Source organism: Halictus rubicundus, chromosome 9 (genome assembly GCF_050948215.1).
Source record: "Halictus rubicundus isolate RS-2024b chromosome 9, iyHalRubi1_principal, whole genome shotgun sequence".
NCBI lineage: Eukaryota > Metazoa > Arthropoda > Insecta > Hymenoptera > Halictidae > Halictus > Halictus rubicundus.
The window spans coordinates 9,255,867-9,326,498 of NC_135157.1; the positions used below are offsets into that span (position 1 = coordinate 9,255,867).

Sequence of the window (70,632 nt, forward strand, 5' to 3'; positions counted from 1 at the left end):
ATGTGTATTTTAAGAAAATGAAAGTATTTTAAGAAAAACCAATGAAGTGCAAAAAGAACTGAAAAGACGGAAGCGACTGTTCCGCAGAATCGGAAATCCAGGAAAATCCTGGTCGTCGAAGGCGCAATAAAACGGAATAGAGGCGAGTCTGTCAAGGAAACATGCGAACGCGGAAAAGCGGTCGCGTAACTGGTGTCGTCCGTGTGTCGCGTACGTCTCGCGGCACGGCTACCAGTTCGCAATCGCGCGACAGGAAAAAGCGAGGACAGGTCTCCGAGAGACACGCGGACGAACGGACATCGATCTCCTGTTTCTGAGAGGATCGTGAACGGCGAGACGCACGAGTGAAACGAGAGATCGCGGAGCGGAGGCACCCACCTCGTATTACGAGAGGCTGATCTTGATCTTGGCCGTTCACCCGGCCGAATCCCCCAGCTTTCATTAAAAAGACCATGTAGCTCTCGCACATGGAATTACGGGCTCTCCGTTAGGCGAAAGAAAAAGAGGAAACGACGAGAACTCGAGCGTCGATCGAGGTGAAGGGTAACTTATGCTACGTGTATACACTGTAGCACTGACTGTGTTTCTGTGTGTGAAAAGAGAGAGAGAGGGGGGGGGCGTGTTGGTCCTCCGGTTTTTACCACGTCTTCTCTATTAGCCGGATCCTTTCACGTGGCACCGCCGCCCGATGGGTGCAAAAGAGATTCCCTTTCAATTCTTATCCGAGTCCAATCACGTACCTGTATAAAAGCGGCGAGCGTGTGCACACCAGCCAGCAGATCATAACCGCGGCTTAAACCGCCAACTGTATCGCGAGGAGGAACCGGTAGTTGCCTCCTCTCGACGTGCGTGGATATACAGCGGCTTCATTTGGCAGATTCACACGATTTCTTTAGCTGAAGGAAGTGCAACATGAACAAGCTCGCGGTAAGTCACCCCTTTGGTGTTTGGTCCGTTGATCAATTTTTCCGAAGCTTTAATTTTGAATTTCACTCAATAGAGTATTCCGTTCTTCTTGGAACACATTTTTTTTTAACCTAGAAGTGTCAGTTTCTTGAGTAGCTTACTTTATCTAGGGGATGAAACTTCGCGTGTGTATTTTTGTCTGCTCCTATCCGCCAGTTTGTCGATCAACTTCTGTGAACCGATCAAATCAATCAATACAGTATTCTGTACATTTTGGAACAAATTTTTTTCAACCTAGAAGTGTCATTTTCTTGAGTAGCTTACTTTATCTAGGGGATAAAACTTCGCATAGACACCGCGGGTGTATTTTTGTCTACTCCTATCCGCCATTTTGTCGATCAACTTCTGTGAACCGATCAAATCAATCAATACAGTATTCTGTACATTTTGGAACAATTTTTTGTAACTTAGAAGTTTCATTTTCCTTAGTAGTAGCTTAGTTCAATTAGGGGATGAAGTTTCGCATAGAGTGAGTGCATACTTGTTTGCTCCTGTCCGTCATTTTATCAATGAATTTTTGGAAACCATTTGAATCGATCGATAAAGGGTTCAGTTAATTTTTGGACTAATTTTTAGTGCCTTGAAATTTCTGTTGTCCTCTGTAGAAACTGCTTTGTGTTAGGGGATGAAGTTCTATACGTGTCATCGATAAGTACAGCGAATACGCTTTTTTGAAGCTTTAAATATCTTTCGTGGGTGTGACAATGAACCTAATGGAATCAGAATATGTTCTAAAGGAAACAGAAATAAAATTATTAATATTTTTAAAGCTTTCGCGATAATTTATTTGCTCCAAAGAATTTAAAAATTGAAGAACAGATCTTTGAGTACTTTATAAGTAGAAATGATAGAATATATCAGTTTTTGTCAATTTTCTAAGTGAAATCTTCTTGGGATTATAGAACAGTGTCCTGCGAATATTATAAAGTGAAAAATAATTTTTAGCTTTTTGTGCGTTCGATTATTTACATTCTCAAACATAAAACGACCAGTGAAGATTAACAGAAGACAAAGTTGTATGTTACAGTTAGTTAGTTACAGTGTTAACGTGCTAAATAGCCTTAGGTTAACTTGTTTACATTTATTTGGATGACGGCGAGTTCAGTAATACTCGTTTGACTATGCTAAATCATTTTCATGACCAGTGGCAACGCAGAAATTCCAAGCCACATATTTCACGGCATTCCGTCCACTGGAACTGCATCGTCCACATGACATCCAGCCACGACAACATCATAACTCATTGAAAGACATTCTAGCATCCTGTCAAGCTAGTCTTCCATAAAGGCAGAATCCAGATTCTTGCTCCATATAAGGAGCACGTCGGGATGTCATTAAAAGTGACATACTATCTACGATCCTAACTAGAAGAAAATAATTGTAAAAATTCCGCTTGACTCTATAAACAAATACTCTTAATATCTGACTCTATGATTAATTCTATCAACAAATTTCCATAGCAACTCTTGCAGAAAATATAACACACAGTCACATACAGAAAACATATAAACAATTCTATCGATAAACTCTCATAGGAACAATTTCGAAAAATTCGAAACAATAAACTCCCCTGCTTTGAATTTGAACTAATTTGAAAAGAGATTAAAAATTGTATTGTCATCGATGTTACTGAATAAATAATTTGTTTGTCTTTCAGGCTGTCCTGATAGTAGCCTCGCTGCTCAACGTGGCCAGTGCCGGTGGTGGTGGTGGACACGGTGGACAGTAAGTGTTCATTTCTTTGTTTCTTTTATGACATAGAAAAAAGACCATAAGACACAATGGTTCGGTAGCGACCACGCGGAACAACGTTAGTACTCGCTCGTTAAGCAAGCAGAATGGAGTCAACAAGCCGTGGCCGGTGCCATTGAAACGTTTACTTTCTCCGCGGCCACCGTCATCGAAGAGTGCTACCATTTTTTGCCGACGATTATCGAAAGCAACGATAAACGAGACTGTCGATAGCGCCTGGTAGTCAGCGCTCTTCGATTTTTCCTCGTTCAACGACCTTGCGCGCTGCCTTTCCAAGCCTTTCGATTCTTGCTATCGTTCATTTCGATAGCGAAATCGTAATCTCCGACTTCCATTAACCTGTCGACATCTGGGAACAACAATTTTCCATGTTTTCTTGTTTTTCTCAAATTTACATTACATAACTTTACTTTTACTCCAATTGCTCCATAGGGCACTGTCCCGGCTCTGCAAAGAGCAGGAGCATCAAAGCCACGCCCACTCAGACCACCCATCACAACTTGAGAATAAGAGATAATATTTTCTACTGTGAAAGTAGCAAACATAATTTACCAATTTCCTTCTCCAACTTGTTTAAACTATATACGAGTACAAACTGTCCCATCGAGTACTGCCTTAGACTCCTCCAAGTCCAAAGGCACCGAAGCCACACCCACACATAGCCACGCCTACTCATAGACACGCCTACTTGCAACACAGATTAAGATCGGGATAAAGTTCTTGCCACTATAAAATCATTAAAACTAATTTGTTAATTGTCTTCTCCAGCGACCACGTGGTGATCCATGTGCCCTACAAGATCAAGACGGTGCACCACACGCACACGATTACCAAACACGTCCACCATGGAGGTGGAGGCGGTGACAAATATGAGGTCCTCGGCTACACCGTTGGTCACCCGATCGACATCGGCGGTCACGGTGGTCTGGGAGGCGGTGGTCACGACTTTGGGGGCGGTGGCCACGATTTTGGAGGCGGCGGTGGTGACATCGGTGGCGGCCATATCGAGTACAGCGGGGGCGGAGGAGGCGGAGGCGGTGGAGGTCACATCGAATATAGCAGCGGGGGTGGAGACATCGGAGGAGGACACAGTTTCAGCGGAGGATTCGGTGGTGGCTATGGGGGTGGATCGAGCGGGGGCGGTTTCGGGGGAGGTCACGAAGATTGGGGTGGCCATCAGTGAACGTGGCCATTCCAACAGTAGGGTAGAATTAGTCTTACGAAGATCTTTGAGAAAAGTTGGTTCGTTGGAACGATCAAACATCATCCTTGCATTAATCTTAGCGATCTTTCTTGGTCATTCTATTAGGTGCACCAATCATGACAGTATTTCCTTGCCTTTAGAAATACCGAGAATTTCTTGAGGTAAGAGTTGGAGCATGTCAAAAGTGAATTTTTTCTCTCGTCTAGAATATTGCAAAATAATTATTTATTGCCATTTTCGTGTCTTCAAAATTGTTATTGAAGTATAGTTTTTATTCTAGTGTATTACTTTTGAAAAAGATGAGGAATTTACTTAATCTGGAATCTAGAAGCTTGGAATTTTTAGAATGAATAATATAGTTTCTTAAAGTCGATGCTAAATATTAGAAAAAAATTGAAGAATTTTTTATTTAAATTGAGTGCGCCTAATAGAAAAATTATGCTTTCCTAGCTTGCGTTGAATCCTCTAATATCTTGTTTTCGTAAATGTTGATAAAAAAATTACGTAGAGAAATTTTAGATTTGATCCCCCCTAGAAGTCTCGAGAAATGAAGGAGCTGCATAATAATGCACCATGCAAGATGAGAATAATGTAGGTCACGTTTTATGTTCTTCTTAAGAGAAATCAAAGACCAGAATGATCAAGTTTCAAGAAACCAACTCGCACACCCCCCTCGCACGACAATCGTAGATTCGATTTAGAGAAATTGTATTAGAGAGATAGACACTTTCTCACATTGACTGGTGTTTCCCGGGGAGTGCCGCAAAACCACACCTTAAACACACATACACAGAAATAATCATCCTGTCTCTTACCTCTCTCGTCCTAGTCTCTCATTAATCCGTTTTGACACATCTCTCGCACTCACATGTTGTAAATATTGTTACTCTCTTGTTTTTCCACTTGTTGTTATAAATCATTGTATTATTGTTACCTTTGTTGTTTCTGTTATTGCGACTCGACTAGCTTAACCGTATGATTTACGTGTCGCGAGAAAGTTGAATAAATTGCGTGTGTACCTGAATATCAACCCTTTAATATCCTGGAGCGTTTCTTAATCGAATTATTTTTCTACGATTCCACAATTCTTCTACAAATTTTGCATAGCAATTAAACATTGAAATGTGGTTCTAATATTCTAAGCTGAAAAGTAATTTGCATTCAGCCCTTAAATATTCAATTTAGCGCAATGATCTGAATTAAAAATTTATACTCGAGGTATAGTACTACTGAAAATCATTTCAATGCTAAGACATAGTTGATTACATTATATTTTCTCTATTTTATAGTTTGGACGTGTACACCAACCCCTACAATTCCAATTTTAGTAGTAAAACACACGTCTACATTAATCATCCCCTAAATAAAACAAAAATCGGAATTAAAAATTCATATAGACGCTATAATGCAACTAAAAATCATTTCAATACTACGAAAATAGCAGATTACATTATATTTTCTCTATTTTATAGCTTGTACATGTACACCACCCCTATAATTACAGTGTCAGTCATAAGAAACACATTTACAGTAATCATCCCTTAAATGGTATCTAGAATCATCGCAAAATTATTTTTCTAATTTGTAAGGTGAGTACAGTGCCTCTAAAATTTTTCGGAACACTTTATCGACAGAGCAGAATGGTAATAATATCATTAGACGGTAACCTTTCGAAACTTTTTCGAAAATTTCAGACATCAACCAACCATTTGAGGATGACAATTGATAAACCTGATCTTCTTCTCCAGAAACATATATCTACAATTCTACGGCTTATTCGCTAAATTCTATATACAAAATGGTACACTGAGCAACAATCTCCAAAAATCTACAATCTCCTAAACTGTCTGTATCTCCTACGTCCATCCCGCTTGTCCCTAGTATTTTCGTACTCGACGTCATCAACAAAATATCGTCCTGCGTCAGTTCTTCCTTCAGACTCTTCCTTGAATCCATCATTATCATTATCATCATTTTCCTCGTGCTGATCATCATGGAATTTACTCGACTGACCGGTACGGATATGTCCACTCTCCGATTGCAAACCTTTTCTATACCCTTCTTCGTAATTATAAACCAAAGTCTCACCGTTTTGCGGAGCATCGTTCACTTCCTCGTGAACTTCATATTGACCGTGATCTCGATTCTTTGGACTTTGTTGCAAATGATTGTCGTCGACGTAAGACTGCGGGAAATAGGAGTCTCTGTGATGATGATACTGGGGACCGTAGATTTTATGGTCGTCCTGATCCTGAGGCTCCAACATTGCTAGTCTCTCGCGTTCACTTTGATCCTCGTGGTCCTGGGAATGTTTTGCGCTGGTTTCTTCGTCGTCGTGGTGATGCTCATTGTCGTGATGGTTGCCATAGCTCCAGGAACTCCAGTTTTCGTGATGGTATTCTTTATGGTGAGTCTTCGGCTTCTTGGGGGCGGGTTTGTGTGGGTGAAGGAACACCACTTTTGTGTGGATGTGGTGCTTGATTATGTCTGGCACGTAGATCCTCAGGTGGACACTGAAATTAGGGTGAATATTAGTGTTTTGAATGATATAGTTTCAAGTTTTATTTAAATCCTTGCTCTTGAGAATAAAGCTTGACTGGATGAAGATTGCTTTTATTTAATTGAGAATTTCATTTAAGGCCTTTTTGTTCTTGAGAATAAAATTTGATTGAATGAAGAGTACTTTTATTTAATTAAGAATCTTATTGAAAAATTTTTACACAAATTCGCAGCACTAATTCATTATGCATTCAAGTCAGTGGCGTCTAAAAGTGAAAACGAGAGTGCATTAGGCGGTCGTTGATCGCCCACCATTATCACGGTGAAAGTGTGAATTATTGCCCCGATTTTTTTTTTCTCTATTCGATGATCGATGAATACGTTATCGAAAATATCAAAGAGAAATATTAATGCTCGATATACTCACTGTTTTTTACCGGTGCTTCCGTGGCTTGCGATTTGGATAAGCAGAATGAGGAAGAGGAAGTTGAAGACACCCTAGAAAATTGTACCAATGTTAGAAATTATGAAAATGTGCACAATATTCTAAATACTATTAAAATATACCTAGAACATTAATTAATAGAAGGGTGAAAATTATCTTACAATAAGAACGAGTTAATTCAACCACTCCAATTAATAAATTAACTTAATCTATCCTGGTTATGCAAGATACTTATCATCGATTTATTAAATATAATCGTCTGTAATGTTGAAAGCAACGAGCCGAAAAATAATTGAAAAAGAATTAAGAGAATTTATTAGAAGAATTCCTAAAAAGAATTTTTAAAAAAGCAAATGCAAAGACTTCTTAAAGTTATTGAAGCAAGCAGCACATTTTTTTTACTCCTGTGTCTTGCAATCGATAGAGAAAATTTTATTTTGCATAAAAAGCCACAGTCTAGAAATTGCTGTCACAATTATATCACTCCATGGAAATTATCAGAATTTTTCATTTACCTTGTTCATGACTTAGAACGAAGATATTCCCGATGATGTGACTGACAAGTGGCAGACGCTGCCAATGACAGAGTGTTCGACATTGTCGGAGATGCTCCAGCTTTATATCGTGTCTCTATTGTCTTGGAACTGCATCGAACGCCGCTGAACCGCGGAACTGCATCGAATCCCACCGAATTTTACGGATCGCAAAGCACTTTCGCCGTTTCGATGGAAGCATGCTTCATCCGCCAATTCGCTCCGAATGATATGCTCTGCAAAAACGTGTTCACGCGGTTAGCGAAGTTCATTGCCGTCCGGAAATTGCACACCGTTGATCGATAAACGATTTTTGTTGCAATCTCTACGAGAAACACAGACGTTGCTTTATGAAATTCATATTTCTCATATCTCGTACTTCATTACACCCTTCTCCCTTATTTAGTAACTAATAAAGATCGATAATTATATAGGCAAATCTTGATCATTGACTTTTAACTATATTACTTAATTTTTATAAAATTGATTTAAACTACAGAAGAAATAAAAATAATCAATTTTTACTATTCTTTTTTTTTTTAAGTCTATTGCGTGTTAGATCATTCGGAGGCGGTAGAAAGTTCAAACGATTACGGAAAATATTTATTTAACTTATTCTTAACTACATAGTCTTAACAGTAACAATACTGTTCGTACGCGTTTGTACATCGTTATCACTTTCCTTTGACTGTTCGATACGGCGAAAGCTTACAACTACGTCTACCAAATATGTTATAATTTAATACGTTCGTTAAATATGCGAACACGCGATTCTAGACGTCGTACTTCTCGTCGTCCTCCAAGTCCTCTTTCGAGAGAATGTCCTCATGCTTGTGATGATAGCTAGGGACGATTTTGTAGATGGTGTGCGTGTGCTCCACCTTCTTCACTCTGTACGGTACGTGGATGATCACCTTCTTCCTGCAGGAAAGACGACAAACATTATTGTACTTTCTCATTTTTCTGAATGAATGCCAATCTATTTATTAATCATAAATTAGTACAATTTACTTACGATTCTACTGGCTGTCGCAGCAGGACGAGAAACATCACCAAGACGACGCCGAACTAAAAAGAAAATAAAAATGTAACACATACATGTGTAATTTTACCATCGAAAGAAAGCGAAAGCAATTTTATATGATTAAAAACAATCATAACAAACAATAAAACAACAACAATAACAAAAAACAAAATAACAATAACAATAACAATTAACAAACTGCACTGCACTGCTTCACTTTAAATAACAATTTCTTGTGATGCATTGACATTGTTCTACATCGAGAAGCATTTTATTTCAGACAACAATTTTCAACCATCATTCTGCGAACAATTCTGTGTTTATCCCATGAAGAAACAATTATGAGCGACAATTATGAGAAAGCATCATGAGTGGTATGGAATACTATCAAGCTTACAAATAATATGAAAGAAAAGAAACCCATTGATTGAAATAAACCAAAGAAAATAAGAAATTTCTGACAACTGCATAATTGGTGACGATTTGAGGACATTTACACTGTTTTATGTCAATTTTTCTTGAACCTGATATTGAAAGTACTTCTTCTAGGATCTTCTTCTAAGAGTATGGTTATTTTCTAGAAGCTGTGGAACAAGCCCAGAAGCAGGCTCTTCTTGGAAGAAAAATGTAGAAGAATTTAGAAGAATTGAGATGATTTAGAATAATTGATAATAAGAATTTAGAATAATTGAAAAGGAGAATTTAGAAGCATTGAAAAGAAGAACTTAGGAGAAGAATTTAGAAGAAGAATTTCGAAGAATTGAAAAGAAGATCCCAGGAGAAGAATTTAGAAAAATTAAAGAGAAGAATTTGGAAGAGTTGAGATGAAAAATTTGGAAGAATTTCGAAAAATTTGTTTAGAAGAATTTCTCAGTGCTGTAACATGCAAAAATGATCGTACCAGCAATGTGCACTTCATCTTGCGGAGTACGATGCTCGTTGGCCACCGCACGCAATGGTGCTCGCTTCTGGAATTACACTCGAGAAATGGACGCCTTCTGCGGGTCGCCGCAACGGACCCTACGTTTATATACATGCAGTTGAAATTACCGAGGCGGATCGTTTCTGAAAGAATACCAAGAAACTCCCGCCACCGTGCAAGGAACACGCTGCATCCGAGTTCGTTCCACGTGATTTTCACTTTTTTCCCTTTTCACCAAAACTCCGCCGGAGCTCGACGCGATTTGCACGGGGAGTCAAGCGATTCCGCGGGCCTCATCACCATTCAAAATGGCGACTTATGCTTTAGATCCAAATCGATCACTTCTATCAAAACCGTTCAACATTGATGAATAATTGATGCATACTCGATGCACTGTTCTGATCCCGGTCTTTGCACTCTTTCATAATCCCCAATTAATCGCTTGTATGATTTTTAGAAATACAGTAATTGCTTGATTTCACGTCAATCGAATATGCTCCGAGTTTGGTCTCATTTGAGTCAGAAAACTGTCACAAATGTCCTCAGCAATTGTTTATGTAAATCAAATGTCATAAATATTTGTGGAATCTGAAGATTTCTATAGCATTGAACCCAGTAATGAATTTCAACTTTGGACTTTCATGGTCGTTGACTACACTAGATTATTTTACGAGATTTTTCACTAACATTAATGAAACAGCCATGAAAAGTTATTACTTGCGAGGAAAGATCGAGAAACAAACGCTTTCTAGAATGAAACGCGAACAGATTTCGAACAAAACGCTACCAAACGAGCCAGACGAAGTCACAGAACTGACTGCATATCCAGGAAGCAGTAAAAGCGGCTGCACATGCTCTTCCTCCAGCTGGGATGCACCCAACCGCGGATTTGGTTAATCAGTTCGTGGCACGTACCGGCTGCGTTAATTAAAGAAGAGATCACCGGAAGAATAGAAAGCACGGAGATGAGCTATGCGTGTGCTAGGTGATTAATAGAATGATTTCAAAGGAAGAATTACAAAATTTAAGAACCCATTAAAAGGTTACAATGCACCTCTGGAACCAATCATTGATGAGAAATTGTTATTTGTGACATTTGTATAATTCTTTTAATCATATCTTTGCTTTAATTAAATTTAAATTACAATTAAAAAACTATTCTGTCTTTAGACAATTATTACTTTTACTATACTACTGTAATGGGCACGGTAGGAGCCCCTCAAACAACTCCCACCAATCTCTCTATCATAACAGGGCTTATGATGATGTGGACGGTCTTGTATCCAATTGAGTCAAAAATGCTCATCCCTGCTACACTACTTTATTTCATTACAATTTTGAACCTAGCTTGACAATTTTATTCTATATCCATTTTTCATTTATAAAATTTTTAAGTAACCTGACACATTCCTTTTGAATCATCCTGTACCTGCAAACGTCAGCGAACCGAGAGCCCCTCAGAATTTATTTTCCTTATTAATTGCAAGTTTCTCGCATTTTATTATATTTTGATTCTAATCTTTTTCATGTTATTATTAAATAGCTTGACACATTTGTTTTTAATCATTTTGTATGCACCGTTTCGGAGCAATAAGTAAACATAAACTCACTCATCTAAACGTCACTCATCTGAGCCTCGTAGCTTACATAATTGACCAACGAGCACAGCATCAGGCAATTTAGTTTGTTAATTGCTGGAAAAATGAGATTTCCCGCGGTTCTGCGTGTCGAATCCGTTTCTTCCATTGTAATTGCTGCGTTTTTTCTTTATAATCGTTTCCAGCGAAAACCGGGAGCCATATAATTTCTGTATGGTAATGGAACCCAACGTTTATCGCTTTCAGCAATTTGCTTTCGTTGGTCTAATTGCTCATTAACCCAAACCACATACATGAATCTGTAACAATTATGAAACGACAGGCTGGTGGCTATTATGCTCGTTTGCGACAGTAATAGTACTATTGTTGACCGGCAATAGTAATTGTTTAACGGTAGCATAGTTGATATGATGTGATTAGTGAATGTAACGAGCATGGAGCAAAACTGGACGAAATTAAACAACATTAAATAGGCAAAATAAAAACAAAAGTATACTTATGTTACCTTGGGGATAAAAACAACAAGAAAAAAACTAGTAAGTGTTTAAATGATTATGGGGCATTGTAAGTTTTCAAGTGAGAACAAACAATGAGTTACCGAACTATTACCTCAGTCCAAATTCTTTACGCAATGTCTACTGAAAATAAAAACAAAAATGTCTACTTTACTAAACAAATTGCCTCGATTTTATTCAACCTTTGTGATTTGTGACTGCAGAGTCCCCGATCAGCGCGCGACGCGAACAAAAAAGACAAATATGCGAACGAAGAAAGCGGCCTCAAGGAACAAGATTCTCCAGTAGACAGACATATAAATTTACCGTCTAATCGCGTCTAAATTAAACAAAAACCGTCCAGCTTTCCACTATTATCCGCGCAATCGACCGTAAATGGTCGCACATCATTTTCGACGATTATCCACCTTTGGAATTTTAAGCATGTATCACAAAAATTAGCGAAGTACAGAACAGCGAAAACGGAAACTCCATCGCTTATCACGCATCTGCTCCGTCTTATAAATCACTATCAAATTTCCGCTTCGAAAACTAAAAGATTAGAATATAAAATAAGGTCACCATTAATTAGTACACTAAATGGAAAATATCATCGCCGATCGACAAATTTCGTCAGCGAAGTCGCCACCTGCTATTTCATCTCGCGACGTCGCCGTGGCGTTTTAAGAAGAACTCTTAATTGGCCTCGCAGTCGATTAGCAGTGAAAATCGCCGGTGAAATTGAAAGCGGAGGAAGAAAAACTGGATGCTCGCCTGTGTGTTTCCACGCGATGGATAATCGTTGTGTTACGGCGATTATGCTAGTCGCGACGATCGCTGCGATCCACGGACACCGTTCGTGAATGGCCGTGTAAAACGACGGAACCGAAAGCGGATCGATTCCCTGGTTGATCGATGATTTATTCAGCGGGACACGTGACGTCTGATCATTTGGTTTCACTATTTCTTGCTGCCTTATACGATCAGCTGGGGACGACGATCTTCGGGGAAACGAGTGCTCGATTGGGAAATAGAAAGGACTTGATTAATCGTGGGATCACGATTGAAATTGTCGTCCTTTGGCGTTACAGAGAAGTCAAAGCTCGCCGGAACTTGTTCTTCATTGGCCAGTTTGCGGATCGAACACTGTTCAATCCCTTAGGGGATTCATTCATCATTGTTTTACACTTTAATTTAACGCTTTATTCTTCATTCTTAATGTCAAATCTTGCAATATAAACAGAACGAAATTAAATGTTTCACTGCATCCAAAGAAAAGAAAATGGGTGAATTTTTATCCTGAGGAACGTATGAGGGTTAAAAATGTTTTTTTTTTTAAGAACTACTCTTGGGGATCATTGGCATTTTCTTGTTCTAGTCACCAAATCATTTATTTGCAGTTTTAAGAATTAAGTAGCTGAATCTTCGGTCTTCAATATGGCGGTGTTCGTCTTTGGAGGACTGAACGATCCATTAAACATTTTCGGGGTGGTATTTTGTTATTTAAATAGCTAACTGACTTGTTTGCAGCTTTAAAAATTAGAATTAAATATTAGAATTAAAAAAAGAATTAAATATGCGAATCTCGTGTTTCCAACATGGCGGTGTTGGTCTTCCAAGGGTTATACGATCTGTAGAAAATTTCCAGGGCGGTATTTTGTTATTTAAGTAACCAAATAATTTATTTGCAGCCTTAAAAATTAGGTAGACGTGTCTGTTAGTCCTTAAAGAATAAAATGACATACTGGAAGTTGTAGGGGTGGTGTTTCGAGGCTTGTGGTTGAAAAATTGACACGGACCCATTGTTTCTTATGTAGAAAGTCTGTTACTTTAATATTCATAGAAAAATAAGGCGCATAATCTTACAATAAAACGTACTGGATGAGATTGTATGGAATAAAGACGCGAATAGTCTATTTTAATGGAAGGGCGACGCTCGAGTGATTCGAACGCGTGGTCAGTATTGCTATCGCACGCGTCATCTTAATGTACATGTATAGTGGATGAGTGATTTCAATGCTTGGCAAAGTACGATCTCGTGGATCGCATTCTCTATTCGAAGCTTAAAGGGGAGAAACGTGGACGAAGCTCGTCGCGGCTACTTTCAGTCGCTCATTAAAGTAATTGCGTACTTTTATAATTATCGAACGGTGCGATCCCCTGATCAATTTCAGCTATGCAACGGCCATCACGCTTGTCTACGAAAGCATAAAATTATCATTCTTAATTACATCTTATTAAATTGTTACGGCGAAAGTGGGCGTTCATCTTTCGTTACGTCATTACGTAACCATCATCTGTTCGATGATCGTTCTACCGCTTCAATGATCCCAAAAATCGATAAAATGACACGATCTACATTCATTAATTTAGTTAAATCTTAATTATTTAAATCTTTCAAAAGAAGCTTATTAACACATTGACCACCAAATATGAACCATACAAAATCCTACAAAATGCAATTTAATTGAATAAATCCGGAAAACTGGAAAATTAATATTTGTTGCAGAATTTCTACAGCTCAATCTTTTTGCATCCTAAAATTAGTGTCATAATAAAAATGTCTATGCCTATTACAACTAATGATAGTGACACCCATATGTATCCAACATGGCGACCAACGTGTTGGTAAATTTTCGGAAGCTGAAATGCGAATTACATGAATAAAAATCGTCATTGATTTCGAATTTCCCGAACAGCCCTTGGAAAATATAAATTTGCGCAGACGTTGGATCAGTCTATAGCACGCAATTTCTCTCCTTTATCGTCGCTGCGATCAATTTCAACAACTGGCGAACGATCTACGGTCAGAAACCTAAACAGAGAATGTAAAACCGCTTTCCCAGGGCGTTTTTTAAAACCTACACGCAGCAAACCGTTGCGAGCGAACGTGCTGGAACCTCCACGTTTTATCTTCCATACATTTATCGACGCAGATCCACGGAATCATAACGTAGACTCTAAATCAAACCGCATCCCGCAACGCGAGGTAAACGGAACTATAAATCAAAGCCGGGTCGACTCCGCTCGCAATTAAGGCTCATACATTATTAACAAAGAAGAGAGCCGTGTCTTAATAAAGGAAATCTACAAACTGAACGGTTCCTTAATCTGGCAGCGATTGTTTCACCGATGATTCGACGATCCAGGGGATCCAGTCGTGATCTTCTCGACCCTCGAACCTTCTTTCTCATTTCTCTTCTCTTCCTTCTTCTCCGATCCTTTTTCCTTTGGAACCGTTTTGCTCGCTGTTATAGTCTTTGACCGATCATTTTCGAGCGCATCCGACCTCTTCGTGGAATCCAAGATGGCGTCGCTGTCGCTCCTCTCCCTAAAACTCGTCGGGTCGTTCTTAATCTCTGCAGACTGAGCATGACCCCGTTTATTCCTCGCGTTTCCATTTTTGAGCGACTCCCAGTAGGCAACGGACCTTGAAACCTGAGGGTGCAAGGGTCTGAACCCTTCTTCCTTGTTGGAGGGCTCCCCGGAAGTGTCCACGGTGCCGTCCAGGTTCAGATACCTCATCTTCTTGCTGAAGAACTGAATGCTATACCTCGGATTATTCTCCGCAGAGCTGGAATCATTGAATCTCATCTGATCCCAGATCGAAGGCTTCTGAGTGACGATCGGGTCCCATTTGACCCTCTGCTGGGAACTGGGTTCGTTCTCCAACTTCGGAGGATGTGAGTCCTGACTATTCTCATTCGATACCGTCTTCGTGTTATTCTCCCAAGGGAACTGGTAACTAGGCGCGATAGGGCCCCGGTAGCTATTAGCCTGATGAGTCTCCTGTTGCGGGGGACTCTCCCCTTTCTCAGCAGAACTCGGATGAGAGTTTGAATTAGGATGACCATTCTGCGGATACTGAACCCTCTTTCTATGCCGAACAACCCTCTGGATAGCCACTGGTTCTCCGTTCTTAAAGTTCACTTTGTAAGTCCTTGAAATGTGAGGCGTTTTAGCTTGGCTCGTTGCAACAGCTGCAGCGTGGACGGCTGCATTGGATTTGAAAACTTGTGACACTTCGTGGCTCGACAACAAGGTGTCTGGCAAGGTGTGACCAGGCTTGATCTGCTGGCCGTACGAATTTCGAAGAGTATCGGTTGATAGTGGCAGAGGTTCGTGGCTGATTATGGGAATGTCAGAGTGACTGTCGTGGCTGATTTCTGGGATCGGGGGATGATGGCTGCCCTCGTGACCAACTGCTATGACGGTCGAGTGTTTCAGCAGTTCTTCGGGGAGCAGGTTGCTTTTGTCGAAGGTCGTCTCGATCTCGTTGACCGGCATTGATGAAACGAAGCGGATCACCAGGTTGTCGGGCTGAACGGGCTCCAAAAGCCTGATGTAGACCTTCTCTCCGACCCCGGGCAAGTGGAAAGGGCCAACCAGAGGGCCAACCGATTTAGGGGGATTCACCAGACGGCGCAGGATGTTCAGCAACGTGTCGGCGAAGTTCTTGTTCTTTGTTACCCGGTAGACGGGCTCCAAGTGGACCGCACCTGCGTCGAAAGCTTCCGGAGGACCCTGCACGCTTTCCACCTGGTGATCTATGTGGTTCTCTCCGCTCGTTTCGTACGAGCGACCTACTCGAACCAGATTGCCGCCATTTTTCTGGAGCTGCCTTCGCCGCCGGCCGCCATTGAAACGGCCCTGGCGGACCCGGGACATTGAACGAATTGGACGAAGCTTTAACACTTTGCCGGATCCACTGCGGCCGCTGAAGTGGGTGTTAGGGTTGAAGGTCTCGGGTTGCAAGGTGGTGAACGTGATCTCGCTGACGTCCGTGACATTGTCTTTTCTTGGCTGCGACGGCTGGTACTTCTTTTGTAACCTCCTGGGGTGAGAGAAATTTGTTAGCGAAGAGACATTTAAGAGATTGCGGGTTTTAAAATACAATAATTTTGCGAATTTGAAGATACAAGAAAATGGGAATAATGAAGTTTTTCGCTTCTCTTTTAGTAAAAGAGAACTCCTTGTAATGGTTTGTGTAAAATAATTTATGGAGTTGGAAATTGGCATGATGATCTCTACGTGAAGATTTTTACATGAAGATACTGTTTACGATAAGAGTGAATAATGGAAAATTTAAGTCGTAAAAGTTTAATCTTGCTCTCTGTTGCGTTTCTTGGTTCTCTTCCGACCCCTTTACATTTTTATTACAGTCCTCATTTTGTTATGAATCATCTTATACTTCAGCAAAATGTAAGAAAGTTTGAGCTAACACACTTGTTCTCCTTTCTCTTAAATGTCGGTTCAAATGTTCACCTAAATCGCAAGGGACCATTTCCAACGGGATATTGTCAATGCATTATTTTCGACGTTTTAATATGATTAAAAATGGAAAACAATTTCTATTTAATTCCTACTCCGCACATTTGATGCGCAAAGTATTCCATTTCGCATTGAATCGCACAATCTAGTGATAATGAATGAATGAACGTGTTTACATTTAACAAATGAATGAAATGCAAAAGTGAAAGAGAGTATCCTTACCTTTTAATAAATGTACAGACTATGGCCTTCAGAGGGTAGAATATTTAAATGTATTGAATTATTGTATCAGCATTTATTTGTGTTTAATATTCAGCTTAAAATTCCTATATACTCAACACTAGAACTACAGACCACAAAAAGTGACTAATGTACTTTTGTAAATTTAGTGCCATCGAAATTATAATATAACATCCGAATAATTAAATTGATGTACTAGTTGCGCACAACAGCATCAGTAGAATCTCAATCCGTCATGTTGACAGGTCCCGTAATTCCAGCGTTAAACGATGCCACATCATAAACATTATCTGTACAATGTAACGCGTTGAAAAACGTACCTATCCGGCTGCACGGTTTCTGCACGATGAAATGCCGGAATTAATGCAACACAAACCTGTAATCACACGGATACGTGTATAAGAATCGCAAGTTTTCGTTTCTCAAGTTGATGGAATGAGCACGGCGATTATTAGTGCGTTTCGTTGATCTTTATTAAACCATGGAAAATAGAGTATTTCCGAAATAATATTTTACAAAGCCTCTTAATAATTTGTTCACCTCGCGTTCCTACTGTCTCGCGTGCATTTAATCACTGATATAATCAATATCATAAACTTTAACCATACTTTAATATCTTAACAGTTAAAACTTTCAGTTGATGAGCGAGACGATGCTAATCGAACTGCAATGCTGAAATATATCGCTCCTATAAAATCCCAAGAAATATTTCAAAAATTCTAAACAAGCAATAAATACCGCAAATATTCTGTAAGTTGAACAATAAAAATTCCTCCACTCTGTTTGCTTAAAAACAACCCTCGCAATCCACGATCGACGCAACAGTGGCCCTATACACGAGGGTGGAAGGCATTCAGAATCTCAAAAAATTCAATTTTTACGGAAAAGTCGTCATTTCTTCTCAGAAGGATTCTCAAAACTCGACATCTCTAACAAGAAGAAGTAACTTTTGGCAACGCTACTTCAGAAACATGTCTACATCATTGTCTTAGCACCAGAAGAACGCGAGGGCTCAAGAAATAAACTGTTCTCCTAATTTCTAACATGGGGGACCAACTTTTCCCCAAACTTCTAACGTGGGGGTTTAAAACAACTTGATCTCAAAATTTCTAACATGGTGCGGCGAACTGTTCTCCAAACTTCTAAGATGGGGGTTTAAAACGAACTGTTCTCCAAACTTGTAAAATGGGGTTTAAAACAAACTGTTCTCCAAACTTATAACATGGGGGTTCAAAACAAATTGATCTGCAAATTCCTAATATAGGGACCCAACTGTTCTCCAAACTTTTAATTCAAGGTGTGAAACAAACAGTTCTCCAAGACTCTAACGCGCTGGATCCAAAGCAAACAGTTCAATTGCAACGATCTATCCTATCGAGTCCTTGATTCAATTTCACGACCACGCGACAGACTGAACGAATTCAATGATTCCACAACGTGTTCACTACACATGCGAGAGCCTTGTCTGACGAAGCTCACCGTGACCACATGCGCGATCCTCATGATGCTGACCGCACTAGGTCCCACTAGATCACCACACTGATCCAACTATGGGGACCACCGTTCATCGACAACGTCTTTTAAAGCCTCCCCGACGCGACTGGTACCGAGCACTGTTAAACTGGCCCCGACGACATTGTTTCGCGTGTATACGTGCCTTGCCCCCGACGCCGTTAGTTTTCTCTAAGCGATTCAAAGACCCGTTCGATCTACCCGGGAGCCAGGTAATTGGTGCATCACACCGCGATTTCCTTTGAAATGATCACGCTCGCCGAAAGGGGGAACGACTGTTCCGCGAATTATCACAGAGCAAATCGTCAAACGGAACTCAAAACGAACTCGAACGATCCGAAACTCGGAAGCGTTTCAGCACGCATTTTGAGTGATCGAATCGGCATTGACGATCCTCTCGTCGACCTGGACGGTAGAATATAAATCCGCTGATCGATCACAGAATGGATCAGGACTCCGAAGGCCTGATAACGTGCGATCCCACGCGCAAGAAACGAGTCGTAGTTTAATTCTCGAATCGCGGAATTCTTTTCGTGGGCAAATCGCGATCGATGGATCGCAGCGCGGACCAAGGAACGAGTGACTGACAGCTATTGTGCTTTTCCATAATATATATATAGAGGCCCGCGCGCATCGTCGCGGTACCCTCATGAATATTTTCTGCCGGCCACTACCATCGTCCGTCGCCCCCAATGAAAGTGAATTTCCCTGGACTTTAATTGGCAGCGGACGGCGCGGGAAAATGGTATCTAGAAACGGTGAAGGCGGTACGCCGAACTTCCAAGTAGCGTGTGCGTACGCATCTCGCCAGACCTGTTTATAAATCAACTAATTGACGTGGATCGAAAGCTACTGGCGGACTCGTCCTGGCTTAAGAAAATCGCGGCGGCTGCCATAAGTGGCGCCGCGGGCAGTGCGGAGGGAAAAAACGTTCGGTTTAAAAACCGCTCATTAAAGATACATAAGGAATAGAATTCGCCTGACAACCGTCTGGCAAAATCCGTCGATCCTGGATAGGGGGTGGGTGAGGGGGGGAAAAAGGAGCATCCGCGACTGTGATTGGCGTCGGCGACATGTTCGCGGACCGTGATTAGCAATCGAGAATGAAGGAGGAAAGTGAAGCGAGTCGCCGGAGGCTCTCGTGATCTTTATCACTTTATCATACAGAAAATGTGATTTCTAGACAAGTTTTACTTTTATCCAGGAATATTCGATTCCAATAGAAACTTTGGTCACTTTCAATCGTAAATTACTGTTTAAGACTTGAGCTTGTCATAGTAACCGATGGCGGGATAAGGATTTTGCGAGACAGATAAATTGGTCTAGGATTTGGTAAAGCCGTGCAATACATACGTAAACGGTATATCGATTGAGGATCTAGTTAACGAAGTGTAAATGTTGGGGAGAAGGTGGCGATGTGTGGAAGAAGGTAAAAATATTCATAACGATGAACGACTCTGTTTCAATTTTGTTGATAAGATCCGCGGTTTAATGGCTGGTTCGTTGGTACTGGCTTTCGTTAATAGCATTTTTAAACGGTGGAACGAAAGAACCGACCGTGAAATTTTAGGATTCAGACAGACGGCACCTAACTGATGCATTATGCATCGGGAGCCGGCGGATAATCGCGTTGCTACACGAAATCGTCGTATTTTTTAGGTAGGGTAGTTTTTTGAACAGAAGTTGAAGTACACCGTTGTATTTCATTTTAAACAAATTCTGTTTGAATTTGTATGTCTCGTTGGACAAAGTATCTGTACAGAATCTTTGTGAGAAGAAATGTTACACTTAGACATTTTTTAAAAATATATTCTCATGGAACAGATATTTCAGTCTGTATAATAAAATTTCTATGAAAATCATTTTACAAAAAGGTTCCATTAGGGGAACGCGAATGAGCTTTGAACTATAGATTACCCTCTAACAGTGTCGACAATTTAATATCGTTGTGATACTATCGATTGAGGACTTTGTTAGTATTAAAGAGCAAAATATCTGTCCCTGTTACAGTAAAATTTGTATGTTTATATTTGACTTTCGAGTAAACTTTTCTGTAGCTATCCTCTACAGAACTTACAGTATAAAAATGATTTTTAAGAAAACGTTACATGGTCCATGTTTTAGATAGAATCTATTACAAAATTTCCACAATTAAATGCATCAAAATTTCGTCTTTGTTTTTAGGCGTAGTTGAAGCGGCGTTTCCCGTCGAAGCGAAAACCATAAGCTGCGCTGTTAGGTGCGTTGATTAACGCCGGGTTTCTGAACTGATGAAACGATCCGTGAAGATGCGCCGGCCTAACTGCGTTCTGCTCTTCCTCCTGCGACCCCTTTAGATAGAATGCCTCGAACTGACCTTCTGGTAGCAGGATGTCCTTCAAAGACTTGTCATTAGGGTCGTATGCTGACACATTCATCGTCAGAGCGATTATGACCAGACCCTGCAAGTATACAAAAGGATTCGTTAGCATAATGCAAGTTTTCCTTTTATTCGACTCTTTAGTGTTTCGTTCGACATCAGTTTATTCAATAATATGGACCACGTGGATCTTAATACTTTAATCATCGTAATCAGGATCATAATCCTATAAAAAATATATAAAATTCTCAGCTTAATTGTGTTTTTTTTTTAATTATTTAGAAGAAAATATTGCAGGAACATAGGTTATTTATTGCACAATTATTTCACATAAAGAAAGTGCGATAGTGTTTCCATTAAATTACAGACCGATTAATAGAAACAAACCTAATGACTATATTAGAGCAAACACAACTTGCTTAACCAACTTGTGAGATATGTATCTCCGCAAATGTGGAGTATCCAGTGGTTACTTGTTGAATCGAAATTTTATGTATTAGTGGCATAAACCAACTCGAACCGTTAAGATTTCAACCAGATAGTGTCTTCGGTATTACAAACGATTGTTAGCTTACATACGTACAGTGTTAGGTTCTCGCTAGCAAAAAATAATAAAGAGAATAAAACTAAAGTTATGGTACTCCTTTCATCTTTATGATCGTATAACTGAATGAAACTGAGTTCGAGTGCGCTCTGTTTTCCATATAATTTCACAATAGATAAATAAAGCTTGAAGTGCAGTAAAAAGTACACGATACTAATGAATTCTGACATACCATCAGTAAAGTGAGAGCGTGTGAAGTCATCTTTTGCTTGATCTCCGTAAAAATGACCCCTGGACTCGCTGAAACAATCAAAGGATTCGTATGTGCATAAAATAAACGATTTTTGATCAATAATTTCCAAGACAATTACATGTGTGTAGTAGTATTTAGGCTGCGGATTTGTATGCACTTATGACAAGTGCAAATATTTGAAATGCAAGAAATTTTTAGTGTAATCTAGTCTGCAATGAATTTTCTGATCAGTGAAAGAGATTTTTCTCGCTATTAAAAATTTATGAAATAAACTATAAAAATGGGAAATTGTGATATTTAGTAGTAGCAATATTTAATAGCAATAGTATTCAATATTAATCATTTTTAATAGTAGTAATATTTAATAGTAGTAATAATCAATAATTGATAAAAATTGTCAAAGTTAATTTCAAGAAATGAAAATATATGCTTTCTCTTAACAAATGTCCCTTAATTAAAATCGAGAATAATAAGATAGTATATCTGGGTTTGTATGAGGATTAAATGCATAAAGATTTTCATCGGAAGGGTGTAGCAAATAATTCGATTTTATAGTACCGTTCTTGCTGCCATAAAACGACCGGCAATTACGCGAATTCGCATCGAATTGGTCAATTTCACGAGGCTCGGCCGCGTATCTCGTGCTCAAACACCATATAATCCTCCTTTGAATCGCCACTTTATGCACACGCCTTATTAAACACGGCTAACACAACGAATCGGCCGGATAACGATACGTTCATGCTCGTTCGTTGGTGCGAGCCTCGTAACGGTTCGCCGGAATATGTAGCAGAAAAAGATCTTGAAAGATTTCTAATTGATACGTCAACAGTTCTCTAACACGCGTACAAATGACACCGCTTGCGGAACGCTCGGTTCGTGTGAACGTTTGCTAATCAATTTAATCGACGGCGAAAAAACGCAAAGCGCGGTTTCTCGTCTTTATGATCAGACGCACGCAACGGGTTCACGTATCAATATGTTAATGATCGCACGAGATTCGTTTGATTTTCCTTTTTTTGCGTGCAACCGCCGCATGACGGATTTCTTGCGGTTGTTGCAACTTGAACTTGGAATTCCCGCGATAGTCATTAGCGAATTATGCATCTTCCTGCGAAATAAAAATGTTCTGTATTCGTTGCAAGAAACAGCCATGAATAATACAATCGTGTTCTTGAAATCGTCTGATTTTTTTTAAACTTTTTTATTTCACTGTTTTGAGCAAAATAAACACTTTCTGTGATGGTTGCAAGAAACTAAAGATACTAATATATATTTCTGTCCTTCTTTAATAATTTTGAGTAGTTGAAACTGATGTGTTCAGACATTTTAATCTTTTCTGACTATTTCAAATTTCATCTACTTATTTTCGTAATAAATACGTAAATTTTAGTCATTAGACATTCGTGTCTAGTGTGAGTACAACAACGATTAGATTTTTCGAAATAATTAGCTACAAAAAGGAGGCTATATTTTTTTAATTGTAAGAAGATATCCATCGGATGTTCATGAAAATTCATATTTTCGTTTCAGATGCTTAGAAACTTGCAATCTCTTTGTGAAATGCACAAGTCGTGCTGATTAGAAAAAAAAAAATGAAAAATCTGTTGTAAACGTTGATTTCAAGTTCTTTAATGTTCAATGTTTTAATGATTTTCAATGTCTTTAATTTCAAGTTTCTTACATGTGCCTAATTTTGTGATTTTTATATTTTACTGAACGCTTGCGCTCGATCATTCAGACGGTCTGACATAGGACCGGCCAATTCTACTTTCGCTTTTCGCCGGTGGGTTAGTGGACTCTTTATGCAGTTATGACACGTTCAAATTTCGAAAAGACAAGCTTACATGCATATTAACGCTTCGACAACAGAGCGACCTTAAAAATTCTGCAATATCGAAGCAACTTATTTCATGAAATAAAAATTGGAAAATTAACATGTACGTACTCTTGCACTTTGCAAATCCCGACCAAGTTCCGTACACTGAGCATACTAGCCCAAAAATTCATTTCTAAGTCTGGACAACTGCAGTCTATGGGTTGGCAAAAATCAATAACGTTTCTATTTTATTGTTACTAGAATAAATGTTTTACTCAATGAATATAACTTGCATATAACCAATCAACAAGCATATAAAAATGCATATAACTTAATAAAAGTGTAATGGAAATTTGTACAAAGTTTCAAATTAGTTAGTTACACCTCTCCATTGAAAAAACGACAATGTAAAATATCGATTTCACCGGGAAAAGGATTTCCCCCCTTAAGGTCCCGCGATCCACGGAAGAGTGGCACGATAGATCTGATTGAAAAAGGGCCTGGTCCAGTTGGTTTAGGACTCGATCGAGTCTTTTTAGGCTGCTTGGTCGAAAAATTGAACGAGCGTTCATGGTTGAAACTTACCGAACAGCCGTGGCAAAAGTGAAAGCCGCTCCTCGAGCGTTCGTACACAACAGCACGCCGCCCGAGAACGTTTCCTCTATCTGGGCACGTATAACGACCTTGCCACTGTAAGCGCCCCCACGTCGAAGACCAAGATCAGAGCAAAGCTGAGCAGAACAGAGCCGAGCAGAGCTGAGCAGAGCAGAGCTGTGCAGAGCTGAAACGGAAGCCGATGAAAGTGGAAAACCAGCGACCTCGGGTTTCGCCGACAGCGCTGCTCGGTTTTTATGTTTTCGCGAACTTAAATGCTCGTGGCACGCAAGCGATTACCGTTAGAAATCGTTTAATAAGAAACTACACGACGCTTGACAACTTCTTCGACGCTCCAGCCGGGAGAAAAACGCGCCCACGTTGCTGCGATCCAACGATGATTAGTTTGACCGCTGGACATGCTGAAAATTCCCACAAAAACAGAGTTATTTAGTAAACGAGTAACTCTGCAGAGGTGGAATTTATCATACTGATTAGAGTCTTCTAGATCCCACAAATCTTAATAAAATTCGATTTAGTCCCCCAAGATGACAAGAAACAACAAGAAAAAATGTAGAGAATAGTTTTTTTTTGTAAGTAGCTTCATTTAAAAATAAATTGGTGGTTGAATTTACCTATTGCACCCCTTTACCTGCTTACAATAAAGAAAAACATTAAATAATGAACACACAAATGTATAATTTTTTCGAGTATAGGAAAAGCTATAAAAAATTACTGTTTTCAATTTTATCACCAATTTAGGTACAACAGAAAAATCTTTCCGGAAATCAAACTAATTGTAAAACAGTAATGAGTAGAGTTTAGAAATTTCAGCCCCTAAAAAAATAAATACGAATCATCTACTCAGAGAACTCAATATAAGCCACAAGAATGACATTGAAATTAGATGTTAACGTCTCTGACAGCAGGATTAAATAATATTCTTTTAAGCATTTCTTTTTCTCATTTAAAATTTTTTTCAATTTACATGTTTTCCAAAAATATGTTCATATAATTGCACTACCCTTAGAGGGTCTTCCATAAAAATTTCATTAAAAAATTCATGTCGACACTGTTAAACAAAAAAAAAAATAGACATTTTTACATACAAAATTGTTATACTTCAAGAGAATTATTTATTTTTTGAACTTGGATAAAAATTCTTGTTCAATTCTATTTTCAGAAGTTGGCACTATGCACTTTCAAATGTTAATCACAATTTTGCTCACTACTCGGAGTATTGTTACTCGAACCACAAAATAAAAGATACTGTCGGTAAATATAAGAAACTGTACAACAATTTATTTATACAAAAAATCAGGTATCCTCATATAAATACAAAATCGAAGAATAAGGAAATGGAATTAAATTATGATATGCTTGCTCGAAAAATGAGACGTCTTACAATAAACCTGTAGCAGCCCGTAAAAATCACTGGATTGTTGACATTATTGTCTAGTCGAAATTTCGTATCCTGATATTTGATAAAATAATTACAGTCGATCCCGAAATACAACGTTACCCATCAGTCTACAATAAATAATCTAGATCGATTGACCGAAAATGCAATGCTCTAGGTATCACAATGTGCACTGTACATATTATCTAGAGAGTGCGAAACCTCGATTCCAAAAATTAATGTCATGTTTCGTGTATTCCTTGGTACATATACATATTCGTATGCTAACGCTTGATAAACGACGCCGATTATGAACGTTACGTTCCACGTATCACGGGTAAAACATTTAAAAAGTTTTTTTAGTCATGTCACTAGTACGATACGACGATACCAATATCTAAATACAAGAAAGCTTTATATTGTCATAATTAAAATATATATATTTATATTAAACGCTGCGCGCATTTTTAAGTACATTTCGAATATGGTCGCAATTAATTGAAATCTTTAGATAGTGGTATAAAATTACAAATATTCTATTCACTTGTACATGACTCCATGATACGTCATATGTATATAGTTTATATTTACATATATTAAATATCCCTGGGACGCGGCCATGTATCCTAATATATTACACCGAATATAAATAAAAATCTAGCTTTGTTTTGCACTTTGGAGGCGAGGTAAACGGTGAGAACCATGCAATTGAAAATCTTCCGAACACGGCTTGAATGGATTTCCATTTACTGTTGCGAACCCATCTAGCCTCTTCTTTCTTGAGTTGTTCAATACCCTATAACAAACATGTGTGACTCAGTACGGTGCTTAAAGTCCGAATTAATTTTATTTGCCGACATACATAGTGAATTTACATACAGTTTCGTCATTCCAAATAGCTTGCAACTGTGTTCCCAGCATGACAGCAGTGAAAATGGCAAAGAGAAGTGCCTCGAAAGCCAAGAAGAGCAACAGCACTACCGTCGCAGGTGGACTGAACGTAGAACATTCCTTCCACTCTTGTCTGACACACGTTGTGAATTGTTGTATACATAAAAATAAAGATTGCAACGACATTCCAGCTATATAGAACTGAAATGCATTTGGTAAAAATTAATTTATGCTTCATTTGTTTCTGAACACACAAAGACACTTACTGTAAATAGTACAAAATACTTTTGATTATTTTCCCCCACACAATTGTTTACCCATGGACAATGGTGGTCCATTTTCCTAATACATCTGCAAAAGAGGTATAAAAGAATTAATTATCACTTGGATTTTATAATTTGTATTAACTCAATATGTATTGAACGTTTACCTTTGGCAAACAGAACAGTGATGTGCTCTATCTGGCTTAATAGAACAGCACTTTGGACACTTAAAAATGACTTGTCCGTCCCTGAATCCCATTTGTTCTATCATCTCTTTCGTAGCATTGCCTTTTGGTACAGCACCCTGTGCATAAACATATTTGTTAATATTTTCAGTTACTGTGTTGCAAATTATTATGAACAATGTGATGGAAAAGTTGCTCGGTAATACTGAATATGTGGGAGAACATTAATAAGTTTTTTTATTGTATTATGCAAGGTTTTACCATTTTTGTTTACTTACTGGATCCGTGAACATTGTCCTCAAGTGAGAGGCAAAGGCCAAGAAAGTTAATGACTGAAATATGGCCGTGTTTAGACCAGAGTATAAAGTATTTATTGTGGGAATAAGGATTACTGCCATCACAACAAATTCCGCATAAATGATTAACAACCATGTTAAGACTGCACATATAATTCCACATATGTCCTACAAACAACAAACATATCACACATAGGCTGGTAAAAATACAGGAGAAAGAAAAATTAGATCTGTATATACGTACTTTAATACACCATAATCTTCCACCATAACATTTATTATGAACATCTCTTTCTCTTTGAAAGGTGATATAATCGTAATCCATGATTTAGGATTACCAATAATATCCTTAAACATTAATTATACGAAAACACAAACAACGCCGATTAATATAATCATAGTTTATTAATGTAATCATAGTTCATTGCCTGAAACGAGTGATAAGATACAGATGAATCATAAAGTGTGACACCTTGCATCGAAAATGACAGAAATTGACGACAGGAGAGACGACAGTCTCCGAGAGCAAAGCTTAATTATAACCTCGCAACGAGCTACTTACACTACGTCGTTTAGGCTCGCGATAACTGAACAACACATATTGCTATCCATTCAAATTTTCTTTATTGTATCGTCTCCAATAATACGTATAACATATACAATGAATATCGAGTAACAGAATTGATTTTTCTGTTGTCACCTCTCGCGTAATTGGCCTGGCCAGGTCCATCCATTAATAAACAATCGCGCCGCTTTTACGGGGGGCTACTGTGAAATATCCGATGGACGTTCTCTTATAACGGTCCAAGTATATCGCAAAAGCAAACGGACCACAAAACGGAACTTGAACTCGTTATCACGTGTAGATTACGATAGTTCGGTCTTTAAACGTCACCGACGATAGCCATTGAACGGTATTACGAACACACTTGGCATTCGAACGGGACAGATGTTTTCAATGAAGAAGCATCAGCGCGTTGCGTGCACAAACTTCATTAGATCCGAAACTCCAGCGCTTCTTCGAGAACCAGTTTCCAGCGCGCATGCGCTTGCAAGTGTACGTCATGAACATAGTCCTAGAACCGCACGTTTAGAATTGTCTCCAAAATTTTGAAAAATTTCATCCTAAATATTTAAGAAAATTCCCTTAGAAAAGTCATAATTACTACTTTTAGACAACCAATTTAAGTTTCTTCGAAACTTTCGTTGTATCGAATATATTTTTTCTTCTTCAACTTTTCGATCTTGTAATAAATATTACATTATAAATCAACACGAATAGATTTCTAATTATTAGAAATCGACACGAAATTTTCAATTTCAATTTTGATTTAGAGATCGACTTCAAAGGTACCGCCCGGAGTGTCGCCACTACTTTTTGGTTCTCATAGAAGCAGACAGAAGTTTTGACTTTTGTATAGTTTATATTTAAACTTGAGAAAATGGCAACACTGCATGTACGTAGGGTGTGAAGGACATTTACTTTGGGAACAGGAGACTTAAGGATTTCGATCAGAGTTTCGCTTTCGATATAGTCTGTGGCGTTGTCACGTGTTGATTATAGTCCGGTCTCTACGCGTTACCGATGCCTGGCATTGAACGCGATTACGAACGCACCTTGGCACTCGAACGGGGCAGATGTTTTCAATGAAGGTACACGGTCGCAACTAGTCAGCGCACAGCGTTATCCAATTAAACCGATGGAAAGTTCAAAGTGAATAAGAATGGATTGTAAATAATACTAGATAGCACCGGTATCAATCGTCAGTCCGTCGCGTTCTTGCATGCGACTGCAAGTTTGACAGTACACGGCGTATGTAGGGTGGGGGCCGTACTGCGCAGCCATATTGGCTACTTGTGACTTTTGGGAGGAAGCAAGCAAAAAATAACCCAACTTTTCTCGTTTCTAGACGAAAAAAATGTTGCCTTCAAGAATTTTTCATTGATTTCGCACGTTGCTCTAATCCTAGCGAACACGATTACTGTGACACGTGTGATCGTTTCTACAAGGTCGTTCTTTTTTACGAAAAATGGTATGCTAATGCTTTTGATTAATGGATAGCCTATCTCTTAGGGACACGCAGAAGTCGTTCGTTCCGAAATTCCACGATCGTCTAAATTTCATTTTTCTGTGTTTAATTTTCGTTTTTACTTTGTAGAGTTTCTTTGGGTTCGGTCAGTCGGCTGACATAGAGATTACTTTGGATGGTGCAGAGACCAGGAAGTCTGCAGACATCAAATCCGAAGATGGGAAAAAAGAGCGCTACTTGTTATACTATGACGGGGAAACCGTATCTGGAAAGGTAAAAATCTTTCCTGAACGAATTTGTTACCTCTACAGAGGTGCACGCATTAATGGAGAATACCATTTATAGTACACAACGATTGATCGAATACTTCAAACGTATCGGAGTAGTATACACAGTATCAAGAAATTGAACCGCATTGTAATCTGAAGTAGTTATCTTCTTTCAGTTTTAAGAAAGTCTTTTTTATGTCCTTTATATATTAATTCATAATTTCATTGTATACATATATGTGTATATACACTTTATGTAATACATGACCAAACTGTAACACAACTATTCAGTAAATGAATGTTATTCATTTCTTTCAATTATCAAATAAAAAATATTCAGTTTTGATGCAATAATATTAGAAGATTGAATGTAACGAATATGTTAGAATAATTAAACGATATTAACGATCGCATTATTAATTACAGATTAATATTAGTCTTAGGAAGGCTGGCAAGTTAGAACATCAGGGTGTAAAAGTAGAATTTATCGGACAAATAGAATTATATTATGACAGAGGAAATCATCATGAGTTCACAAGCTTGGTTAAGGAGCTAGCCAGGCCTGGCGAATTAACGCATAACACTGTGTACACTTTTGAATTTGCCAATGTAGAGAAACCGTTCGAAAGCTACACAGGGTCTAATGTGCGGCTAAGATATTTCCTGAAAGTGACAATTGTCAGAAGACTTAGTGATATTGTCAAAGAACTTGAATTAGTTGTGCACACTCTTAGTTCCTATCCAGATATGAATAATCCTATTAAAATGGAAGTTGGAATTGAAGACTGTTTGCATATCGAGTTTGAGTATAATAAAAGCAAGTAAGTTGATCGATTGTCCGTGCCAATTTACCTTAATCAAAGGCGTGTTTCCCTGCAGTTTTTTAATGTGCAAATTCTTTTTCAGGTATCACTTAAAAGATGTTATTGTCGGAAAAATCTATTTTCTTTTGGTTAGAATAAAAATCAAACACATGGAAATCGCCATAATAAAACGGGAGACCACTGGTTCTGGTATTGTATACTTTCTCAATTTCATTTAAATAATAATAATTGCTAGGTGTGTGTGAGAACCCGAAAATGTCAGGTTGAGACATTTATTTGGGATCGAGCCAGGTTCTCCAAAGTTTCAGGATTCCCGAATGTACGGGAATCGTATACGGGTTCTCGCACACCTCTAATAATTACAATAGTCGTTGTTATAATTTCAATACTTTATCAATCTTCGCACGCAATGGAGAAAACATTTTGTTTTTTGTATATTCATTAATTGTAACTCAATGTACCAATGTAATCATTAGAATACATATTTGAAGGTCCGCACACGTTCACGGAGAATGACACAATAGCTAAGTACGAAATAATGGATGGCGCACCTGTTCGCGGCGAATCCATTCCCATAAGAGTGTTTCTAGCAGGCTACGAATTGGCGCCGACAATGCGTGAAATTAATAAGAAATTTAGCGTTAGGTACTACCTTAATTTAGTCCTCATGGATGAGGAGGATCGCAGATATTTCAAACAGCAAGTAAGTCTAAAAATACTTTAGCACGATAAAAACTACAACCCACCACACTTATGCTTAAAGAAAATGTAAAAGAAGAAAAATCGATTTTTCGAAAATGAGAAACCAGAATACCTCCTTAAAAAAGATCTGTGACCATCGCAGGAGGGCCCTCCTAGAAATAAAATCAGTTCTGTTTGTAATTTACATATGGATTTTCGTTTTGTTTCAGGAGATAACATTATGGAGAAAGGGCGAGAAGAGTAGAAAGTCTCAGACAGCTTCACCTCACATGCCATCGCATTTAGTCTCTGCAGAAACGGGATTCCCACAGGGAGCCGCTCAAAATGGTCCACCATCTGTGCCATCCACAGTACCGCCAGGGCAACTGCCATCCAGTAATCTAACCAACGTAGAAGACGCACCGGCTCCGATAGAAGGCATGACACGTGAAGAAGGCGATGGTGAAGGTGAAAAGGAAGTTAACCCCGAAAGTAACTGAATGTTCACGGGGCGTTGCAGAGTTAATGAAGACACTGGAAAAATCTTACTAGTTCAGGGAAACAGTAACACCATAGAGGAATGATCATCACGGATGAGACTAGTAGCATTGAATAGACAATTTCTCTCGCGTATCGTAAAGAGAGATCGAGTTTTAAGAACAGCAAGAAAAAACGGAAACACCTGCGAGCAAAGTTGTAAATATTTTGGATACCTATAAATAATGCAGGTCATAAATTGAATAAGTAGCCAATTATCGATCAAAATTTCAGATTATTGAGATCTATAGGAAAATATACTATGATGTCTGATGGGACAGACCTAAAATGATTAAAAACGAGAGAGAAAAGAAAAGAAAAGGAAAAAAAAAGTAATGTTACAGAAATGAAATAACGCAAACCACGTAAAAATGAATTATACATAAGCGGACGATTTAAACGATCGAATTCTTAATCAGTGGTATATTATTGAATGGCATCTAAATGTTACAGTGTTCTGAATATTTTATACAAACTTATTCTGTGTTATACAAAACGATGCCTTCAGCCACTAGATTAATTTCTTGAAATTCGAAGTCTCTTGTATGACTAACTTAATCGTCATGTGAGAGTTTTATAAATCTGCGATGAATATACATATACTCACAACACGGCTGCCCTATTTTAATCCATTCTCTTAGTCTGCAATTAATATAATAAAGGCATTTAACGGAAAAATGCTTTTACATGCAACACGTGCTGTATTGTCGAGATAATTTGTGGCAAAACAAAGAGCGATGTTTCGAGTAAAACTTCTTGTTAATATTTCGAGGCGAGCCATTGTTGCCACGGTACATTAAGATACATACACGAAGCATCACATACATACAGTAATGTAATATCGATCATTTTGTTTCACAGTTTGATATAATTGTATATACAAATTTGTATGTAAACTCGAAGGTTCTCGATATAAATCATTCTAAGGAATATATGCCTTAGTATGCCTGCTCAATTTATAGCATGCCTTTATTAATATAAGAGTGGACTATGATAGATTAAAAATGGGATGGCCCCACATGTATTTATAGAATATATACATACAGATATAGATATATACATACATAGATATGAGTGCAGTATGTATATATGTATGGATCTATGTATATTACAATATGTGTGTGAATATATATATGCATATATATGATTTTTCATGATAACAGTAGTAACAGGCTGGGTTATATATACACACACACACATAAGTATCGAGATCGATTGTAATGATACTGAAAATAGTAATGAACTATAATAAAATGTACTCTTCTATCAAGGTAGTACGATCGTTACTATCACTGATGGAAGTAATGTCGATACGAATGGGAATACCCAATGTTTTGTACGATTCTATGTTAACACGGGCCGACTGTAAAAATCTTGTTGAGAAAACTGCATAACGGTTAGCCGCGTGTATTTGAGAATTTTGTTTTGTGTAAATTAAAATTTTCATATTTCAAGCCTTTGTTATTTGTTGACAAGAAAGATATATGTGTACAAGAGAGGGAGAGCAAGCGAGCGAGCGAGCGAGAGAAACCGAGAGAAAGAGAAGAAGCGAGAACGAGAGAAAAGTAAAACTATTTGTGAATTATTTGACATGTCAAATATTGTATATACATATACATATTGTCATACGATATGAAACTAGTTGTATATTTTAATGCCCGCATAAGTATATTATATATCGTATACAGTGTGCCTTCGTGTGCACGTATATTGGAAAAGATTAGTTTGTTTATGCATACACCCTTCCTATTCTTCTATATATATATAATTGATGCAATAATACCAAATTTCTACTCTCATTATTCGTAAGTTGTTTTTTATTCATTAAAGAAAAATGCATTTTATCCATTAAAATCGACAATGTTATCAAAATCATATGCAATTAATTTTATATAATGAATTCCAAAGTATGGAGGCCGTTAACGGTGAACATGGAATTTTGATCACGATGATTAACGTCGATTAAAATTTTCCTAAATCCCACATCATTTTCCTAATTATACACTGTACTGTCACTATAAATATTCGTAATTTATATAATATAAACATGTGTTTCTAGGAGCTAGGTTTACAAAATGTGAGTACTTGATGAATACTCAACTAACGAAGCATTTTATTTTCTATTTCATGATTTTTTAGAAATAAGATTGTTGTATATACATACGAACTTTAATACTGAATTATATAACAAACTTTTTAATACCTATCTTACACACTAACGGTAGTTCCACTTCTAAATTTCTTTTGAAAAGCAATCGTAAATATTGTAAAGGCAAAACAATAACAGTACAATTACGAAGCGCTCTCATTTGATTAAAATTAGAATTGTAATAATTTATTATACAACAATATAAACTTGATATGTTAAAGTGTCATACTAAGTATTTCTTATAGTAAACTAAATCTATTTTCATTACTAAATATTCGCATTGTACTTTTTCGTACTTTTTCGAAATCGAGTTTAAACAAACCTGTAGATAACAAATCGACTGCATGTTAACTCATCGAACAGAAATAGTTTTTATAAATTAGGTACATCCCAATACTAAACTATAGTTTACTACATATATATATGTAGACCATATAGACTCGAACCATTCATCGTATACCTTGACAACTACAAATAATATTTAAAACGTACTCAAATTAAGGTTTTTTAAATTAAAACTCAAATTAAACACACATCAATATTTCTTGTTCCTGAAGAATTCGTTCGCACTCTAATATGTATATGCGCATACACGAATCAAGGACAGAATACACGTGTATGCATGCATAATATGCATATTATGCAAAATCAATATATATGACATCAATATAAATCGTAAATAAATATTATCGATATTCACAAAGATCAAAATGCATACTTATATATATATATATATATATTGCAAGCACAGCTTGAACTTTGTATGTACTTTTTGCAACTGTCAAAGTCGATTAAACAGTTAAACAATGCATAAAATCTACATAAAATCCATCGGTTATCGCGAATATTAATGGAGCCTAGTTAGGTAACTGTTCGTTAATGAAGTCATTGGTGTATTAATGAGTACATATTGAACTTGCTCACAAATTTGCCAAGTATATATATATACTTATATACTTTTGTATACAAAATATATATATTTTGCAATTAGATTACGTGGCACTTTCGCAAATTGATTTAAAGATATTGTAATTAAATAACTGTATACGCTACAGCCTGCAAGCGTAAATATGAAAAGCATTTAGTTGGTCATTATTTAACAAACAATCAACAACTAATTTTTTGATCATTAATCGTAATCAACGATTAAATCTTCAAGTTCAACCGATGAGTTGTACCAAACGAAAGCAAAACAAATTGTGGTTTTTGTTAATCAATTTCTTTTTAACCGTATGCACGATTAATGAAGTTGCAAAATTGCAACTTTGCGGACTCTAAAAGAACATTAAACTGAAGGAAGCAAATGCATAAATTAAATTGTACCATCTAAAGTCCGACTAGCATGCGCGTCTCTCTACGCGCAGATCTGGTGTCTGGATAAACAATTATCGTCTGGCAATCGTGTTGTATAGTTCACTACCGGTCAAAGCATTATTTCCAGCAGGTTACCCGATGATGGAAGTAAGGGCGGAATTAATTACAGAACTGAGTGAAAGATTTTTTAAAAAATTGAAGGAACAGAGCCCGCCCGATCCCGGTGTGTATATTAATTTTTATTATTTCGTTAAGTTAATCTCCTCTCGCGCGTTGTTGTACGACTGACGGATGATTGGAACAAAAGAGCAAAATCCAATCCTTGGTGTCATTTTCCAAGGTCGATTGTTTTTCTTCTACCTTGTACTTTCGGTAAAAAAAAGTCACCAAATGACAGTGTCGTAACCGTAAATTCTTCTTCTATATTTTTTAACTGTATTTTAAATATTAGATTATGGAATATGTTAATGGAAACATATAATTAAAATCATCCATTGATGAAATGGTATTTCAACAGCATTCCATGCTGCCGACATTGCCAGAGTAGAGAAGAAATCTTGGTTGAAAAGATTTTTGGAACACAATGACTGCAATGTGGACGAAGCACTTAACATGTTATGGGAGACCTGCATCTGGAGAAAAAAGTTTGGTGCGAATGGTATGTATATTTTTAATACCTGAAGATCGCTCTTCGCTTCAGATTGGTATTACCATGGTTTTACCGTACATTGATATTAAAATTGTTATTATATCAATGTTATCTAATCGCAGACCTTACAGAAGATGTGTTGAGGAAAGAATATTTAGAGGATGGACTGTGTTCCATTCATGGCAAAGACAGAGATGGCAAAGCAATGTTTGTTATTAAATGTAAATTGTACACTAAAAAAGGTAAAGATTACGAAGAATTACAAAAGATTGTAGTGTACTGGTTCGAGAGATTAGAAAGGTAACACAGGATTAGTAAAATATTTGAAGTCACTTATGAAATGTTGATGCCATTTGCCTGTTCATCTTTTCAGATATACCAATGGCGATCAAATATCACTTTTTTTTGATATGGCAGAGACTGGCATCTCGAATTTGGATATGAACTTTATTGAATACATGACTGGCCTTTGTAAAAACTATTATCCGAATTTTCTAAACTATATCATCATATTCGAGATGCCATGGATATTGGAGGCTGCTTTCAAAGTGATAAAATCGTGGCTACCACCGAAAGCAATTCCAAAAATTAAGTTCGTTCAAAAGAGTAATATTCAAGAGTATGTAAATCAGAGTGACATACTTGTCTCTTGGGGTGGTACTAACGATTATACCTTCAAATTTATACCGGAAGTACACAATAGTATAGATGCTACAATGAATGGTAAACTTGACAACAAAAAGGTATACAAATAGATTCTATCAAATGTACAATGTTAAAGCATTATTAAAAAAATGTTTAAAACTTTAGGTACATTTTGCAGAGGGTTCTCCATTGGTGGAGCAATCGCCAAGTAATTTTGGCGAACAGGGAAACGAAGAGGAGAGTGAGTAACAAATTTCTGAAGTCATTATTGATTAGAGATGTACAGGAACCTGAACATGTAGGGTCTTGCACACCTCTGCTATTTATGATATTTATTTTATACCGATTCATGGTATTCTGCAGTGTTGTCCGTCGAGCCAAAAACAATCGCGTTCTATAGAACAGGAAATGAAACAGCTGGAACAATCACGCTTAGGAATACAACATCGGACAAGCCGTTGTTTTACAAGGTATTGGATGATACTGCATTCCTTGCAGTGCCACTCGATGTACGCGAATAGTCCTGCATTATTAGTATTGTTTGTAGGTAAAAATCACGTCCCCCGAAAAGTTCAGGGTCCGATCGAGTTCAGGAGTGATATTGCCTCTAACGAAGCGGGTTGTTTCCGTTGTGTTACAACCCGGATATAATTTACGTAGTCTTGTGCACAATGATAGATTCTTAGTCGTGTGCATTCCGTTGAAAGATGCGAACACATCTGCTCAAGAAATAGCTGCAATTTGGAAGGTAGTGATCACGTTGCTCAAGATTTTATAAGAAACGTAATAGTAGACGATTGTTAACTTACTTTTTTTACAGAGTGAAATAAAGCCAGAGGAGCATAGATTAGGATGCTGCGATGGAGACGCTGATATTAACGATAAACAAAAACCCCATTCTATACTGTCATCCGGAATGTCTGAAAACAGAACGATGGACACACTTTTTCATAATGTAAGTGGCAATTTAATGTTTTTAAAGTGAAGAAAGGAGGATTTCATTCGTAATCAAATTTACGAATTGCAGGTAGCGCAATTGAAAGAAAGTAACGCAAAACTTCGAAGTGACGTCAGTTTCTTAAAATACTCACTATTATTTTCTATAATAGTGACTATTGTAATGGCAATGCTGGTTGTTTACATTTTAAGGATTGACATTAAAAATGGAACTGTGGATGATGAAGACTGTCGTATTCCCCATATTTAATTAGATACATATTTGATTTCTCTATTATACATGATAGAAATTTTGGTTGTCGCGAACTTATATGTTTATCACGCGATTCCATTTGATTGACATTCGTTTCTTTTTTTATTCCTAGCTCGTGTAATTCTTTAGCTTCCGAATATTTTTGTTGGAAAATGTCGCAATTTATTTGATTTTATCCTTACTAATTCAGGAGTAATAAGTTGCTGTTATTTAAGTAATTTTTATGTATAATATATTTATCAGGAAGGAGGATGTATTATTATCGCTATAAAAATATATAACTAAACAGAATTATTTTTATAACGTTTTACACATGTTTCAATATACTACTCATATTTAGCAGAGATTGTCTCATACTTTGTATTATTTCGTCGCAACGATTCCGAAATTTTATTTGTTCATCAATTACCTGCGTTATACATGCCAATTTCTCTCTCTCTCTCTTTCTCTCTCTTGTTAAAAAAGGTACTCTGTAATACATAATATTGTTTGTACATTTTTTATAACTAGAAATATATTTTTCTGTTAATCTATACACGATAATAAACATTAATGTGAGTCATACCAAAATTGTATTAAAACGAAAACTAAGATTTCTATTAACTCCACTTTGTATTACATGCTAGAAATAATGAATATTTATATGTTTATACTTTCTTAGTAATGGCTTTATAAATTGTGTCACTATAATAAAATCTATATTTACCATATACATATTTAACGAGAATTGTTTATTGTTTACTTGTATTACTACGGTCAATCATTTCTGGTCAATCTTCTACTTTAGACCAACAACATTATCAGGAAATTATGCAATCGTTCAAAGAGAAAGTATAAATATTATACTGAACCTTTCAATAATGTAATAATTGTCCCGTGATTATTTCAAAACAGAAAATCCGTTTCGTAACAATCTTACATAAACAGATACATTCGAATGAAATTCCTAAGAAATCATTATATAAACAGTAATATATTCGACGAAACCATTCCTCGATGGCTGATCCTAATGTATTAATCATCATGAATAATCAATCAAAAATATTAATCTTAATTGATCATCGCATATTTTAATTGCAATGCATATTGTCGACCTCCGGACAAGTCGAGTTATCTTTGAGAACCGACGCCGACTTCAATAACACTTTCATAACAAGTGTATACTTATTTGCAATCTTTCGGTAAAAAAAGGAACGACCGCTGCTGGTAAGTGGGCAATGGTCCCCCCACCAAAATACCTCATTTCTTCCCCTTCTCCGACGCAGAAGCTTTCCCGCTCTTTTCTCATGGCGTCTCTTTTTTTCTTTGACCAGTCCGGATCTGATCGGACGTGTACACAACAAAAATTCGCCCGAACGCGTCCGACGCTTATCAGGGTGGGCCAATCGAATCGCGTCGTGGGGAACGGTGCAGCTATCTGTGCAAAAGAGCAGGAAAAATAACGTGCGAGAGATAAGAGGGAAACGTTGCCACCGGCAGCCCTGGGCAAATTTCACTTGAAATGAAAATGAAAATTAACTGAAATAATTTATCTCACACCGTTATTTAGTCGTTAGTCAGATCACATGATGTGATTTCGAACAATTTCATAATTATCTCAAATAATTATAAAATAAAATAACATGGTATTTGTAGTAATATTTCGAATAACGTCATGTTCGAAGTGCCCAGGCTTAGTCTTCGGCAAATTGGAGCGATTTTAAATGAAAATAAGAAATAACTATAGGCTTGAAAATCAAGATAATATTGATTCGTTCGAGTTAGTAGTAGTATTTCGTTATCCCTTTTTATTGCAAATTTATCAAAAGAAATAATCTTTAAAACCAGATAATCAGGTCGCTAAATATAATTTCGAAGGACAATTTCAAAATAATTTCAAATAAATATAAAATAAAATAGTATGTTATTTGAAGTATTATTTAAAACAATGTGACATTAAAAGTGATCGCAGGCATGGAAATAATTACAAAATAAAATATTATTTAAAATATTTCAAAGGTGCCCAGGTTTGAGTCTCCGGCCAGGTAAGGTCACGGAATATTCAATGGCCGGAAGTACCTAAAACGACGGTCGTCCGGTGTAAACACCGACGGGCGACGCTGTGCCACCGCGCAGCTGCCAACGCGCAGCATTTGAACGTTCGCAGTTCGATCGGCCATATTGCCCTCCGGGTCTTACACAACGCCCTCACACGAACGATCGTGAGTTTACGAGGCAAGGCGAATATTTGGAGGTTTTCGTTGTGGTGCGCGAGCCTGGCGCAGCGTGGAAATACGTTTCCCTGTGAGAAAAGACGAGTTTCGGCGGCGAACAAGGGGACCCGGGGCCACTGGTCGCGACAGGGACGCGGAACATCGGTGAGTTAACCGAAGCACGTAGCAGAACGGACGGTATTCCGTTCCGTCGCGTCCTCCATATTGATGACAGCGCCGACGGTGATAATTTTCTGAAATTTTTGTCGTTAATGCCCCCTGTGTCCTGAAATCGAAAGCACCCGCGTTGTCTTAAAAGCTTTCCGACAGAATGCGCGGCTTCGGGGAGCCCGGTGTCCGACGAGGGACTCGTTAGCGGCCTCGAGGAGCCAGCCCGGAACCGCTGCGTATTTCCACGCGCTCGCGCTCGTCCATTTCGCATTTCGCCCATGGCGTCATCCTCGTTCACATTGCCCGCTTCGCGTGTTGCATGGCGTTCCGTGACGGCAGCGTGTGTCGCTCCTGTCAATCCCGTCACGTTCCCGGAACGATAATCACCGTCTTCGACGCCTATGCTGGGATCTTCGGTGATAGATCGTCCAGGCCCACCCCCGTTAGTCAACCACCTCCGCAACAATTTTCCCGCTCAGTCTTCCATGAATGCGCTCGTCCCACGTTCTCTCGTGCCTTCTATTTCTTCGGACAGATATTGATTTTCATCTGTATTTTCCACACAGTCAACGCGCGCGATATGCCCCCCGTGCATTGCCGCCTTTATTCCGCTGGTAATTCAGTGGAGGCTCGTGGTCACTCTACACACGCACGTGTCTCGTATGTTCCTCGACTTGCAAGTTTGAGTCTCCAACAACACGATCACACTTGCGCATTCTGTTGATACATATACCCTTGTCCGTACAATACACGTTCTCTCGTTTTCTTATGATTTCGCGGAGTACGGGAACCGCAACGTTCGATGATGTTCATTCATGGATTAGGTTGTGGAATACGAGACGTCGAATTTCTCAACACTCGGATCACACGAATGAGTGATACTCTTCCTCGTTGCCTTCAAGTTGAAACGGTTCTTAATCGGTTACCACTATTTTTCTGCCTCTTGGATGTCTGTTATTTTGACTAGAGTTTTATGCACTGGTGTCGATCAAAGATGTTTTATTTTATTGGAGGATAACTAAAGTTTTGGACTATTTTCTTGATCGATACCATTGTATAAAAGATCTCCTAAAATTACACATATCCAATAGGAAAGACAGTAGTGGTAAAGAAGAATTGTGTTAACTTTAAAGTAATAAGAAGGAACTAGGAATTCTGCCTTTCGTATTACACAATCTAATACTACTGATCACTCTTGAGCATTCTATCTGTACCATTGTCTTAGATGTATGCCATGCTTGGAGCTTATGTTGTCTTTTCCTTAAGTTGTATGTAGTTCATTGTTATATCTGGATCCCAGAAATAATGTCTATTAAGATCACACATTTTATTATATAAGAGTAAAATCATGTCTAACATTATGGCTCTGAAATGAAAATTAAATGACTTCAAATAATGTCTACCATTGGAGAGATTGAAAAATCTGATGCAGAAAATACGGGAAACTTAAAAGAAAAATTGCAGTTCTTGGCTCCAGATATCAGCCTCTGTAAACTTTCTGTCCTTAAAGTTTCAGTATATGTTAATGCTATGAAACTTTCAATTACACTTATTTCTTCTAAATGAAATGTAGGTTTTGCTGTAATTTAATTTCATTATACAAGGTGTCTTATTTTGTTATATCAAGCAAGACACTGTACATTACCACAACATACATTACTGTCCGATAGGCCAAATTACTTTAAAACAATATTTACACAACTCTTATACCCTGACTGATCGTACTATAAACTGATAGATATGTAACTGATACTGTTCCAGACTAACGAGAGACAGTCTAATTGCATGATTTAATGATTCTACCATGACGAGTAACGTAGCAACGATTAAGTTAGAAGAGGGGCAAGAATCTGTGACAGAGATACAAACATACTTGGAGACATTTAATAAAGAAATAGAAGGAGGTCAAGGGGAGCAATTGCAACATGTACAATGTTAGTATTTCATATTCTATTCATGATCATCCTTGTACACCTATATGAGAACACAATTGCTATTAACATATTGTATTATAGTGCAACAAGTGGAGGGACTGTCGGGTGGAGAGGAAGGTGGGACTTATTTTGTTGACCAATCCGGTCAATATTACTACCAGGCGAACAGCGATGAGACACCTGTGATGACACAAGTGCAGATTCAAGAGGTAGAGGAAGCTGATGTACAAGCTGAAGGAGATGGTTCTCAGGAAGAACAGTACCAGGAAATCGAGGAACTTGAGAATGTCGATGGAGATGAAGATGTAAGTAAAGAAGATCTGTCTTGTGGATACTTTAATAATTCGATGCATTAATAATTTAATCCAATCGACAGGGACAGGTGGCTACCAATGGAAATAATCAAGTGGTCATCAACTCTGGAGATGCGTATCAAACGGTCACAATAGTTCCATCAGACACCAATCCTGGAGAAGTCAGTTACGTGCTGATAGTCCAACAACCAGACTCTGAAGATAAAGAAAGTCGACCGGTGGAAAGAGAGGGGACAGAAGGAGAAGAAGCAGAGGGTGAACAAGACCTTACTGTGTATGATTTCGAAGACAATGAAGACAATGAAGCTCCTGTTGAGTCAGAAGCAGAAGATGATAAAACCAAAATTATCAAGTTCCTACCCAAGAAGTCCCAAACAGTTACTCAAGCTCACATGTGTAATTACTGTAATTACACAAGCCCGAAACGGTGTGCACAGGTCTATTTTTTACACTTTCTTTAGTATTCCGTTCAGTAAGAAAATAATTTGATTTGTTGTGCAGGTATCTACTATCAAGACACATGAAGTCGCACTCGGAAGAGAGACCACACAAATGTAGCGTTTGTGAGAGAGGATTTAAGACATTAGCTTCGCTTCAGAACCATGTGAATACACACACTGGGACCAAACCTCACCATTGTAAATTTTGCGACAGTGCGTTCACGACTTCCGGTGAGTAGACCTCCGTGTGGCTTAGAATTTGACATAACGATTATTTTCTTTTCTATGAACAAGAGGATTTAATTTGTTACGATGAAATGCCAGAACATAAAAGCATGGTGATCATTGTTAGTTTTTATTTATAGGTGAACTTGTTAGACATGTTCGATATAGGCACACGCATGAAAAACCACATAAATGCCACGAATGTGATTACGCGTCCGTTGAACTATCCAAATTGAAACGTCACATTAGATGTCACACAGGAGAGCGACCATATCAGGTACATTGAGATGTTATTTCGTCGAAACATTACACATAGCCACCATTGTCATCCATTCTGTACTTTTAGTGTCCGCATTGTACATATGCTAGCCCTGATACATTTAAGCTCAAACGACACTTACGAATACACACTGGAGAAAAGCCATACGAGTGTGACTTTTGTCAGGCGAGGTTTACTCAGTCTAACAGTCTAAAAGCTCATAAACTTATACACAACGGTATGTTGAAAAATTTTAAATATATACCAATATACTTGTTGCTGTTTCGCTTCGAGAGTTTCAGTATTGTTTGCAATAACATTGTCTATTTTTAGTCGGCGACAAACCAGTATTTCAATGCGAACTGTGCCCGACAACATGCGGCCGCAAAACAGATCTCAGGATTCATGTACAAAAATTGCATACCTCAGACAAACCTTTGAAATGTAAGCGCTGCGGAAAAACATTCCCAGACAGGTACGCGTGCAAGATGTGCTCTACGCAAATACGAAACGACATCATATTATTTTGCCTAGTAAATATGAGGCACTTCATATTTTTTGGTTTTGTAGATATAGCTATAAACTGCACAGTAAAACTCATGAAGGAGAAAAATGCTACAAATGTGATTTGTGCCCATATGCATCAATATCTGCGCGACATCTTGAAAGTCACATGTTGATACATACGGATCAGAAACCTTATCAGTGTGATCATTGTTTTCAATCATTTAGACAAAAGCAACTACTCAAGCGGCATTGCAACCTTTACCATAATCCTACTTACGTTCCTCCACCACCGCAAGAGAAAACTCACCAATGCCCTGAGTGTGAACGGCCATTCAGGTATGTCCTTACTACCTTAAACATGATATTATACTACAGTATCTTTTTCATTTCATTTTCCTTTAACGCTAGGTTTACCGAGCACTAAAAGCAACTATTTTACATTCCGTACGCAATTATTTCCCAAATTATAAATTATAAATTAAATATTGAACGACGCTAAATGACCTTGAATGACCTTGGAAGACGAAAGTGAAAACTCGGAAGCACGTTCACCTAGAGATGATTTGTGACCACCATAAGATGTCCTGCCCCCCTGGAGCGATAAGTTTTATTTGAAATATTTTTTACCATGAGCTATAGTTTGGGAAAGAATTGCGTGCGATACTTCAAATGGGATAGCTTGTTTACCCAAAGAAATAAAGTTCTTGAATAATTCCTCGTGGATGGATCTTTACGATCTCGATAATCGTAAATGAAAAATACTAGAACGCGTCATTACGACGCGTCTCGCAAACCTAGTGATAAACGGTAAAAATGAAAAGAAATACGATCTACATAATATAAATTTCTACTTCAGGCACAAAGGAAATCTTATTCGCCACATGGCCGTTCACGACCCTGAATCGTCTCTGCAAGAGAAGCAACAAGCGTTGAAGATGGGCAGACAGAAAAAGATTCAGATCATTGACGGGCAAAGGGTCGAGGTGATGACAGGTCAGAATCAAGATTGGACTGATCTAGCTTTGATTCACTTATATGTGTACAATTGGTAAACTCGGTAGCGTTCGTTGAAATCGTACTTCCAACAGAGTAAAATTATTGACACATATATGATGAACAAATCATAGGAAACATTACGATCACAGGGACACTTACGATATGATCTGTGCGCTCAGGTCATTGACTAATATCCATGTGTTGTGTTATGGTAACAGGTGAATTAGCTTGTAAACTTAAAGGTTTCGAGGAGGAAGAGGAGGACGAGGAAGATATGATGGCGGTCGAGGGAAGCGATGGTCAGCAGTACGTTGTGTTGGAAGTGATTCAACTGGCGGACAATCAGGGAACCGACCAGGTGAATATTTTGAGGACCGTCTATTTATTCCGCGACAACGATGTGGTAGAGCTCCTTCTATTACCGGGGTGTTTGAGATCCAAGTATCCAATATCCGAATACTTAGGTTCAAATACGAATTATGAGTAAAGTAATGCTCGGCTAAATTTGAATCCGTTTGGGAGGCAGCATTCAAATTCTCGCGATCTGGATACCTTTTTTGACGACTGTATTTCGAGTAACAAGTGCATTACCTTGTAATAGTCGCCAAGGTGGTGGATAACAATTTATAATAATTTACATTGCTTGCAGATGGCTGTCGTGGCAAGCGAAGATGGGGACCTTGTAATGCAAGATCCTTTGAGTCAAGAAAGTGGCATCGTAACCGGCACAGGGGAAGAAGGAGACGAAGTGGAAGAGGACGATACCGAAATGGAAGACATAAAGCTGGACTCGGGAACGTCCTCCAAAGGTTCGTCTCAAAACGTGCAGAATGATTCAAAGTTGCAGAAAGAGATGGAAACCTGTTTCGGATTTGACGAGGTATGTGATTGTAAATTTTTTGTTTTTTTTTTAAGAATCGAAATCGATTAAAAATTTGTACCAATTACATCTTGGTGTTACAGGAGGAAGAAGATGAGGAAGATGAAGGAAATAGCAATATCAATATATTGCGAACAATTTCGTAATGAGAAGAACACAGGCGAGAGGACCTATCTACAGAATAGTCAAATGTTTGTTCGTCTCTCTCACAGTGTCAGTGCACAAACTGCGAGTGCAGTGTACTATTAATTTCGAAGACTCTGTGCATAGCTCCAATGAAGCTACTTTCAGGGCTAGAGTGGTCCACATACATGGTACAAGAACTCTTTTTTTGCCACTAGTGCATTAGGTGTATCTAATAATTTATGAAGGAACAGTAGTCTTGTGGTTTAGTGAAAATATCAATCGAATGTACAATTATGATAATGTAAAATATTATTTTACTTTATTATCGGTGAAAATTAACTATCTCTTTTTCGGGGAAGATCGACTTAAACCGGCTAAGCACGTTACTATTGATAAAAAATGAAACAAAACAGATATATTAAGAGGATAGGTTGACATAATATTTTTAAATCGAGTTATTTAAAAACTTTAATATAAAAAGCATGGCGCATAGTAAAATGTTTTGAAATCGGCTGAGCATCAGTCGAGATTGTTGGAGCGTGGTTTAACGAGGCCGAAGTTATAAGATAAAGTGAGGCTGCAGTGTAAATAAATGCTTTCCATTACACACCTCATTTTATAGAGACAAATACAGTGTTCTGTGAATGACTAGAATAATTAAGGCGCTGAATATTACGTTGTACAACGTGAACAAGATTTTCATATACATAGCCATGTATATAAGAATTGGTAATGACGAAAATGAACGATTAGGAGATTTTTCTGTTTACCTGAAAGATGTTACATTCGTCAATGTATATAGGTATTTCGTAATAATAATAAACTGTCATTTTGCAAGTAAGTACCTACAAACCGCTATTAATGATTCTAGTTACACGAAGCCGAACATTTTCGTTGACTAAAATAAGAGTATGAACTCGCGAGAATAACTCAATGTTGAGTGTAACGTTACGATTACCAGTGTGTTTGTCATTTTTTCTGCCCTTTCTTCTCAAACATTTGTTTGTCTTGTTCGCGAAACGAGCTACTTGAAAATGTTTTCTTTTTAACTGGGTTTAATTGTGGATATTAAGAGAAATAAATGCAAACGAACGTTTATCAAACTAAACTCACCCACATTTGTGCAAAGGAAAAGATCTGCAAAACAATTTGCTTTACTGTTATGATTGTAATATGCGATTGTGTGATATCCACACACGACAGTTTTCACATCGGTACGAATTGACCTATAGGTTTCAATTGTAAGCGACTTATTATTGTAAATGTAATTTAACACGCAGATTTTTCGTACACTATTGCACGTAAGTTATGCTATGTACCTCGACAGAAACTAATACTGTGTAAGAACAACAAAAAAAAAAAAAATGGAAAACAAAGAACATGTAAAATTTTTTTACACTCGTGCTGTAAAGTTGTAATTGAGTGACTGATAATCATTACGTGCTCTACGAAACGAAGCACTTTCATACATTATCCCAAAGAAAAACGGTGTAGCATTTTCTCTATAATAAACGTTATGTCATCGACAATGTCTTTAATTATTAACATAAATCATAAAGTATATCTAATATGTATTTTATTTGCATATATACACATTTGCACATATGCACATATACTCCTTCCAATGCTACTTCTGTGAGAAGTATTTTCAATCAGTTATAAAATATCGAATGTATGAAATGTAAATCTACTAGTACCGACGAGGTATAGGAGTAGACCAATCACCATATAGAGTTATCATGCTTCGTGTCTCACGACCTGAAATACCGACATCGTTAACAACAACTAGATTTCTTACGCCCTCTACTCTGACGAACGACAAATGTTGCAACTAGATCCACGAGAAGCTTAGACCATATACCTATAATAAATGAAAGGACCTCCGATCGATGGAATACCAATTTTAGGCAAAAAATATCAATTTTAAGAGAAGGAACTTTTGAAAAGTACCGAAACAAATTTCAATTAGAAATCCAGGAAAAAGGTGACGATGAAAAACTGTGTTTTTCGGTTAGTAATTCAAAGGAGCTTACCAAGAAGCTGAAGGTGGACCAGGGGAAAACAAGGAAAGCATTGAAGGCCCACCGTGGCTCATCCCGAGCTAGCCTAAAGTAAATTCTGACACAATTCAATTGAATACACAAGTTTTTATAATTAGTAAGTCTTAAATTCTATTTTACAATGTTATCGCAAATTATAAATAAGCAGCTATTAGCTCGGTATTATTCTCCATTTGTAAGATTACTAGAAGTTCTTACAAATAGAGAATAATATCGATTGCCCAGGTCTCACCACGAGGAGGTTGCTGCACGAGAGACCCGAAAGGAAGCCAGAAGGAATTCAATACGCTTCCTTCTGACTCCCTTTCTTACAACGACGCTTTCGAGTCTTACAAACTAAATTTCGCAGCGTATGTCGAGTAATTATTGCGGGGAAAAAGGTGTGAGTCGGAGAAGAAGTCTCCGATTCACGGGAGATGAAAAACGAATCAGGCAGAAGGCTCTGATCCTTTCAAAGAGAGAAACAAAACCGAACCAGAGCAGAAGGCTCTGGTTCGAGGGTGACGCGACGCGTACAATGCTTGCAGAACCAACTCCAGCCAGCACCGATACCCGACGTGTCCTCACGAAGAGCGATGGCCGAGAGAAGCGTTCAAACGATACCCTAAGTTTCCCCCACCCACCTGTCGCCAGGCAACGACTAGCGTTGAGGCGACTCGGGTGGACTTACGGCAGGGAGGATTTTACACGAGTGAACAGGTCTCTCGGACATCCCTCTCAATGGTTCTACGCCGAGCACCGGTACCAACCGGTCTGGTACATACAAGCAAGGTCCGACACAGCAGAAGGCTGTGTCGGAATCAAAAATCGAACCGAGCAAAGTGAAGTTACGGCAATAATTACTCGACATTTATACAATACTAATAAACAAGCTTAATAACTAACGCACGCACTCGAATCGAGCAATTATTGTGAGCCAAAAAAAAACTAAATCTGACAAGTCTCTGAACAATTCCAGAGAAAATAAAAATGGAGCAGAAGGCTCAGATTTACGAGAAAGAAAAATGAAAGAAGCGAACCAGAGTAGTAGCCTCTGGTTCGAGGGTGACGCTACCAACTGGTCACAGCAGAAGGCTGTGACCCAAATCAACAAGCGAAACTAACAAAGTGAATCTAACACAGTAATTGCTCGAGAACTAATACGAACTTATAAATACTGTGAAGTCTTCTTACTATTCGTTGTCTTCGTTCGAGGATGATCATGCTGAACTGTTGCGATTTAACTGAAACAGACTAATAATAATTAGACACAAAATGGAGGAACACAGAAGTAATCGAAGAAGAAACGAGTCTCCGTACGATGCGTTGTCTTCGTTCGATGATAAATTTCTGCAACTGTTGTACTCAATCTGAAACAGATTAGTAATGATTAGACACAAAACAATGGAGGAACAACGAAGTATAAGAAGACGATGAAATAAAGACAAAACGATGACCCCGTACACGAGTACGGCCTACCTAACCATGCACACGAGTGCAAATCTACCAGCTCACGAGAGCCAAGCTAACCCCGTACACGAGTACGGCCTACCTAATATGCACAAGAGTGCGAATCTAACCGGCTCACGAGAGCCAAACTAACCCCGTACACGAGTACGGCCTACCTAATATGCACAAGAGTGCAAATCTAACGGCTCACGAGAGCCAAACCAGCCCCGTACACAAGTACGGCCTAACCGACAAGAAGCTAAGAGTAGATGAAGCCAGAACTTCAATCTACTGAGGTGGCGCTTCGGGGCGCCCCGGGTTCGCCAATACCCGTACTCACCCACAGCAGTGAGTCCCTGAGGGACCTCCGTTCGGAGGAATACCAATTTAAAACCAGACATATAAATTTTAGAATAAGAACTTTTGAAAGTTCAGAAATAAATTTCAATTGGAAAGGTGAACAATTCCAATCGAAAATAAATCAAACGAAATTGGGAAGCAACGACATAAAGGCTAGGGTCATAGCAATTTTAAGAAAAGGAACTTTTGAAAAGTTCAGAAGTAAATTTCAATCAGAAATCAAGAAAAAATGTACGATGTTTATCGAATGAAAAAGTATTCCGAAACAAGAAGTGTGTGTTTCGATTAATAATTAAAAGGAGCTGCCAAGAAGGCGTAGGTGGGACAAGGGTAAAGAAGGAAAGCGCGAAGGAAAGCAGGAAGGACCCTTGGCCCACCCCCAGCAAGTTTAAAATAAATTCAGACACAATTCAATTAAATACATAAGTTTTTATTATTGGTACGTCTTAAATTTTATTTCACAATGTTATCGTAAATTATAATTGAGCAGCTATTTGCTCGATATTATTCTCTATTTGTAAGATAATAGAAGTTCTTGCAAATAGAGAATAATAACGATTGCCCGGGTCTCACCACGAGGAGGTTGCTGCACAAGAGACCCGAAAGGAAGCCAGAAGGAATTCGATACGCTTCCTTCTGACTCCCTTTCTTACAACGACGCTTTCGAGTTTTACAAACTCAATTTCGCAGCTTATGTCGAGTAATTATTGCGGAGAAAAAGGTGTGAGTCGGAGAAGAAGTCTCCGATTCACGGGAGATTAAAAACGAATCAGGCAGAAGGCTCTGATTCTTCCAAAGAGAGAAACAAAACCGAACCAGAGCAGAAGGCTCTGGATCGAGGGTGACGCGACGCGTACAATGCTTGCAGCCCAACTCCAGCTAGCATCGATACCCGACGTGTCCTCACGAAGAGCGATGGTCGAGAGAAGCGTTCAAACGATACCCTAAGTTTCCCCCACCCACCTGTCGCCAGGCAACGACTAGCGTTGAGGCGACTCGGGTGGACTTACGGCAGGGAGGATTTTACACGAGTGAACAGGTCTCTCGAACATCCCTCTCAATGGATCTACGCCGAGCACCGGTACCAACCGGTCTGGTACATACAAGCAAGGTCCGACACAGCATAAGGCTGTGTCGGAATCAAAAATCGAACCGAGCAAAGTGAAGTTACGGCAATAATTACTCGACATTTATACAATACTAATAAACAAGCTTAATAACTAACGCACGCACTCGAATCGAGCAATTATTGTGAGCCAAAAAAAAACTAAATCTGAGAAGTCTCTGAACAATTCCAGAGAAAATAAAAATGGAGCAGAAGGCTCAGATTTACGAGAAAGAAAAATGAAAGAAGCGAACCAGAGTAGTAGCCTCTGGTTCGAGGATGACGTTACCAACTGGTCACAGCAGAGGGCTGTGACCCAAATCAACAAGCGAAACTAACAAAGTGAATCTAACACAATAATTGCTCGAGAACTAATACGAACTTATAAATACTGTGAAGTCTTCTTACTATTCGTTGTCTTCGTTCGAGGATGATCATGCTGAACTGTTGCGATTTAACTGAAACAGACTAATAATAATTAGACACAAAATGGAGGAACACAGAAGTAATCGAAGAAGAAACGAGTCTTGGTACGATGCGTTGTCTTCGTTCGATGATAAATTTCTGCAACTGTTGTACTCAATCTGAAACAGATTAGTAATGATTAGACACAAAACAATGGAGGAACAACGAAGTATAAGAAGACGATGAAATAAAGACAAAACGATGACCCCGTACACGAGTACGGCCTACCTAACCATGCACACGAGTGCGAATCTAACCGGCTCACGAGAGCCAAACTAACCCCATACACGAGTACGGCCTACCTAACATGCACAAGAGTGCGAATCTAACCGGCTCACGAGAGCCAACCTACGACCAGCTCACGAGAGCCAAGCTAACCCCGTACACGAGTACGGCCTACCTAATATGCACAAGAGTGCAAATCTAACAGGCTCACGAGAGCCAAACTAACCCCGTAAACGAGTACGGCCTACCTAACATGCACAAGAGTGCAAATCTAACGGCTCACGAGAGCCAAACCAACCCCGTACACAAGTACGGCCTAACCGACAAGAAGCTAAGAGTAGATGAAGCCAGAACTTCAATCTACTGAGGTGGCGCTTCGGGGCGCCCCGGGTTCGCCAATACCCGTACTCACCCACAGCAGTGAGTCCCTGAGGGACCTCCGTTCGGAGGAATACCAATTTAAAACCAGACATATAAATTTTAGAATAAGAACTTTTGAAAGTTCAGAAATAAATTTCAATTGGAAAGATGAACAATTCCAATCGAAAATAAATCAAACGAAATTGGGACGCAACGACATAAAGGCTAGGGTCATAGCAATTTTAAGAAACGGAACTTTTAAAAAGTTCAGAAGCAAATTTCAATTAGAAATCCAGAAAAAATGTACGATGTATATTGAATGAAAAAGTATTCCGAAACAAGAAGTGTGTGTTTCGGTTAATAATTAAAAGGAGCTGCCAAGAAGGCGTAGGTGGGCCAAAGGTAAACAAGGAAAGCGCGAAGGAAAGCAGGAAGGACCTTTGGCCCACCCCATGCAAGTTTAAAATAAATTCAGACACACACAATTCAATTAAACACACAAGTTTTTATTATCAGTACGTCTTAAATTTTATTTCACAATGTTATCGCAAATTACAAATGAGCAGCTATTAGCTCGATTTTATTCATTATTTGAAAGATAATAGAAGATCTAACAAATAGAGAATATTATCGATTGCCCGGGTCTCACCACGAGGAGGTTGCTGCACAAGAGACCCGAAAGGAAGCCAGAAGGAATTCAATACGCTTCCTTCTGACTCCCTTTCTTACAACGACGCATTCGAGTTTTACAAACTCAATTTCGCAGCGTATGTCGAGTAATTATTGCGGAGAAAAAGGTGTGAATCGGAGAAGAAGTCTCCGATCCACGAGGAATCAAGAACGAATCAGGCAGAAGGCTCTGATTCTTTCAATGAGAGAAACAAAACCGAACCAGAGCAGAAGGCTCTGGTTCGAGGGTGACGCGACGCGTACAATGCTTGCAGCCCAACTCCAGCCAGTACCGATACCCGACGTGTCCACACGAAGAACGATGGCCGAGAGAAGCGTTCAAACGATACCCATTTCCCCCACCCACCTGTCGCCAGGCAACGACTAGCGTTGAGGCGACTCGGGTGGACTTACGGCAGAGAGGATTTTACACGAGTGAACAGGTCTCTCGTACATCCCTCTCAATGTTTCTTCGCCGAGTACCGGTACCAACCGGTCTGGTACATACAAGCAAGGCCGACACAGCCTAAGGCTGTGTCGGAGTCAAAAATCGAACCGAGCAAAGTGAAATTATGGCAATCATTACTCGACATTATTACAACGACGATGAACAAATCTTAAAAACTAACGTACGCACGCAAGTCGAGCAATTATTGTGGACAAAAGAAGGAAACTAAATCAGGCAAGTCTCTGAACAATGCGAGACAAAATAAAAGCAAGCGAATTTAACAAAGTGAATCTAACACAATAATTGCTCGACAACTAATACTAACTTATAAATAATATGACGTCTTCGTACCACGTGTTGTCTTCGTTCGACCATAAAATTTCTCATCTGTTGTACTCGCTCTGAAACAGACTAATAATAATTAGGCAAGATACAACGGAGGAATCGAAGTAATAGAAGACGACGAAATAAAGAACAAACGATGACCCCGTACACGAGTACGGCCTACCTAACACGCACAAGAGTGCGAAATCTAACCAGCTCACGAGAGCCAAACCTAACACCAGCTCACGAGAGCCAAGCTAACCCCGTACACGAGTACGGCCTACCTAATATGCACAAGAGTGCGAATCTAATCGGCTCACGCGAGCCAAAATAACCCCGTACACGAGTACGGCCTACCTAATATGCACGAGAGTGCGAATCTAACCGGCTCACGGGAGCCATAACAACCCCGTACACGAGTACGGCCTAACCGACAACAAACTAAGAGTAGATGAAGACAGAACTTCAATCTACTGAGGTGGCGCTTCGGGGCGCCCCGGGTTCGCCAATACCCGTACTCACCCACAGCAGTGAGTCCCTGAGGGACCTCCGTTCGGAGGAATACCAATTTAAAACCAGGTATATAAATTTCAGAATAAGAACTTTTGAAAGTTCAGAAATAAATTTCAATTGTAAAGATGAACAATTCCAATCGAAAATAAATCAAACGAAATTGGGACGCAACGACATAAAGGCTAGGGTCGCCCCGGGTTCGCCAATACCCGTACTCACCCACGGCCCGGCCCGTGAGTGAGCCCCCTGAGGAACCTCCGTTCGGAGGAATAACAATTTAAAACCAGATATATAAATTTTAGAATAAGAACTTTTGAAAGTTTAGAAGTAAATATTCGATCGGAAAGATGGACAATACCAATCAAAAATAAATCTAACGAAATTGGGACGCAACGACCTACAAGCTCGGGTCGCCCCGGTTTCGCTAATACTCGTACTCACCCACGGGCCCGGCCCGTGAGTGAGCTCCTGAGGGACCTCCATTCGGAGGAATACCAATTTCAAATCAGATATATAAATTTTGGAATAGGAACTTTTGAAAGTTCAGAAGTAATTTTTAATTAGAAAGTTGAACAATTCTAATAAAAAATAAATATAGCGTAACTAGGACGCAACAAACAACAAGCTCGGGTCGCCACGGGTTCGCTAATACCCGTACTCACTCACGGCCCGGCCCGTGAGTGAGCCCATGAAGGACCTCCGATTGGAGGAATACCAATTTTATGTTAAAAATATAATATAATATAATTTCAGAGTACGAATTTTATGTTAAAAATATAATATAATATAATTTCAGAGTACGAATTTTATGTTAAAAATATAATATAATATAATTTCAGAGTACGAATTTTATGTCAAAAATATAATATAATATAATACAATTTCACAATACCAATTTTATGTCACAAATATAATATAATGTAATTTCAAAAAAAGAAACTTGTGAAAAATTCCGAAGCACATTCGAATTAAAAATACAGAAATAATAACAATGTCCAACAAAATTAAACTTTTTTCGAGTTTTGCAATACCTGTTGGGTGATTCTTATACACTTTGTCATCCTAAAACCGAATCTGAAAGTAGAATTGCTTCATCACGTAACGTTTTCGAAAAATTTTGGTTTTTGTAAAAATGCCCGATTTTGATACGAAACGACGTGTTACGCAAAAACTAAATACGCGAGAAAGTTCAAATTTGAGTCAAGAGATAGAGGCGACTCTCCTCTACATATTCATATAGTCAATTATATTTTTATGTACTTCCTAATAGTTGTAAATGGTTGTTAAAGTTTGAAAATGTGCCGACGCGGGTACTTTGTACGCTCTATTTTTGTATTTATGTGAAAAATCCTTTATCTAGCAGGAATTTACTATACAGGAATGCATTCTACAGACATTTCTGGTAAATAAACCATTCACGAAAAGTATTTGGTTCCCTTAATGTACGAGAAGGATCAGAAAATGTTAATTGACAGCGTGTGCGCGACGCGTTCGCGCCAGACGGCCATTGCAGCCTTTTCGCGACTCGCCAGGGCCGTCGCTATGCGTAGTCGACGTTGGTACCACTCAAGTATGTCTTTGCTTACTATGCTTAATTAAATACATTTTTTTTTGTCTTTTTGGGTGCCAATCATTACAAAAGATTATAAAAATACGAGTTATATTCACATTTCATTGTGGAAATGCTTAATAAAGAAAATTGACCGCAGCAATGCGGTGACTGGAAAATTTTATTTTCAGTAATTGTTGTCTTATCTTTATAATTGTAATAACAATGGACATTCAAGATTCTTCCGATTAAAATAAGTCCAAACACTATGTAAATGGGACTATTTTTATCGATTTTATTGATCGAAGTACATAATTAAGACATAGATCGCTCTATATTAAATCGATAAAATCTCGCGGAAGTGTATAAATCAGCCGGACTGTTTTTGTTATATTCGTGACGAAATTATTTTAAAATTAAAACAAGGAATACAATTCCAGCATTAATCTTTCATCAAGATATTTCAACAATGGAAAAACGTTACAAAGGAAAAGACTTATGTGCGGATGCTTGCTGATTACTGCTGGACACTTATTATTGAAAATCGGGATACCAGGAACAAACGTTCCAAGCAAGGCGGAAACATTTTTAATTTGTTTACATCAGAAATAGGTAAGTTTTTGTATTCAATTTTCTTTATTAAGCATTTCCACAATGAAATGTGAATATAACTCGTATTTTTATAATCTTTTGTAATGATTGGCACCCAAAAAGACAAAAAAAAAATGTATTTAATTAAGCATAGTAAGCAAAGACATACTTGAGTGGTACCAACGTCGACTACGCATAGCGACGGCCCTGGCGAGTCGCGAAAAGGCTGCAATGGCCGTCTGGCGCGAACGCGTCGCGCACACGCTGTCAATTAACATTTTCTGATCCTTCTCGTACATTAAGGGAACCAAATACTTTTCGTGAATGGTTTATTTACCAGAAATGTCTGTAGAATGCATTCCTGTATAGTAAATTCCTGCTAGATAAAGGATTTTTCACATAAATACAAAAATAGAGCGTACAAAGTACCCGCGTCGGCACATTTTCAAACTTTAACAACCATTTACAACTATTAGGAAGTACATAAAAATATAATTGACTATATGAATATGTAGAGGAGAGTCGCCTCTATCTCTTGACTCAAATTTGAACTTTCTCGCGTATTTAGTTTTTGCGTAACACGTCGTTTCGTATCAAAATCGGGCATTTTTACAAAAACCAAAATTTTTCGAAAACGTTGCGTGATGAAGCAATTCTACTTTCAGATTCGGTTTTAGGATGACAAAGTGTATAAGAATCACCCAACAGGTATTGCAAAATTTTTTTGGTGTTGGACAGTGTAATTGACGGCTTTCGTTGAATAAACACATATCAAAATAGAAAATGTATATTTGTATTGTCACTTACCAGCTGTTGAAAGTTGACCAAGGTGAGCGGAGACGGCTTCCAGGAACCGCTGTCCGACCGCGAACCAGCTTAAGGTGTACCAGGGTTGACCAGTGATGTCCACTGCAGCTCTGGAGGATCCCTGGTCCACTCGAAGGTAGGTGAGGGTAGGCCAGGGTGGGCCAGGGTGGGCCAGGGCAGCTCTGGAGAACCTCTGGTCAACTCCAAGGTCCTTCGTCCTTCTGGTCCCGGAGCCCTCCCGTTCCGTCCTGAGTGCGCACCACTGACTGACTGACTGAGCGCGGACGCCGTGGTGGGGTGCGCGGTGCGCGGTGCGCAACTCCCCCACCCCAAACTAACTTCGCCAGACTTCGATCGCCGCGATAGTAATTATTGATAAATTTGTTATTTCTGGCTGCTTAATGTTTATAACAATTTCTTTTGGTAATGGTATCAACAAGCAATCCCTTGACCATCTTGCCATCTAATTTTTTAGTAAAAATACCTAATAGATCTCGAGATACAGAGTAACTTTTGAACCATGAATATTCGCACGTATTAATTTATCGAACACATTTCACTGATAAATTTATTATTTCTGACTGTTTAATGTTTATAACAATTTCTTTTGGTAATGGTATCAACAAGCAATCCCTTGACCATCTTGCCATTTAATTTTTTAGTAAAAATAAATTATAGAACTCGAAATACAGAGTAACTTTTAATTTACGAATATTCGCACGCAGTAATTTATCGTACGTAATTCACTGTAAAATTTATTATTTCTGACTGTTTAATGTTTATAACAATTCTTTTCGCCAATGATGTCGATAAGTACTCCCTTGACCATCTTGCCATTTAATTATTTAGTAAAAATAAATTATAGAACTCGAAATACAGAGTAACTATTAATTTACGAATATTCGCACGCAGTAATTTATCGTACGGAATTCACTGTAAAATTTATTATTTCTGACTGTTTAATGTTTATAACAATTCTTTTCGCCAATGATGTCGATAAGTACTCCCTTGACCATCTTGCCATTTAATTTTTTAGTAAAAATAAATTATAGAACTCGAAATACTGAGTAACTTTTAATTTACGAATATTCGCACGCAGTAATTTATCGTACGCAATGCACTGTAAAATTTATTATTTCTGACTGTTTAATGTTTATAACAATTCTTTTCGCCAATGATGTCGATAAGTACTCCCTTGACCATCTTGCCATTTAATTATTTAGTAAAAATAAATTATAGAACTCGAAATACAGAGTAACTTTTAATTTACGAATATTCGCACGCAGTAATTTATCGTACGCAATGCACTGTAAAATTTATTATTTCTGACTGTTTAATGTTTATAACAATTCTTTTCGCCAATGATGTCGATAAGTACTCCCTTGACCATCTTGCCATTTAATTATTTAGTAAAAATAAATTATAGAACTCGAAATACAGAGTAACTTTTAATTTACGAATATTCGCACGCAGTAATTTATCGTACGTAATTCACTGTAAAATTTATTATTTCTGACTGTTTAATGTTTGTAACAATTTCTTTTGGTAATGGTATCAACCAACAATCCCTTGACCATCTTGCTAACTAATTATTTAGTAAAAATAAATTATAGAAACCGAGATATAGAATAACTTTTAAGCCATGAATATTCGTACGTATTAATTTATCGTACGCAATTTACTGTAAAATTTATTATTTCTGACTGTTTAATGTTTATAACAATTTCTTTTGGTAATGGTATCAACCAACAATCCCTTGACCATCTTGCTAACTAATTATTTAGTAAAAATAAATTATAGAAACCGAGATATAAAATAACTTTTAAGCCACGAATATTCGTACGCATTAATTTATGTACGCAGTTCACTGTAAAATTTGTTATTTGTGGCTCTTTAATGTTTATAACAATTCCTTTCGCCAATGATGTCGATAAGCACTCCCTTGACCATCATGCTAACTAATTATTTAGTAAAAATAAATTATAGAAACCGAGATATAGAATAACTTTCAAGCCATGAATATTCGCACGCATTAATTTATCGTACAGGTAACTCCGGTAACGCAAAAACCATTTCGGGCCACCACAGTTCTTATGTGGATTACCAAACAAAAAGTTTATGGCATCCATATAAGAACTGCCTCGGTGCGACCGTGTCCCGGCGTTGACAATAGCTCAGCTGGTCGAGCTCGAGGCCGGCCTCGGGTGAACGTAAACCTTTTGTTGACGTCTGTTGTCATACTTGTCGCGAGGCCATCGTTTCCAAAATTCCGAAATATCAAATCTGCTGCCCATCGTCCTTGGCTCGCTTGATTTACCGCCTTATCATCTCGCCGTTTGTATAAACCTTACCTCCTGTTATAATATAAATGTTTATAACAATTCCTTTCGCCAATGATGTCGACGAGCACTCCCTTGACCATCTTGCCATCTAATTATTTAGTAAAAATAAATTATAGAACTCGAGATAGAGAATAACTTTTAAATCATGAATATTCGTACGCATTATTTTATCGTGCACAATTCACTGATAAATTTATTGTTTCTGGCTGTTTAATGTTTATAACAATTCCTTTCGCCAATGATGTCGACGAGCACTGCCTTGACCATCTTGTCACCTAATTTTTTAGTAAAGAAAGATGATAAAACTCAAGGTACAGAATAACTTTTGAACCACGGATAAATGTACACTGATAAATTTATTGTCTCTGCTTGTTTAACGATTGTAAGAATTCCTCTTACCAATGATGCTGTCGAATACCCTCTTGGCTATCTTACCACCTAATCTTTTTAGTAAAAATGGCTAATAGTACTCGAGATACAGAGTAACTTTTAAAGTATGTCTCGAGCATGTCTTAAAGCATGTCAAAGTAACTTTTATGCATGATTATTCGAAGTATACAAGATACTCGATTCTCATTAAGATTTCTAAGATTACTCGGTATTTCATACAGAGAGGAATGAGAGTGCTCACGCCCGGGGTTTCGGCGTTCCCACTTTCGTAACATCGCCGCTTTAGCATGGCACAGAACCGGTCAGTCTTTCCTAGAACAGAACCGGTCAGTCTTTTAGCATGGCACAGAACCGGTCAGTCTTTCCTGGGACAGAACCGGTCAGTCTTTTAGCATAAAACTGAACGCACATTATTTTTTTAACCAGGATTAGAACGTACAGCTTAATTGTTGTATATGAAATATGTAACTAACATGTAAATCTTGTGTACAAAATCTCTAATTAATATAAATTAAGAATAATATTAATTGTAATGATACGTATTTTATTTTTTTTCCAAGTTTGTAGTTGCAAACTTTAGTTGTAAAAAATGGAAAATCCGGAAAAATTCGAACAAATACAGATCTCATATCGAAGTTTAAAAGCGACCATTGTCATCAACACTATCTTAAATTTTTTCATATATATAGCTACTGTTATTATTAATTAAAAAAAATTTTCTTTCATGAATAAATATTTTTTCCACCTCAGCACCATAAGATTTTTACTAGATGACTTTAAAAACACATTAGAACTATTTTTAAATAATTTTACTCGAAAACATTCTAGTTTACTCTTTATTTCACCGTTCTACTAATTTTTTATGGGCTGCATTGCAGCTCTGTTTAACACCCCTTTACAACCCAATACCATGGTACCATCCATATTCAAGGAAGAACAATTTTTTGCGACGATCATTGAAAAAATAAAAGTGTTTCCTTCATTTCAGTCCTTTAGTGCGTTGGTGACGTAGCGCCCAGCACACCTACCTGTGTTCTGTGTCACATCTGGAGTTTTATGGTACGCTAACAATCCCTCCAAAACTAATTAAAGGAAGGCTAGACATGCAGTGTGTACTAAACTCCTCAAAAGAGGTGGATTCCAGTCGCTCGTGTCATAAACCGCATTCGATACTTCATCGACAGGGTGATCTTACATATTTCTGTAACAGTTCCTGAACACATTATCATTCATCTGAAACTGCTTTGTACGACATTACACACGCCACATAATTTTTATTTTCTAATTTTGTCAAAGTAGTATATATAACAGAATCATACAAGTGTCTACAATTACTTGAAATCCAAAATACAGAGCGTTTCTTCCTCTGCGACTGTAAAAAAAGGACTTTAAAAGAATGTTTGAATAACAGGTGGGCTGTCCTTCCAAAAGGCACCTGTGGCCAGAGTTGGGCATTATTTAGATAAAAAATTATTTAAATAACGATTCGAATAAAAGATACTTTATCTTTATTCGTTATTCAAAGGTTCGAATAAAAAAAGTATCTTTATTCGACGAGTATCAGATAAATAATTTTATTCGACGAGAATTTATCCGACGAATAAAGATAATTTTTTTTATTCGAAACGGATTTATTCGAACTTCGAATAATTTTTTCATCTTTTATCTATATCTTTTATTCGAAGGCTTCGAATAAATCTTCGAATAACTTTTGCCGAGCGCCGAGCATCAAAGACTCAGCGAAGACAGACGACATACAATGTAAGCGGATGGAGAATCGCGCACGAATGAAAGTTTAAACTTTTAGATTTTTCAACATATCCTCAAAAAATTGTGACGAGCGAATGGAGGGGATTTTCCTGATGAAAATGAGATCAAATTCGAGTGTAATCGAACAAGTTTCACTGATACGTAATGGTACGATAAAAATTACAATCTCATTAATAACAGTCCAAATGATGTCGTGTTTGGACTCATTTCGATCGGAACAAGCTCTACAACTCATTCGTCTTATAATATTGTTCTGATTAAAAACATACAACCATAAATTGCCAATAATGCGCGATTCTCCATCCGTTTACATTGTATACCGTTTGGGAGTCGCTGGGTCTTCGACGTTCAGCGCTCGTCGGTCCTCGTCAGCCGTCGTCGCCGTTTATTCGTCGAGCTGGCAAAAGTTATCCGAAGATTTATTCGAAGCCTTCGAATAAATCTACGGATAAAAATGCTAAATACAGTCCAATTTGTACCGTGTTTAGTGTCATTTTAATCAGAAGAATGCCACGAATTAGTTGGCGCAAGTCCCATAAAAAAATAATGAGAAATAAAGAAGTTTTGCAATTGGATTGGCAGTTGTTTCACACCGATATCTCGCGACTCTACGAGCTCGGAACTTCAAAGACCAACGACCGACCAACAACCTACAATGTAAGCAGATGGAGAATCCAGCATTATTGGCAATTTATGCTTTTATGTTTTTAATCAGAACAATATTGTTAAGACGAATGAGTTGTAGAGCTTGTTCCGATCAAAATGAGTGCAAACACGACATCATTTGGACTGTCTTTAATGAGATTGTAATTTTTATCGTAACATTACGTATCAGTGAAACTTGTTCGATTACACTCGAATTTGACCTCATTTTCATCAGGAAAATCACCTCCATTCGCTCGTCACAATTTAATGAGGATATATTGAAAAATCTAAAAGTTTAAACTTTCATACGTGCGCGATTCTCCATTCGCTTACATTGTATGTCGTCCGTCCTTGCTGGGTCTTTGAAGCTCGGCGCTCGGCAAAAGTTATTCGAAGATTTATTCGAAGCCTTCGAATAAAAGATACAGATAAAAGATGAAAAAATTATTCGAAGTTCGAATAAATCCGCTTCGAATAGAAAAAATTATCTTTATTCGTCGGATAAATTCTCGACGAATAAAATTATTTATCCGATACTCGTCCAATAAAGATGCTTTTTTTTATTCGAACCTTCAAATAACAAATAAAGATAAAGTATCTTTTATTCAAATTTTCATTTAAATAATTTTTTATCCCAAATAATGCCCATCTCTGCGAGGGCCGTTAGCACCGTGAAAGATTTACTTAATATTTAATTGAATTTAATAATTACAAAGAGTGTATCATGAACAAAGTGCATGCACTTGGAACTGTTACAAAAATATGTAAGATCACCCTTTCGATGAAGTATCGAATGAGGTTTATAACACGAGCGACTGGAATCCGCCTCTTTTGAGGAGTTTAGTACACACTGCATGTCTAGCCTTCCTTTAATTAGTTTTGGAGGCAGGTCTCTGGAAGTTGTGGATGCATTCGTTTGTATGGTCTGGCTTGCGACTCAATAGGGATTGTTAGCGTACCATAAAACTCCAGATGTGACACAGAACACAGGTAGGTGTGCTGGGCGCTACGTCACCAACGCACTAAAGGACTGAAATGAAGGAAACACTTTTATTTTTTCAATGATCGTCGCAAAAAATTGTTCTTCCTTGAATATGGATGGTACCATGGTATTGGGTTGTAAAGGGGTGTTAAACAGAGCTGCAATGCAGCCCATAAAAAATTAGTAGAACGGTGAAATAAAGAGTAAACTAGAATGTTTTCGAGTAAAATTATTTAAAAATAGTTCTAATGTGTTTTTAAAGTCATCTAGTAAAAATCTTATGGTGCTGAGGTGGAAAAAATATTTATTCATGAAAGAAAATTTTTTTTAATTAATAATAACAGTAGCTATATATATGAAAAAATTTAAGATAGTGTTGATGACAATGGTCGCTTTTAAACTTCGATATGAGATCTGTATTTGTTCGAATTTTTCCGGATTTTCCATTTTTTACAACTAAAGTTTGCAACTACAAACTTGGAAAAAAAATAAAATACGTATCATTACAATTAATATTATTCTTAATTTATATTAATTAGAGATTTTGTACACAAGATTTACATGTTAGTTACATATTTCATATACAACAATTAAGCTGTACGTTCTAATCCTGGTTAAAAAAATAATGTGCGTTCAGTTTTATGCTAAAAGACTGACCGGTTCTGTCCCAGGAAAGACTGACCGGTTCTGTGCCATGCTAAAAGACTGACCGGTTCTGTTCTAGGAAAGACTGACCGGTTCTGTGCCATGCTAAGGCTGAGCAGATGTCAGCACTATATCGGGAACGCCGAAAACCCGGGCGTGAGCACTCTCATTCCTCTCTGTTTCATATCGTGCGACACGAAACAGTATAATGTGACTGGCGTACTCCTACATCTCGTCTGTGATATTGTTTCCACAATATTAGTTCCGACCGATACGGTAGGATGTGACAGAAAAATGGTGAGAGGGCTCTAGAGCCCCGCGGACGTGAGATAAAAAAATACATTGGGCGATTGGTCTACTCCTGCACCTCGTCTGTGCTATTATCACCGACGAGATATATCTCGTCGGTGCTATTATCATGTTCGTACTCTTATCGATCTACTTCCTATATTATCTGCAATCAATATAAATATAGTAAATACCTTCATTGTCATCCGGTGATACAATCGCGCGGAAAATTCATCTCCAGTATGTGTCTCCCTCTGCAATAAATAGAACAGAAGCACAGGCAAGTCTGTGACAACAGGGATCTACGGAATAAAATGAAAGGATGCGATCTAGGGGTAGGGAATGGATTTTTTGATATAGACATTCTTGAACGTTTGAGGACTTAAATTAAAGGTAGAGGCAAAGAAGATATGAGAGTGCTCACGCCCGGGGTTTCAGTGTTCCCACATTTTCAGTTACATCGGAGAGGAAATATACTATACTATAATAAGTTACAGCCAGCTATTTACAATTTCCACAAACGAATCATCCCTTGCCAATCGTCGCTACATTATCAACAAAATCCACAGGTAAACGTTTGTTGCAACCGAACCTGGATAAGTCGAAAGCTCTACAATCTCAAAATTCGAATTACCGAGGTTCGGCCGCGTATCATTGTCCGCGTGCATCAACTTCTCCAGGAGTTGGCGAGGTCGCGTGTAAGATGGCGGCAGGTGCGGTTGCGGCGCAATCGAGTCGGCGATCGACACGGCCGTGCCATCCATGATGGCCGAGGCAGTATCCGAGATTTCGAGTACGGTGTCGTGAGTACGTGTTCCCTTTACCGCGCGTTTAACCGCTAGTGAGCTCGGTCCGCAGGCGAAAAGGATCCCGGAAACAATGACAGACAGTCCAGCGGCACTCGTAAGTGTTGTCACTGTCTATTAAATCCTCTAGAGCCGGGTAAATCGGCCGCCCCTCGCAGATCCGTTAGGTTACTCCGGAACCTGAAGGGAGAAACATGCGCGCATCCCAAGAGCCTTGTCATCCCCTTTTGCCGCGGCGACGGTTGTCGAGCGACGAGCTAACTCGTCGTTCCTCCGTTTGTCGGGTGGCATCCAAGAGTCGAGCGAATGCGTAGATAGATCAGCCGAAAGAAAACTGATCGCGAGGACGTTGCTGGACGTGTGTGTTGTGTTCACGTCCGACAGCGAACGTCGAACGCGCACGCGCGGAACGGAAGTTCGTTGCCCGTTCCCGTTCGACGTCACCGGCCCGATACTCGCTGTCACCTGTTTCTACGGTGACGTCACCGCTAACGCCGCCGAAGCCGTGACGTAACCGAAGACGGGGAACCGTTCGAAGGACCGCATCATCCCCCACAGTCTCTCTATTTACTCTCTTACGCGCGGAAACCTCCATTGCGTCAGATTACTCGTTACGGCACCGACACTCGTATAAATACGTCTGCGCCCGACGAACGCAAACGGCGCCGGCAAATTCACCCAACGGCTCCTGAACAACGCAGACCCGCCACGCGCCGCCTTCATCTTGCGCTCGCGGTTGCATACGTCAGGGGCACGAGGAGCAACGCGCTTCTCGCACAGAGACCATTGTTTTTAATCGCGCTTTTTGGTCTCGATTGGTAATGCCTGGGATTTTTAGTTGATCTCACGCTGATCTATGATCGGTAAGAAAGGTCACGGTAGGTTGACCAGGCTTAGTTTTAGCGCTTTCATAAGTTGCGGATCTTTATTCTAATTAAACATTTTCTTCGTCGATTAGAAGAAAGGGGAGTTACGTACAAATTGATTTGGTCTCTTAACAATTTCAATAGATTGTAAATAATGTACCAGTCCATTCACCTGTTGCTTCTATTTTGTTTTTCACTCATTCTAGCTCCAAGTGCATAAGATCAATCCATTTTCAAGAGGGACAATTGAATTTTAGATGAATTGGAGATAGGGAAGATGTCCTTTTTGTATTGAAAAATTGATTGAATAAGAAGGTAGAGACTGGAATTTGTTTTGTATGGACGTATCGATACGGTGTAGAATTTTGCGGAGTTTTCGAAGGTTGGAAATGTTACAAACATTGCACACATGTTTTACGGTGTAACGTTATTCGGTATTTGTTGAGAGATAATAAACATGTCTCCATTTGCACTTTTATCGAATTCAATCTAATGCTAGTGATTTTTGGTAAAGTTCTTAATCACCGACAGACGATTGAGAATTTTGCAATTACATTAAATTATTGGGAGAACAAGGAAATTAAATTGGATAGACTAAGTTTCGCGTTGGAATCGCCTCGGGTACAAGCATATTGTAGTGTAAAACTAATCATTATAAATCAGGCTAATGTTTGGTATGCAAATCCTCAACCGCGTTCTATTATGCTGTTTTATATGACCGATATGACGAATGGTCGTTTTATGTCTTTTGAAATGGTATTCCCCGAGGAAAATTACTAGACGAAATAAAGATTTATAATTTACGTTTTGAACAGCATAGGGGTAGAAGCATCAGGTAAACACACACATTGGAATTATTAAGAGTAGGAATACATTTTTATGAATTTTCTATTTCTAGTAATTGATGCAGAGAATTTTTATTGGATACATTGATATTGTTAAGAGAAGAAATACATTTTTGTTTAGCTTTCACTTCCAGTAATTGACGCAAAAAATTTTTATTGGAGACGATTATACTTCATCGTCCCCAAATTTGAATGACTTTCTAATCTGGAAGCGAAGAACTCGTCAGAAACAAGTCCCAAGTGTAGACGACACTGACTGGTCCGTAGGACAAGGGTTAAATAGTGTTGGTAGCCATTTGATTGGACGTTAAATGCTTCCTAAATTGATTACGAAGCTATCAGTCTTATCACGCCCATTCCCGCTCCCGTCTCTGCAACGGTGGTAACTCCGACTGAACTTGGAAAAACTGGCGAACGTCTGCGCTCGTTTGTTCGCCTAACTCCAGGCTTAGACTTTGGACGCTAATTAAGCGCGGGGGTAAAAATCGCTTCGATCGGGGAAAAACAAGATCGGTTTGCGAATCTTTCATTTACGTTTATGTTGGGCGGCCGAGAGCACCGGCGCAAGCCGAGCGAAAAGGCGAATCTCTCGGTAGCCGGGGCTCGAATAAAAGTTATTTCATGTTTTAATAATGCCGTCTGGTAACGAAGATCATGTAACGACGGAAGTCAAACAGAAGAAAGAAGTTTAATTACGGGGCCGCCCCGGTAATACAAGCGCGGCTGGCCAGAGGCAAATTTATGGTGGAACTCCTTCGCGAACTATCGATTCGGAAGTAAATATAGAGCCGAAGTGGCTAGCCCAATTTCGGGCTAGGTCAATACCTGACAAATACCTCGTGGAATCGTTTAGCCCGGCCCTTCCGATCGGAATCGCAACTTCTTGCAACCTTTTCCCATCGAGATTTCCGATCCGACACCTCGCAAGTGCACCGGACTACTCGATCGCTTTTGTTTAATCTTCCCGAGCCGGACACTTTCGATTTCGTGGCTAGATTCAGTCAAATCCTCGCGCACCAATTTTATTAAGCTGTTACAAAAATTTCTTTCGTAATGTATACTTTTGATATTGCTAAGTGACACAACGTTCGTTACCCTTAAACCTACCAGGCATTAAAAGGCAAACGTTGCCTTATGAATATGGAAACGCTTTCATTAAGATCGCCCGTAATTTTTAATATAAAAATAATGTACTTTGAACTACCTACGAACAAAATTAGGTTTGTGGAGCTTTCGTGGAGGTCGGCGACTGCGTTCGATCATCGACGGGACAACGCCGCGTTCTGGTCAAAATTACGGCCGACTTCCCATTGTTTGGACACGAGCAATTTATGGTAACGGGCTGCACTCGCGGTCATATTCCAATTCACATGCCGAGATATTGATCTTAATTTGAATCTACTGGGCGGCGCCTTAATTCAGATCAATTGGCCCGCCAATTAATTTGAGAGTAACGACCAATCGGCTGCCACGGGAATAACTAGGGGTGACGTGCCTCGACCCGAGGCGAAAAACGACAAATAATTTTCCATCGGCTGGACATGTGTCACGAGCACGTTTTCCAAACTGAACGTAAAAACGTTGCGCGTGTGTACATACACGGTATTGCCAAAGAGGCCTAAGTCTGCGCGAGCTTTTTGCGATTCGTATTGTCGTCAAACATTTTTTTCCGATAGCCGACAAAATATTTGACAAAAGACTCGCTTTTGTAATGCGTACACTGTGGGTCATGGTCGTCTTTGTACGAACAAGATGAAATTAAATTCCAATTAGTTTTGTTCACTTTTTCCATTGGATTTTAGTGCAGAGTTGAAAATTGTTAAACAATCTCCTTCTTTATTTTGGACGAAATTATCGTTTTATATTTCATTTTGGTTTTTCGTTTCACTGTTTAGACTGATGCAAAATTTGTTAGCCAATATGGTAGTCGTCCAGTATCTCATAAATAAAATTGAATTGCAAGAAACAAAAGCTGAATAGAAATTTCTCTCTTGGTTTATCAGTTCTAATTAGGTGGTACCAACACATTGACATTCTTAACTTCTTCTGATTCGTCCTCTGCTTCAATTTGCATTTTTTAAATTACTCTAATTATGAGAAAAATCGCATAGAATCTATTTAAATTCAATCTTGCTATTTTTACAAGAGAATACAAGATCAAGAGTTCTCGAAGTCGATGTAAAAATAAATATACCTCGAACCGAATGGAATGATAAGAACAGATTTAATAAAGCCACAACCAAGATATAGATAATCGAATTATCAATATTATAAGAACCAGATTCAGAAAATAAACAAGATTTAATTTATGGGACGCGTACCGATCTCGGACAGCAAAAGGAACAATTCCCGGCTAATATTTCGCGCTACGAGCCTTCGTAACAAGTTCGAAACGGGATCAGAGTGGATTAAAACGTAACGATAGCGTAGGTATCGAATTGAAAAAAATTCCTCGGTGCAGAGAATCGAGGTGAAGCTGGGAAGAGGCTCGTAATAGAGGGAAATCACGCGCGGACAACGATCTACGAGGTGTCTCGTTAACATTATTGGTATACATGTACCTACACCAATAATCGTTACTGAACTGCAGCTGCACAATTGCAGCCATTCAATGCAACGCACGATGGTACACGATCCTATCTCGCCACGGGATTGAAACGGTTTCTCCGTGGCCGATGCGATGGGATAAAACGGATATTAGATCACGCCGCGAACCAGCGAAAGCAGAACAAACGAGTCGGTTAATTGCAGCTGTTTCGTCTTACTCTGTGAATCATCACTGTCTTTCTTTTTTTTTTACGTCCATTAATTTCAAGCCGATTTCTAGTCGATGCTACGTCTTCATACCTTGGTCCGTATTTCATTGGTTCGTTCTCGAAAGAAGCGCATACATTCTTAACTTAATTTTATTTAGGTATTTTAATTCCTATTTTGATTCACAATATATTGGTAGCTAAAAATCTTCGTCAGTATTTAATTTGCCTGACAATTAAATATTTTATTGATGAAGACAAAAGGCGAGATAAGGTGCATTGGTGCACAACGCACGAACAAGCGCGAATTTCGGCGAGCACAATGCGATTCGTGATCGGCACTGGTCCGAGCTGCAGAGTTCGGTCGGCGTCTTCTGTAACGTCCTTACCAGCTCATTTCTTTTAAATAGATCCCGATATTTACGGGATTCCGCGGCCCGGTTCGCGTGCTCGCCGAAATTCTGGCACGGAGTATCGAGTTACCGGCGATCACCGATTATTTACGGGGTTGTAATTTTCGCGGCGCGGCGTGGGATTCTAATATCTATCGCCGTTTAAATAACTCTGGAGATTTTCGAGCGCTCGCGTGTTCCTCGGCTGGCAACCAGCCGCGAAATTGCCGACTCGACTCTCGGAAACGATCATCAACCGGCTCTCTCTTTCTCTCTCTCTCTCTCTCTCTCTCTCTCTCTCTCTCTCTCTCTCTGTCTCTCTCTCTTACTCGGTCTTTTTCGGAACGCGTCTTCTTCGGGACAGGAATGCGAAGAAATTCGTCCTCCCCTCCCACGGAATTAACGGGTTACACCATGGTAGAAACCCGACTTTTTCCTCCTCGCGTATCTTCGTCAACATTCTAACGAAGTTGTAGAAGTTCGATATCTGAATTAAAGAAAATTCGGGAAGCTGCACTGCGCGTTTTTATTCTTCACTCGTATCTGTTACAATTCCTAGAGATTACGATTTATTAAAAAAATGTATATCAAAGTTCGATTGAAAAGAATTCATTCAAAAATATTTCTGGTATGTCTTTCCTCGCTTGAACAACGTTGCAAAATTTATTTGCACGTATACTTTACTTGTGTTTAATCAAAAATATTTTTTATGTACACTTCCCTTAGCATGCTCAACCAAAAATGTTTTTTATACGTCTTTCTCAAGTCAAATATCCCTAAAAAGTTTATTTGCATTTTGATTGTCTTTTTTGCTAGGTGTGTCACTCCCTGGTGAAAATTGTTCTTCCATTATTTTGTGTGATAATGTTCGAACGATCAGTTTTGATTGTGAGAAGCTTAGGGCTGATACAGAAAATGATTTTTCACTGGAAGATGCATATTCCCTGGAAGCACAATTGTCGTCACATGAATACGGTGCAGACAGTGTCGTTCATAAGATTCGAGCGCGAAATAAATGGTAGAAGCTGTTTGAATGGTTGTAGAATCATGGTTGAATGTGGTTGAGAATTCTTGGCACGGTAGACGCTGCAGTTGCATTCTGCACTGGTACTGTAAAAACGTTCTCTATTTGATGAACACGCTTCCATTTCAATTTTTGTCGTCATCGTTTGCAAGTAGCAGAAATACTTCGAACGAGTGTGTCATCAGGAGTTGTAGCTTTAATGGATTCCTTTAATGCACTTCGTATTGTCATTTAAAAGAAAACCATATAATATACCAAAATTCCAATCTGCAACAGATCATTGTAATCTCTTCACGTACCAGCAGAAAAAATTCATACATCGATTATTTTAGAGTGTTTGTAAAGAGAACACTTCATCTTTGAGTCCATGGTAATTAAAGTCACAAAAAAATTCGTTGAAGTTCACAGAGACGATTCAATTTGTGGGGCACTCGAGAAAAAAATACGTTTCCACTTTCCGAGTCGCTTGTTAGTGCGGACATATTTTGGAAGACAATAGCTGGGGAATTAAAAAAAAGAATAATAGGGGTTGCAAGTAGAAACTTCGTGCTTTGAAATGAGCCTA

The 70,632-nt window shown here is 38.4% G+C and overlaps 9 protein-coding genes and 1 long non-coding RNA gene across 14 annotated transcripts in view; 5 read left to right on the top strand and 5 right to left on the bottom strand.

The window, feature by feature from the left end:
* The first annotated feature begins 809 nt into the window (after positions 1-809).
* LOC143357217 (uncharacterized) lies at positions 810-4,057 on the top strand. The gene is made up of 3 exons (XM_076793539.1): positions 810-927; positions 2,624-2,691; positions 3,487-4,057. The coding sequence occupies exons 1-3, from the start codon at positions 913-915 to the stop codon at positions 3,899-3,901; spliced, it is 498 nt and encodes a 165-aa protein (XP_076649654.1). The 5' UTR covers positions 810-912; the 3' UTR covers positions 3,902-4,057.
* A 1,693-nt stretch (positions 4,058-5,750) lies between these two features.
* LOC143356985 (uncharacterized) lies at positions 5,751-7,390 on the bottom strand. The gene is made up of 3 exons (XM_076793099.1): positions 7,382-7,390; positions 6,849-6,919; positions 5,751-6,435 (listed from the first exon to the last, which is right to left on the bottom strand). Exons 1-3 carry the CDS (start codon positions 7,388-7,390, stop codon positions 5,751-5,753), a joined length of 765 nt encoding a protein of 254 aa, XP_076649214.1.
* Positions 7,391-8,172: 782 nt separating this feature from the next.
* Positions 8,173-9,402, bottom strand: LOC143357223 (uncharacterized). Its single transcript, XM_076793545.1, has 3 exons — positions 9,325-9,402; positions 8,415-8,467; positions 8,173-8,320 (listed from the first exon to the last, which is right to left on the bottom strand). Exons 1-3 carry the CDS (start codon positions 9,340-9,342, stop codon positions 8,173-8,175), a joined length of 219 nt encoding a protein of 72 aa, XP_076649660.1. The 5' UTR covers positions 9,343-9,402.
* Positions 9,403-20,172: 10,770 nt separating this feature from the next.
* On the bottom strand, positions 20,173-24,484 carry LOC143357221 (uncharacterized). Of its 2 annotated transcripts, none has more exons than XM_076793542.1 (3): positions 24,021-24,484; positions 21,596-21,663; positions 20,173-20,901 (listed from the first exon to the last, which is right to left on the bottom strand). In XM_076793542.1, the coding sequence occupies exons 2-3, from the start codon at positions 21,623-21,625 to the stop codon at positions 20,641-20,643; spliced, it is 291 nt and encodes a 96-aa protein (XP_076649657.1). In that variant the 5' UTR covers positions 21,626-21,663; positions 24,021-24,484; the 3' UTR covers positions 20,173-20,640. The 2 variants fall into 2 exon arrangements, with proteins under 2 accessions (XP_076649657.1, XP_076649658.1); XM_076793543.1 differs by lacking the exon at positions 24,021-24,484 and adding an exon at positions 22,175-22,294.
* A 1,354-nt stretch (positions 24,485-25,838) lies between these two features.
* On the bottom strand, positions 25,839-28,016 carry LOC143357215 (palmitoyltransferase ZDHHC3). Its single transcript, XM_076793535.1, has 7 exons — positions 27,626-28,016; positions 27,308-27,491; positions 27,046-27,231; positions 26,750-26,886; positions 26,586-26,670; positions 26,308-26,520; positions 25,839-26,224 (listed from the first exon to the last, which is right to left on the bottom strand). Exons 2-7 carry the CDS (start codon positions 27,386-27,388, stop codon positions 26,063-26,065), a joined length of 864 nt encoding a protein of 287 aa, XP_076649650.1. The 5' UTR covers positions 27,389-27,491; positions 27,626-28,016; the 3' UTR covers positions 25,839-26,062.
* Positions 28,017-28,666: 650 nt separating this feature from the next.
* Vps26 (vacuolar protein sorting 26) lies at positions 28,667-33,124 on the top strand. The gene is made up of 6 exons (XM_076793534.1): positions 28,667-29,096; positions 29,223-29,366; positions 29,789-30,183; positions 30,269-30,375; positions 30,678-30,889; positions 31,098-33,124. The coding sequence occupies exons 1-6, from the start codon at positions 29,094-29,096 to the stop codon at positions 31,365-31,367; spliced, it is 1,131 nt and encodes a 376-aa protein (XP_076649649.1). The 5' UTR covers positions 28,667-29,093; the 3' UTR covers positions 31,368-33,124.
* Positions 33,125-34,913: 1,789 nt separating this feature from the next.
* LOC143357213 (motile sperm domain-containing protein 2) lies at positions 34,914-37,715 on the top strand. The gene is made up of 9 exons (XM_076793533.1): positions 34,914-35,090; positions 35,385-35,525; positions 35,639-35,816; positions 35,890-36,259; positions 36,327-36,402; positions 36,525-36,631; positions 36,709-36,909; positions 36,982-37,116; positions 37,189-37,715. The coding sequence occupies exons 1-9, from the start codon at positions 35,006-35,008 to the stop codon at positions 37,366-37,368; spliced, it is 1,473 nt and encodes a 490-aa protein (XP_076649648.1). The 5' UTR covers positions 34,914-35,005; the 3' UTR covers positions 37,369-37,715.
* LOC143357224 (uncharacterized) lies at positions 37,527-39,508 on the bottom strand. The gene is made up of 2 exons (XR_013082786.1): positions 39,430-39,508; positions 37,527-38,788 (listed from the first exon to the last, which is right to left on the bottom strand). It is a non-coding gene; the product is annotated as an uncharacterized LOC143357224 (long non-coding RNA).
* A 13-nt stretch (positions 39,509-39,521) lies between these two features.
* Positions 39,522-46,944, top strand: LOC143357203 (uncharacterized). 4 transcript variants are annotated; one of them, XM_076793514.1, is made up of 13 exons: positions 39,522-39,728; positions 41,496-41,668; positions 41,750-41,973; positions 42,045-42,409; positions 42,484-42,653; positions 42,788-42,924; positions 42,994-43,144; positions 43,240-43,381; positions 43,477-43,749; positions 44,270-44,406; positions 44,628-44,767; positions 45,059-45,289; positions 45,373-46,944. In XM_076793514.1, exons 2-13 carry the CDS (start codon positions 41,539-41,541, stop codon positions 45,433-45,435), a joined length of 2,163 nt encoding a protein of 720 aa, XP_076649629.1. In that variant the 5' UTR covers positions 39,522-39,728; positions 41,496-41,538; the 3' UTR covers positions 45,436-46,944. The 4 variants fall into 4 exon arrangements, with proteins under 4 accessions (XP_076649629.1, XP_076649632.1, XP_076649631.1 ...); XM_076793517.1 differs by having other exon boundaries at positions 39,523-39,728; positions 43,639-43,749; XM_076793516.1 differs by having other exon boundaries at positions 39,526-39,728; positions 44,652-44,767.
* Positions 46,945-64,135: 17,191 nt separating this feature from the next.
* Positions 64,136-70,632, top strand: part of Pdk1 (Phosphoinositide-dependent kinase 1) — a 744,020-nt gene continuing 737,523 nt past the window's right edge. The window contains exon 1 of the mRNA XM_076793522.1: positions 64,136-64,284. Coding sequence (XP_076649637.1) covers positions 64,261-64,284 — 24 coding nt within the window. The 5' untranslated portion in view covers positions 64,136-64,260. The remainder of the gene's footprint in view (positions 64,285-70,632) is intronic.

Excerpts from the sequence above, each read along its gene's own strand:
- LOC143356985 (XM_076793099.1), bottom strand. Across the intron at positions 6,436-6,848 it reads GGAAGCACCGGTAAAAAACA|TGTCCACCTGAGGATCTACG; the intron begins GTGAGTATATCG and ends CCCTAATTTCAG.
- LOC143357215 (XM_076793535.1), bottom strand. The coding sequence starts at position 27,388 with ATGGATTACGATTATATCACCTTTCAAAGAGAAAGAGATGTTCATAAT. Across the intron at positions 27,232-27,307 it reads GAAGATTATGGTGTATTAAA|GACATATGTGGAATTATATG; the intron begins GTACGTATATAC and ends TGTTGTTTGTAG. Across the intron at positions 26,521-26,585 it reads AGTATTTTGTACTATTTACA|TTCTATATAGCTGGAATGTC; the intron begins GTAAGTGTCTTT and ends AATGCATTTCAG.
- LOC143357223 (XM_076793545.1), bottom strand. Across the intron at positions 8,321-8,414 it reads CTGCGACAGCCAGTAGAATC|GAAGAAGGTGATCATCCACG; the intron begins GTAAGTAAATTG and ends TCTTTCCTGCAG.
- LOC143357217 (XM_076793539.1), top strand. Across the intron at positions 2,692-3,486 it reads GGTGGTGGACACGGTGGACA|CGACCACGTGGTGATCCATG; the intron begins GTAAGTGTTCAT and ends TGTCTTCTCCAG.
- LOC143357213 (XM_076793533.1), top strand. The coding sequence starts at position 35,006 with ATGATGGAAGTAAGGGCGGAATTAATTACAGAACTGAGTGAAAGATTT. Across the intron at positions 35,817-35,889 it reads TGGTTCGAGAGATTAGAAAG|ATATACCAATGGCGATCAAA; the intron begins GTAACACAGGAT and ends TCATCTTTTCAG. Across the intron at positions 37,117-37,188 it reads TGGACACACTTTTTCATAAT|GTAGCGCAATTGAAAGAAAG; the intron begins GTAAGTGGCAAT and ends TACGAATTGCAG.
- LOC143357221 (XM_076793542.1), bottom strand. The coding sequence starts at position 21,625 with ATGACTTCACACGCTCTCACTTTACTGATG. Across the intron at positions 20,902-21,595 it reads ACGCTCTCACTTTACTGATG|GGTCTGGTCATAATCGCTCT; the intron begins GTATGTCAGAAT and ends GTATACTTGCAG.
- LOC143357203 (XM_076793514.1), top strand. The coding sequence starts at position 41,539 with ATGACGAGTAACGTAGCAACGATTAAGTTAGAAGAGGGGCAAGAATCT. Across the intron at positions 42,925-42,993 it reads CAGGAGAGCGACCATATCAG|TGTCCGCATTGTACATATGC; the intron begins GTACATTGAGAT and ends CTGTACTTTTAG. Across the intron at positions 43,750-44,269 it reads GAGTGTGAACGGCCATTCAG|GCACAAAGGAAATCTTATTC; the intron begins GTATGTCCTTAC and ends TTTCTACTTCAG.
- Vps26 (XM_076793534.1), top strand. Across the intron at positions 30,184-30,268 it reads TTTGAGTATAATAAAAGCAA|GTATCACTTAAAAGATGTTA; the intron begins GTAAGTTGATCG and ends ATTCTTTTTCAG. Across the intron at positions 30,890-31,097 it reads GCAGATATTTCAAACAGCAA|GAGATAACATTATGGAGAAA; the intron begins GTAAGTCTAAAA and ends GTTTTGTTTCAG.